Source organism: Bubalus kerabau, chromosome 3 (assembly GCF_029407905.1).
Source record: "Bubalus kerabau isolate K-KA32 ecotype Philippines breed swamp buffalo chromosome 3, PCC_UOA_SB_1v2, whole genome shotgun sequence".
NCBI classification, from domain to species: domain Eukaryota; kingdom Metazoa; phylum Chordata; class Mammalia; order Artiodactyla; family Bovidae; genus Bubalus; species Bubalus kerabau.
In genome coordinates, this window is record NC_073626.1 from 17,244,451 (window position 1) to 17,316,539 (window position 72,089).

The 72,089-nt window shown below is 38.7% G+C and overlaps 1 protein-coding gene and 1 non-coding gene across 2 annotated transcripts; one reads left to right on the forward strand and one right to left on the reverse strand.

Moving 5' to 3' along the window:
- Positions 1-23,210: 23,210 nt before the first annotated feature.
- On the forward strand, positions 23,211-34,864 carry LOC129647437 (placental prolactin-related protein 3). Its single transcript, XM_055574528.1, has 5 exons — positions 23,211-23,265; positions 29,639-29,820; positions 32,011-32,118; positions 33,865-34,044; positions 34,673-34,864. Exons 1-5 carry the CDS (start codon positions 23,211-23,213, stop codon positions 34,862-34,864), a joined length of 717 nt encoding a protein of 238 aa, XP_055430503.1.
- Positions 27,543-27,653, reverse strand: LOC129648010 (U6 spliceosomal RNA). Its single transcript, XR_008712617.1, has one exon. It is a non-coding gene; the product is annotated as a U6 spliceosomal RNA (small nuclear RNA).
- Positions 34,865-72,089: the final 37,225 nt, after the last annotated feature.

Below are 72,089 nucleotides of genomic sequence, written 5' to 3' on the forward strand. Positions count from 1 at the left end.
GAATATGCCCTGAGGTTAAAATGTCTTTTGCTGAGAAAAGTGACCTTGTCCCTACCACACCAATGTGTCATCTTCTTCACTAAATTTCTTATAGCAATGTAAGTTTTAACTTTCAATTTCTTAATACCCAGTGTCCCCAGGAAGAGTTGCAAAGAGTTGGACATGACTAAGCGACTAAACTGAACTGAACTGAACTGAATACCCACTGTCCCCAGGAAGTAGAAGCTTTATGGAAAATTGAGTATCCTCTCTTAATATAGTGTCCCCATGTGGCTACTGTTCTTAAAGACCCAAATGGCACTCTTTTCTACCACCCAGAACTTTATTCAGTGCACATTTTTACATTAATTTATGGTTCTCTTCTTTTTCTCCAATGTCAGCATTAACCACCTAATTTTTTGTTTTACTTTTGTTCCCCTATTATGTCATTAGCCACAGGATTTCTTAGTGAACAGGATTTCTTAGCGAACATAGTAGATTCCGTGTAAATTTGAGTCATTCTCTATGAAAAAGAATACAACTTTGAGATATAAATCAGAATCATTAAAGAAACATTTTAATTGGTTAAAAAAAAGTCAAAATGTTGTTATCCTAGGACTATATAATACTTTAACCACATTTATCTTGATGAGAAGTTTGAGTTAGGTATTTGATAGGCCTCACATGCTTTATTTTCTTGGGCTCCAGAATCAGAGTTAGGTATTTGATAGGCCTCACATGCTTTATTTTCTTGGGCTCCAGAATCAGTGCAGATGATGACTGCAGCCATGAAATTAAAAGCTGCTTGCTCCTTGAAAGAAAAGCTATTAAAAAACTAGACAGCATACTAAAAAGCAGAGTCATCACTTTGCCAAAAGAATGACTGTATATTCAAAGGTATGGCTTTTCCAGTAGTCATGTATGGATTGAGTGTTGTATCATAAAGAAGTCTGAGCATGAAGAACTGATGTTTTCAAACAGTGGTGCTGGAAGTACTGTTGAGAGTCCCTAGGATTAAAGGAGATGAAGTCAGTCAATTCTAAAAGAAATCAAACTTGAATATTCAAAGGAAGTCTAATGCCAAAGCTCCAGTATTTTGCCCACCCGATTCGAAAAGCTGACTCTTTGTAAAAGACCCTAATGCTGGGTAAGATTGAGGGCAGGAGGAGAAGGGGGTGACAGAGGATGAGATGGTTGGACGGTATCACTGATCTGATGGATATGAGTTTGAGCAAACTTCAGGAGATAGTGAAGGTCAGGGAAGCCTGGTGTGCTGCAGTCTATGGGGTCACAAATGTCAGATATGACTTAGTGCCTGAACAAGAAGAAGAACAAGGCCTAATGTGTGGATATGAAGTTTAATATTTATGAAATATAAGCAGTCTTACATTACACATACAGAATAACTTCAGTAATCTGAGTTGTAATAAAGGCTAATCACAGCACAATTAAAAGGCCCAATGTAATCACAATTCTTTGATTTGTTGTCACTACCAGTTTCTAATTGTTGCTGTTCAGTTGCTAAGTGTGTCTGAAACTTTTGGAACTTCTTGGGCTGTAGCCCACCGGGCTCCTCTGTCCATGGGATTTTCCAGGAAAAAATATTGGATTAGGTTGCCATTTCCTTCTTCAGGGGATCTTACCTATAGAACCCAGTGCTTTCTCCCAAGGTCATGCGAGGAGGCTTGTCTCCAGGACAGACAGGAGTGGAGGGTTTGCTCCTAGGCTCATGAGTCCATGTGTCTGCCCGGAAGTCCACTCATAGGAAGGACACAGCTACAGGGAGCAAGTGAGACGTGAGTCACAGGCTAGGGATCTTTTGCTGTTTTTGCCTGGCCCTCCCAAAGATAGGAGAGAGTCGATAGAATTCATCATCTTTCCTCAAACCTTCCGTGCTCTTTGGATTTTAAATGTCTTTCTTTTTATAAGCTCTTTTACAACCTGGAGTCCCGTCCCCTTTTACTCCTGGGGAGCTCCTCCAGATCCTATTTCACTTCCTTTTTGAAAATTCTTGTAGCTTTTCCAGACAAATCAGATCTTCTCTCCTTTGGGTTGCTATGTTAAGTTTTACTTACATTCACCAAAAAGATGAATACAACTGGACTAATTATTTATTCACATATTTATCTCTTTCTCATGAAAAATTTGGGACCAGCAAGATTAAATTCAAACACTAACCCTTTATAATATTTAATAAATGTAAGTTGAACAAATGCTCAAAATACATTATTTATTTATAAATTGGTTATTTATGAATTTCTATGGTCATTTCTCATGCCAAAATGCCTTAGGCTATGTTTCAGGATAGTATTACATTTTTATTAATGTAAAGGAGTAAAGTAGTAAACTCAAAATCAGTTAAATATTTTGCAAATGTGAATAATTTCAAAAACTCATCTATAAATACAAATTCTTAACATAAAATGATCCTTGAAAATATTGAGTGTTTATATTTAAAATTCAAGGTAACTTTTTTCTTTTGGTCCCAAGTGTGGCAAAAGGCAGAGGGTTTATCAGGAAAGTCTGGGGAATCTTAGTTTTTGTTATCCAGGGTCAAATGCCTGTTGAATAAGTATTGCAAGCTAGATTCTCTTTCTTTCTCCTCCGATGTCAGGAAAATTTCACAAGTCATCAAGTTATTCAGGGCTATATCCTCCTAGATTCTTTTGTCAGTTAATAAAGTTGAAATAGGAATATGAAGGACCATAGAAAAACATATGGTCAAAGTTTTCCTCTACTTTTTTTCCCCAAGATGTAGGTTATCTTTTAACTGACATATAACACCATACACATTTTAGATATGCAACACAATGGTTTGATATTTGTATATATTGCAAAATTATCACCACAGTTATTCTAGTGTTAATTTACTAGTGTGATCCATCATCACACACTGCTTCAAATTTTCAAATTTTTCCTGTGGTGAGTACTTCAAGATCTACTCTCTTAGCAACTTTCAGGTATACAATACACTATTATTAACTATAGTCACCACGCTCTGTGTTATATCCTCGTGACTTATTTGTAACAGGAAATCTGTATCCACTTCTCCCATTCTAGCTCCCCCACCCAAACCCTGACTCTGGAAACCACCTAACTGTTGTGTATTTATATTTTGTTCTTTGTGATTATTGGTTTTTGATTCATCACTTAAGTGAGCTCATATAGCATTTGTCTTTATCTGACTTATTTCACATAGCATAATGCCCTCAAGTTTCATTCATGCTATCACAGAGAGCAAGATTTCTTCATGGTAAGTCCATAACTAATACATTAAGAGTACTTGCATAATCCTGAGGATAATGTTGGTTAACTCCACACCCTACTCACCTCTCATGGTGAACAAACTGTTGATAGTGGTATAATTCGTGTAATTTACCCTTTAATTGTTCCCTGTCTGTTTGCTTGACACCATTTTGCTACCTGCCCCCTTGGACTTGATTCCTTATGTCCAGTGCAATAGCAAGCATCATTTGCATCTGGCCTGAGAGGTGGGACATGGAACAGTTGCTATACTTTGGCAAAATCCATTACGACTATATAAAAATAAAACTGGAGTGAAGCAAATACAATTTTTACTAGAGAAACTGTATAATACATTGGTTTTTAAAACAAAAAAGCAATGCAGTGACTAAATTTTGTGGATTTTAATGCTTCGTAATTGCTTACTATTTCTTTCCTTGGCCATTTCAGTTTATGTGAAAAAATTATTTTAAGAAATGAATATATACATTGTTTATAAAAATACAATGCAAATATATCCAAAATGCTATCCAACATGAAAAAAAAAAAAAGATGAGACACCAATAAAACTTAATTAAATCATTCAACATTTAAAATGAATTTCTAACTCTAGCTTATTGAATGGTTCCCTTTTATGTAATTGAAGCCCTATTATGAAGTCTATACATAAAGAAAATTCAAAAGTAAAATCAATCTATTTAATGTATTCCTCTCAATCAAAAATTCCATTTCCTTTATCCTTCCTAAATTTAAATCACCTCAGAACACTACATCTCTATTTATATTTTGCTCATATCAGAAAACACATAATAAAATAGGGTTACAAATGCATCAATTGTACAGTAGTTGCATCTTTAAATATAACTCATTCATTTCACATGCTTCATTTCATTTCAGTAATAATGTATAATAATATTGTCCAATTTAGAATGAATGTCCAATATGTGGTAGATGAGATAATGGATATTTACAAACTGTATTTTTAACATCACTCTTGACCAACTATATAGATATATATGTCTACAATGTCCTTCAGAAATTATTTCTTACAGTGAGACATAGGAATTTTACTTTGTATAAAAGACAGAATTAGACCATAATTATCTTCTTTGGTAAAAATGCAATATATTACCATATTACTACAAGGAATTGTACACATCTATAAGGTAACCACATCTCTTATACCACATATATTAAAATGCAAAAAAATTAATAAATAACATAAGTAATGAAACACATCACAGAATACACAAACATATTCCTAGGTTGCTTTACCCTGACTAAAGAAGAGTGGAAAACTGAGCATTTCCTCATTCCTTGGCATATTCCCTTGTGGCTCAGCTTGTAAAGAATCCACCAGCAATAAGGGGGACCTGGGTTCGATCCCTGAGCGTGGAAGATTCACTGGAGAAGGGAACAGCTACCCACTCTAGTATTCTGGCCTGGAGAATATAGTCCATGGGGCCAAAAGGAGTCAGAGATGACTGAGCGGTTTTCACTTTCATTTTTTACCACTGGGACAAAGGGCAGAGGGTTTATCAATAAAACCTGGGGAGTCTTATTCTCTTCTTTCTAAGGTCAAATGCCTGTTGCATGAATATTAAAACAGACTCTCTTCCTTTTCTCTCTTCTTGTCAGTAAAATATCTCAAGTCATCATGTTATTCAGGGTTATGTGGGCATAGATTCTTAGGTCAATTAATATAGGTGAAATAAGACCATAAGGAACATAGAAATACATATGATCAAAGTCTCTCTCTCCATTTTTTTCATGGTGTATTTTTTAGATTGAGATATTAATATAATTGACATATAGCATCACACAAGTTTTAGATGTACAACACAATGATTTGGTATTTGTATATACTGCAAATAGGAGCTTCCCTGGTGGCTCAGATGGAAAATAATCACCACAGTAAATCTAGTTACCATCCATCATCACACATTGTTATGATTTCTTTCTTGTGGTGAGAACTTTTAAGATCTACTCTCTGCAACTTTCAAGTGTGTGATACACTATCATTAACTAGAGTCACCACGCTCTGTGTTATATCCCCATGACTTACATATAACTGTAAATTGTACCTTTTAACCCACTTCACCCATGTTGGCTGCCCACCCAAACCCCGCATCTGGAAACTACCAATCTGTTTTCTGATTTATGTTCCGTTCCTCGTGGTTGTTGTTTGATTCTACATTTAAGTGTGATCACGCAGCATTTGTCTTTCTCGAATTTATTTCGTATAGCATAATGCCCTCAAGATTCATTCATGTTATCCCAAACAGCAAGATTTCTTTATGCTTAGTCCATAACCAATACATTAAAAGTATCTGCATAATCCTGATGTATAATTTGGGGTATCTCCACATCCTACAAGCCCTTATAGTGAAAAATAGTTGACAGTGGTATGTGTATCTTATTTGCTCAGTCATGTTTGACTCCTTGTGACTCCATGGCCTGTAGCCCATCAGTCTCCTCCATCCATGGAATTCTCCAGGCAAGAATATGGAAGTGGGTTGCCATGCCCTCCTGCAGGAGATCTTCCCAACCCAGGGATCGAACTCAGGTCTCAATCATTGCAAGTGGATTCTTTAACATCTGAGCCACCTGGGAAGACCTTCAGTTCAGTTCAGTTCAGTCGCTCAGTCGTGTCCGACTCTTTGTGACTCCATGAATAGCAGCACGCCAGGCCTCCCTGTCCATCACCAACTCCCAGAGTTTACTCAGACTCACGTCCATCGAGTCAGTGATGCCATCCAGCCATCTCATCCTCTGTCGTTCCCTTCTCATCCTGCCCCTAATCCCTCCCAGCATCAGAGTCTTTTCCAATGAGTCAACTCTTTGCATGAGGTGGCCAGAGTACTGGAGTTTCAGCTTTAGCATCATTCCTTCCAAAGAAATGCCAGGGCTGACCTCCTTCAGAATGGACTGGTTGGATCTCCTTGCAGTCCAAGGGAAACTCAGGAGTCTTCTCCAACACCACAGTTCAAAAGTGTCAATTCCTCAGTGCTCAGCCTTCTTCACAGTCCAACTCTCACATCCATACATGACCACAGGAAAAACCATAGCCTTGACTAGACGGACCTTTGTTGGCAAAGTACTGTCTCTGCTTTTGAATATGCTATCTAGTTTGGACATAACTTTCCTTCCAAGGAGTAAGCATCTTTTAATTTCATGGCTGCAGTCACCATCTGCAGTGATTTGGGAGCTCAACAAAATAAAGTCAGCCACTGTTTCCAATTTCCCCATCTATTTGCCATGAAGTGATGGGACTGATGCCATGATCTTAGTTTTCTGAATGTTGAGCTTTAAGTCAACTTTTTCACTCTCCACTTTCACTTTCATTAAGAGGCTTTTTAGTTCCTCTTCACTTTCTGCCATAAGGGTGGTGTCATCTGCATATCTGAGGTTATTGTTATTTCTCCCGGCAATCTTGGTTCCAGCTTGTTCTTCTTCCAGTCCAGCGTTTCTCATGATGTACTCTGCATATATGTTAAATAAGCAGGGTGACAATATACAGCCTTGACGTACTCCTTTTCCTATTTGGAGCCAGTCTGTTGTTCCATGTCCAGTTCTAACTAAGGGAAAACCTTAGAAGACGATTACAAAAAAAAATACTTACTTTAAATTTTAACATAAAATTCAAGATGAAAATTAAAAGTAGTTAATGATAGATGTCACAAGAACGTTCTAGATCATATAACTTTCTGAAACATGTAGAAATATCACTAAGCAGGCATCTATAATTTCAAAATACTCTTTTAAAATATATGTTCTATTATCACAAATATCTTAGAACCATCAATTATATAAAACTGGATCCAAAATACTGTTCCAAGGGCAGAAAACAGGAAACACTATAAATGAACATTTCCAGTCACACCAGCCCTTCCCCAAGGTAGCAGTCAAATGGAGGAAAGCTGGACGCTCTTGATAAACACACGTGGGTTCTAATCCAGGTGTGGCCAGAGGTATAACTTGTATGACTCAGGACAGGAGATTCAACCTCTCCAGTTTTCTGTTTTCTTAAAAATCTTAATGTATTTAACAACGGTTTACTGAATGCCTCCCCAGCACCAGATTCTACATTACAGAAAGAAAATACTTTGATAAATGGGACAGGTGAAGTCACTGATTTCATTAAGATTATATTCTAGTGGAAAAGACAGGTATTTGAACAAGTAATCCAAGCATGAAGAGATGGGGAAACAGGAAGGATTCACACTGTGGGAGCAGAGAGCAAGGGAACTCGGCCCCTAGTCTAAAGGGTTAGGAGTCACTGTCCAAGGAACTGACACAGAAGCTAAAAATCTAAAAGATACATGGGAGGAAGCTGAACAAACTGTAGGAAAAAACGTTCTCGGCAGAGCAAAACAAGGCAAGGAAGATAGTGCAGGACCATGGTATGTTCAGGGAACCAGTCAGGTCTGGTGTAGCTGGACTGGAGAGAGGAGAGGACGGAGCAGGAGTGGAGCTGAAGCCCAGGCAAGGGCCAGATCTAGGAGAGACCCAGGAACAGCGGGAAGAAAAGGAGGCTCTCTCTAGGGAAAAGGGTAGCCATCCAAGTGTTTAGCGAGCAGAGATACAATTATACATCTATGTTTAAAACAAAATCCCGCTGAAGAATGGAGCCAGTATTAGAGGGAGCAGAAGGGGTTTCAGGGATATTAATTCAGGGACTGGGATTACCCTGGAGATTGTTGGAGCAGTTTGTAGTAGAAGGTCTGGAAAGAAAAGAAATCTTTAAAAGATTTAAGTAAAAGAATGCTTAAAACTTACAACAAAGTCTAATATGTAGGAGGGATAAGCAAAGTAAGAGAGAAAGAAGTTTTCTAGCTGTAAAATAACTAGAGAATCACCCCTGCCATGTATGACAGTTTGAATAAAAATATAAATGTGACAATGTAGACTACATTTAGCATCTCTGAGAAGGCAATAGCACCCCACTCCAGTACTCTTGCCTGGAAAACCCCATGGATGGAGGAGCCTGGTAGGCTGCAGTCCATGGGGGTGCTAAGAGTCGGGCACGACTGAGAGACTTCACTTGCACTTTTCACTTTCATGCATTGGAGAAGGAAATGGCAACCCACTCCAGTGTTCTTGCCTGGAGAATTCCAGGGACGGGGGAGCCTGGTGGGCTGCCGTCTACGGGATCGCACAGAGTCGGACACGACTGAAGCGACTTAGCAGCAGCAGCATACTGCCTAGTTGGAGAAGGCAATGGCACCCCACTCCAGTACTCTTGCCTGGAAAATCCCATGGACAGAGGAGCCTGGTGGGCTGCAGTCCATGGGGTCGCTAGGAGTCAGACACGACTGAGCGACTTCACTTTCACTTTTCACTTTCATGCATTGGAGAAGGAAATGGCAACCCACTCCAGTGTTCTTGCCTGGAAAATCCCAGGGATGGGGGAGCCTGGTGGGCTGTCATCTCTGGGGTCGCACAGAGTCAGACACGACTGAAGCAACTTAGCAGCAGCAGCATACTGCCTAGTGCATAGAAGAAACTCAAAAGACTGAAAATGATTATCTTTAGAGTGAAGTAACAATTCACACTTCTTACAAGTGATGTGAGGTTGAATTTATTTCTGGGTCAAATCCTATATTTTGCACTCTACCATTGGGTGCAAAGACTGCAGTTCACCAATGCAAAGTGAAAGGAATGTGGCAGGAGGCTGTGTATGTGGAAAGAGTCTACACTGTGACCTCCAGATTATGAATGCTGCACCTTTACATGCTGGCAGCCAATAAAAAAATGTTATTTGAAAATATATGTCAATCCGTTTGGTGAGATTTTTCTCTTAAATTTATGAAGACGTTCAAGACCATGATCTTGATCACAGTTTGTGTTCTTTTCCAGGGAGTCCGTTTTTACTCCTAGGGGTTATACCTTTCTGATGAAACCCTTTGGGATGGAATAAAATCTTGAGACTCTGCAGTTTGTACCTGCAGTGGCCAAGACAAAGTTCTTGGCAGGGGTGCTATAGAACTGCAGTTTATCCACACACAAGGTACACATACATGGAGATGGCCACACAGAGACCTCTCTGGTGGGCAGGGCACAGGAGAACCATCCCACAACAGAAGTAGCCTGTTTGACTTCCCTAGCTATAGACACCGACCATCACTATCACCAAGGAGGAAGGTGGTGTTTCTGTATTATAGGTTAATACACATACATTTAGACTTCATATCTACGAGCATGCAGTTCTAACAAAAGAACGGGAGTTGAATGGGCTTTTTTCTAAATTTTTAAGACCTTCATATCTTTATAAAGAATTATTCTCTCTGAAGATTCTGAAGGACAGGGGAGTCTGCGTGCTATAGTCTGTAGATTCGCAAACAGTTGGACATAATTTAGGACTGAACAACAACTCTAAATATTCTATTGTGCCATTACAATGGAACTCTATGTTACTCAGGAATTAAATAAGTGGGGAAATTTGTGTGGAGAAAAACTTACTCTTGAACATTCTTTAAATCACCCACAAAGAATGGTATATGTGGTTTTATATGTACTTTGTGATCTTGCAATAAGCCTAACATGGTCAGGCTTTGTCAAGCATTTAGACAAATTTCTACCTCTTTAGTGGAGAAACCAGATGCAACACTAGGCCTCTCTTTAGTGGTTAGTTTTAAAAAATAAATGTTTGTCTGTCTTCTGCTTTTTTAAAACAATATATACAATGTTTAAATGTTGCTTTCTACTTATATTTACTACAAAACGTTGGCTACATTACCCATGTCATACAAAACATCCTTCAGCCTTTCTTATATCCAATAGTTTGTACCCCCTACCCACTACTCACCGCTAGTTCGTTTTGCACATCTGTGAGTCTACTTTTTTGATTTATGTTCAAGCACATGTTAGTTGAGTAAGTTAAAGCTATTCAACTCTACTGCATACAAAAGAAACATACTTTTCTAAATCTCTTTTCAAAATCAACACTCAAAATACCGTTCTAATTTTAAAAATCAACTTTGAAGAATAATTTGAATCAATTTATTGTCTAATTTAACTAGTAAATTACCTAACTCTTTTGCGAGGTCATTTGAAACAGTAAAACATCATTGGCCTAATTAATTAGTCATCCTTTTAATGAACTGGAATATTAAATGTGCAGAAAAGAGGGGGGAGTAATGTAAGATTTCCCTCCTCTTTTCTCACTCATATGTGTACATTAATCCAAATGAATCCCAAAGTCACGTCCTTCTAGCCTTTTATTCATTCTCATTTAATTTTAGAACTGAAAAACTAGTCCAAGATTATCTGCCATGCCAGATTCCTTCTCTTTGCCCTTCTGGATATATTTTCTTCCTTCTCCACCATGTTTATGGCCTCTGTGGGATGGCCTAGGGACCACATCAATAGGCCCCCTTAGTTTCTGTCTTACTGTTGGGATCGACAAATGGGAAGCCCTGGCAGGAGATGGATGGAAGGAAACAGAATGAGATCCGTGAACTTATTCCCCTGGCTCCCTCCTCTTAAATTTTCCCAGATACAATCACAGTTTCTTCAAGGTGTCCTCCTCTGCAAGACTCTAAGTTCCAGAGATGCCCCCTTCTCCCATTTCTTTGGATCTAGGCTAAAAACAACGCATTTAATAGCACCCAACTCCCATAACTTGATAACACTCCTGAAATATTTTCATTTCTGTATACTGTTTGTTTGAATTCTAAATGCTACAATTTTTTAAATTTTATTTTATTTTTAAACTTTACATAATTGTATTAGTTTTGCCAAATATCAAAATGATTTTACACATGAAAACACTGAAACTGAGGAAAGATGGCTGCCAAGTTCCAGGTAAGACAACCACTAGGCAGCCTGTGAATGACGTTGGGAAGAAACCAGAACATTCCATTGCCAGGAACAGAAGCTTCTCTGAAGTAAATTAAACAGACAAAAAGATGGAGATGTTCTTTGGACCACAGAGCAGGGAGATTCAGTGGGACTGACTTGGAGAATGGGAGGAGGCAGAGTCCAACCTTTATAATCAGGAATGTGTCTCTTTTCTCCATCCCTCTCCTTAGCTCCCAGTTGACAGGAAGGCTGTCCCCACAGGACAGGAAATGCAACTACTAGAAGCTGTGTCTTTACTCATCCCAAAAGTTCTAGCAAAGTCCCAGAAGAAAGTATTTTAAGTTAGCATTACTCAAAGCCCACCATGAACAAATTAGATGAAACCTGAGTGCTCTGATCAAGACAGCTGGCAATTCCTGGAGTAAGGAAACAGGGTCAGCCCCACCCACAAAACATAGACTCAGGTGGGGAATAGATGATTTCTAAGAGAAAGAGATAGGCAGAAAACAGAGGAAAAAAATATTCCTTAGAGATAGGAATAAAGGTGTGTAGAACCAAGAGACAACTGGTATACCAAAGCAAGACCGGAATCAGTTATCTGAACCTAATTCAATTTATGTTTCACTATGACACATACAGAAACCAAATAACCTGACAAACCTAAATCTTATTCCATAGAACTTAAAGAAAATAATCAAACTGTACATACCAATGATCAACATTAGTCTTATAGTTACAAGTCAGAGAAAATTATCAGATACATTATCTCATTTATTCAGTTATTCCAGATTCGGAATTCCATATACTTTTCCCTTGACCTTTTTCAAGGTCAGACAAATGTTTGTGAACTTTGAGAATCCAAAGATTATTTATAAATGCTTCAATGGTGTTCACATGTGGTTAAGAAACTACAGTGTACACATTTCATAAGAACTCATGCTTGTCAGTTTTATTGTGCTAAGAATCAGTGTGGAAATTCAGCCAGAGACCCATTAGGATATATTTCTGGGTCAAAGGCCAAAGTTCTTGGAATGGTCATGTCTTCTTTTCTGCACACTGCATTTTGCCCAGGCCCCAGGTGTAACTCTAATACTAAAAATGTAGCTCCCCCACTCCCCGTGAAAACCACTGACCAAGGCTTTTGACATAATATTGCAGAAAAGCATGGATATGTCAACTTACGCAGAAATGCGTGGTTAGTATAAAAATCAAGATGCCAAGGCTGGCAGACTCTCATGATGGTTTTGAGGTAAACTGCGGGTTTGCTCTGGTGAAATTTTAGAGGTCAGAAAATACATGAAGTTGACCCCATGATGAAGTATTTAATAAGCTGGGGAAGAAAACAAACTTGGTGTGGATTCCACTCAATTTAGAGTGAAAACTAGAACTTGATTCAGAAGACTAGGAAGAATGACAAAACACAATAAGATGAAAGAATGAATTTGTTTTGCCCTTTCTTGATAAAGGTAAAAAGGTAAATTTGTATTTAATACAAATAACCTTTTCAATTTAAATATATATATAAATATATATAAGCATATTTAAGTTTATATACATAAATTATATCTATATATAAAACAGTATATAAAAGTGCATATATACAGTTTCAGACATTTTCTAAATTTCTCATTTATGACAACAGATGGATTGAAGACTTCCAAAATTTGCAGCTGAAACTCACATCATGTGATATTTTCAAATGTACTTTTCTAAATGGTGATGGCAACCATGGGATCAACCCCAGTTGGCAGACATGAGGTCAGTAATCCCCATGTCAGAGTTTCTTTGGTGCTGCTAGTTAGAAAAACTGAAGTTGATATGTCTGTCAAAGCTCAAAACTATATTCAGTGCATTTCACATCAGAGGCAGGGGGAAACGCCCACTCCCTGGAGGAACTGTCTCAGAAAACTGGTGACAGAAGTGATATGAGGACAGGAAGGGAGAAGTCAGTAAGCAAAAGGTGATCTAAAATCTTGAGCCTCTAGCTGTGTATTCACTCAACTATGCTTACAGAGCCCTTTGCTTTTCTACTGACTACAAAACAGTAGGAAAGAAAACAGCCGAAGTCAGCCTGCTTTCTTACACCAATCACTGAGCAATACAAGAAGTAAGCACTTTAGGGGATGCAATTTCATTCTGCAAAGTGTTGGGAGGTTCCCCTTAGTCTATAAACTGTGTCTAAGGGGATTAACCAAAAGTAAATTCAAAAGAACCTGATCAAAATCTCCTAAGCACTTTCAGAATTTAAGTAGAAATGAAATGCAGGTCTGGTAACCAAGATTCAGTCACAGATGAGTCAGATCCAGAACCAGTTTAGACAAATATCTGTGCATCGTACTGCTCAATCTGGAGTCTCCCCATTTTCCAAAAAAAAATGACTCTGTGATATCATTTAAGATCCACAACTCAGTCTACATATGAACTTTGACATGTTAGCACTATGTTGGAAAGACGATGCAAACAAATAGATTTGTCAGAGGTTGAGAAGAAAAATAAGAGCTACTGTTGTGGAAGGAAAAATATTGCCTTGCCAAACTGCTGACATAATGTCTAATGGGTTAAGGCAAAGTTAAGGAACAGATCAGACCTCAAGTTTCAATCTCTGAGCCTCATGTTTTGAGCTTTACATTCTGAACATATACTTCCACAATATTATAGTTCATCATCATCATTTCAGGAAAGAATATGGGGAAAGAAAGAGTTGTCAGGAGAGTTAATTTTCGTCACAATATGGTTAATATTTATTTTCTAGCAAATCAGATAATGTATGCAAGATACATATGTCAAGTAAGCACCTATATAATACATTAAAACATTTGCATGTGTAGATGCACAGAGAAGACTTTTCTATTGTTATCATAAAGCATGTTGAACATGCAAAGAAAAAAATAAAGAGCCTTATTCCTAAAATGTTGTGTAATCTGAAGATACAATTATACTCTACGTAGGAGAATGACAGACACCCATAAAATGGGTAATCCACAAATACTATAACAACAACAGTAAAACTTCCTATGAATACAACTAATTTTCTGGGACTAAAGGTATCTAAAGGTGAATCCACACTATCTTTGTTTCTCACTTTATATTCTTCCCTAAAATGCTATTCATTTAATAAAGTGCAACTAATTTGCATTCCAAAAGTGTGAGGTGGATCAAAGTTTGTCACCCTTGTAATGTAAGTGTAAAAGATTATCACAAGTACAGGCAATTTATAAGCAGATTGCCTTACACCCAGACCTTGGGGACCTGTCACTAGCAGTAAAGAGATAGTTGAGATTTCAGGTCAGTTACAAATAGAATTAGGCAGAGAATATTTATACACCTGTTCTCATTTTCTCCATTTTCTTTTGAAATTGAGAACACACTTGAGTTACTTTGAAGTGATATTATTGACTTGCATAACATTTTTTTTTTTTTTTTTGCTCTGCAATGTGAATGTGTGTTTTTCAAATATCAAGCCTTTGATCTGAGTTGCTCCATCAGAACACTCTATAGAGAATGGAAACCATTTCTATATAAGGCTTTGCTATGCTGAGAGGAAGACTACTCTAGCTTGGAAGACGTTGGAAATATCCCATCAGAAAGCTCTTTTCAGTCCTCCTCAGCCTAAACACTTTACTGAGAGGGGTCAAACAGCTAGAACAGAACCCAAATTACGCAATGCTTCCACAAGGAAGCTAAGCTAAGTGGAAACTCAGAGGTCACCAACTGGACTCCTTAGTGCAACAAGGGTCAAACAGTAAAAATGCCCTTAAAAAGCAACAGGTACATTCTCCTAAATCCTACTGATTTTTACAAGTTGTCCAATAAGTTTAAAAACTAGACTCTTAGGTATCATTATAGAAAGTAAATTGAACTATTCAAGAAGGAGGGAGTGGTAACAATAGTGGTGTGGTCAGTCTAAACTTTGAACTCTCAAAGCAACCAGCCTGCAAACTACAAAGCACCAGATGGTTTTATAAACCTGAAGGTCTATAAATCTTTCCTTAAGTTTTCAAAAAAAAAAAGTTGTTTTCTTTGTGGGATTGAGGAAAATGTTTGCCATTGAGTATCTGAGCCCCCCAAACCCAAATAGCTTTTTAAGTTTTCTTGCTCTACATGCAGGAGACAAGCAGAACAGAGGCCAAGAGATCAAGCTCAGAGCACAGTGTCATCTGGCAGCTGTCTTGCTGGGGAGAGAAGGCTGAACTTCTGTTTCTCAACCTTGACTGTCTCACTGTAGTCATCACAACTTAATGAAGTTCTAAGATTTTAAACATTCACGGACTGAGTTTACAGATTCCTCCTTCAATTGGAAAAGTAATATATATTTCTGATTTTCAATTACAACTCCAAATCTCCAGTTTTTAAATCATATTCAGCAGTGCCCAGAAAGAGGGAATGATGGGGGAAAGACTTCCCTGATTTTGGTATTTAGTCACTAATTTGTGTCTGATTCTTTTGCAACCCCTTGGACCATAACCAACCAGGCTCCTGTGTCCACGGGATTTCCCTGGCATCAATACTGGAGCGGGTTGCCATTTCCTTGTCCAGGGGATCTTCACCACTCGGGAACTCGACCCCGGGTCCCCTGCATCGGCAGGTGGGTTCTTTATTGCTGAACCAGCGGTGTGACTGTAATTTGTAATGGAGTCAACTTTATCCCTACAGCTTTTAATGTGTGTGTTTGAGCTACCCATTTCCCACATCCTACCCGGTAGAACATGCAGGAAGAGTACAGAAAATTGAAGGGAAAGAGGGGCAGACCAAAGAGCGATTGGTAGCCACAATGCAAATTGGCTCATTTCACTTGTCAAGGTCTGTGTACACACCTGTGTGTGTAGGTGTGTCAACTTTGTCAGGATGGGATTCAATCAGGCAAGAGTCTGCAAAAAAATATGAGGCTTTGATTTTGCTACAAAAATTAGTGAATCAGAAAAGGGCAACTGTTCTTGGCAGACCCATCGATCTTACATAGTTTGGCCACTGAAATATGTAAGCATCCCATTATTTCATGTTCTTACATCCATTTCCTGCTCTATTCAACCCTTCATTAAACATCACCTTAACTTCCTTCCTTCCTTCCCAGATTTCTTTCTTCCTTAAGTGCATGAAACCCTTGTCTCCTTGTATATCACAATGAGACTAAGATCAGCATGGATATAAAAATTGCTTTATAAATTATGAAGTTTTGAAACAATTTCAATCTTGATATTTATTCATATGCCAAAATATACAAAATATAGAGTGGAAAGGAAGACATGAGAAATGCTAAATGCTGAAGATGGCTTACCCTTAGAAAATTATGCTTAAGATCATTTAATAATCACATCAAAGTATATTAGGAATTATTAGACTAGAGAGGTTTCAAATTCCATGGAAAATGGAAAAGAAAACATGGAATGACTTCAAGCTTCAAGGTATATATAACAGGAAATTTCAACAATCTGGGTTGTTGAGTCCTGAGGTGGATCATTAAAGAAGACTGTGGCCTGACTTCCCAGGAATTGTATAAGGAGCAGAATGGTCACCATCTGATGTGGTTCCCACTCTGTAACCAAGCAAAAGGACTCAGAGAAATCAGGTCACCCCAATCCTATTTTCCAGTTACAAAATTTGATCAAAGCATTAATTTTTCAAAACTCTTATGCAAAGTCCCTATAACTTTAATACAAACATCCACATTTTAAAATGTAAAACTACCTACAGAATGGAAACGTAGTTGAAAATTCCAGCTATTATGGTAACAAATAATAAAAATATCTTTTCAAATAAAACATGCAGTATACAACACATGTTCATTTTAACAGCAGCCATTTCATATGAGACTTCTGTTTATAAGATACCCCCAGAGGTTCAAAAATCAGAGTGGTGATAGCAAAACAAGAGCAAGTTTCTCAGTTTTTGCATGTAGCTCTACAAAGGCTTTATGATCTGAAGTGTCCAGAAAAAAAAATATATTTCAGCCCCATGAAAAATGTCAAACCTTTCAGTGACTGGTCATCATAACACACTCAGACCTTCCACACTAAAGTTAATGACATCTTTGTTAGAAGATCCTTCAGCTACCCTTTATGTATATCTGTATGAATATATTGATGTCTTTGTATTTATATTTGTTGAATATTTTTATTTAAAGAAAATGAAGGAGTAAAATTAAAATTCTCTTCTGATTTGAAGGTTTGTGTGGGATTTTCACGTTTTTCATTCACATTTTACCCTGAAAAGAAGAGAATTAGGGCAACAAGATAAGTCTAAATTTTTTCTTTTCAGTCACTGGAAAATGGAAACCTGACTTTGGTTTCATGCTGGTCATTTATTATATGGGGTGTTGTGTGTGTGTGTGTGTGTGTGTGTGTGTGATGGGCATATGTATGCAAACATAAGACAGCTAATGCTGCTCAAGCAGCCTGAAAAATTTCACACCCCCCCGATCTAGTCCTGACAAGAGGATCCAGCTTGGAAAACAGAACCTCCCCCTTAGTGCTTCCCTCAGCTTCTTGGATCTCCTTCAAAACACAAATGATACAGGGGAGGCTTTATTTCACACAGGCAGGTTCAAGTGATTAGGTTCTTTGTCACCTCTGGGGACTAAGCACCCAGTTATAACATTTGTATGGAAGCTGACTTGTTAAATTTGCCCTCAAAGATAAGGAACCCACCAAAGCACTAGAAAGAGGAGAAGCAGGGTCTTCACTTAATAAAAGTGAGGCCAGAGGCTGAGGGGCTATTCATCCACTGAGAACTACTTAATTATTAATCCTTTTGCTTAAGTGATATTTAAGTATCAAAAAAATCTCCATTTTGCCTTTCTCAGTAGATACTGCAAAGTTTTTCTTTTTCCTATGTAGACACCAACATATATAAACCAAATGTCATGACTAGCAAGCAGAGTATTTTTTGAGACAGAATTGGCAAATAAAACTGTAAGATGTTTAAAGTATATAACATGATAATTTGATATATGTATGTATTTTTTAAATTTACTTTTAATTGGAGTATAATTTCTTTGCAATGTGTTGGTTTCTGCTGTACAATGATGTGAATCAGCCGTAAGTATACATGTATCCCCTCCCTCTTGAATCCCCCACCTGCACCCCATCTCACTTCTCCAGGTTGTCAGAGAGCACTGGGTAAGCTTCATGTGTTACACAGCCATTTCCCACCTGCCATCTATTAACATTTTACATATGGTAATGTACTACGTGTCAACGCTACTCTCTCGATTCAACTTGCCCTCTCCTTCCCACATTGTATCCACAAATCTGTTCTCTGTGTCTCTCTTCCTACCCTGAAAATAGGTTAACTGGTGCCATTTTTCTAGATTCCATGTACACACATTAATATACAATATTTGTTTTTCTCTTTCTGACTTACTTCACTCTACATAACAGGCTGTAGGGTCATCCACCTCAGCTCAAGTGACCCAAATTCGCTTCTTTTTAAGGTTAGCTAAAATTCCCTTGTATAGATGTACCACACCTTCTTTATCCATTTCTCTCTCAATGCATTTCTAGATTGTTTCCATGTCCTGGCTATTGTAATCACTGTTGCAATGAATTTTGGGTACACATGTCTTTTTGAACCATGGTTTTCTCAGGGTATACGCCCAATAGTAGAATTTTTAGGATATATGGCAATTTTGTTAGGACTTCCCTGATGGCTCAGCAGCTAAAGAATATGCCTGCAATGCAGGCGACATAGGAGATGGTTCAATCCCTCGGTCAGGAAGCTCCTCTGGAGGAGGAAATGGCAACCCACTCCAGTATATTGCCATTTCCACCTACCCTTCTGAAATAGTGCCGACCCTCATTTACATATGTATTAGAAAAGACCTTCCCTGTGTATTAATAAGTCACATTACTGTCATCTGACATGTTTACCTTTTATTTTTTGAAGAGAACACAGGTAAGTTCCAGTCTCTTCAGTTCAGTTCAGTTCAGTCACTCAGTTGTGTCCGACTCTTTACGACCCTATGAATTGCAGCACACTAGGCCTCCCTGTCCATCACCATCTCCCAGAGTACACTCAAGCTCACGACCATTGAGTCGGTGATGCCATCCAGCCATCTCATCCTCTGTCATCCCTGTTTCCTCCTCCCCCAATCCCTCCCAGCATCAGAGTCTTTTCCAATGAGTCAACTCTTCACATGAAGTGGCCAAAGTACTGGAGTTTCAGCTTTAGCATCATCCCTTCCAAGGAACACCCAGGGCTGATCTCCTTTAGAATGGACTGGTTGGATCTCCTTGCAGTCCAAGGGACTCTCAAGAGTCTTCTCCAACACCATAGTTCAAAAGCATCAATTCTTTGGCATTCAGCTTTCTTCACAGTCCAACTCTCACATCCATACATGACCACTCTCTTAGACAGCATCAATCATACAACACAATTTTATCACTTATAGTCATCATGCTATTCATTAGATCCTCAGACCTTATAATTTTCATATGTTAAAATGTATAACCTTTTACAAACCCATCCCTATTTCCCCCACTCTCCAAGCCCTGGCAATCACTTATCTATGCTGTTTCTGAATTCCACTTTTTTTTTTTTTCTTTTTAGATTCCTTACAATTGAGATCACACAGTAACTTGTTTCACTTAGCATTAGGCCCTCCAATTTCATCCATGCTGCCACAAATGGAGGACTTTTTTTTAATGGGTAAATACAATACACACACACACACACACACTTACACACACATATATATATCACATTGCATTGTTGTAATCACTTCACCTGCTGACAGATACTTAGACTGTTCCCATAATAAATTGTTTCTAGGCTATTGTGAATATTGATGCAATGAACATGGGAGTGCAGATTTCTCTTTGAGATAATTATTTCATTTCCTTTGACTATATATGCAGAAATGAATATATATCCAGAAGTGGGATTAATGGGTGCATGACAGTTCTTTGTGGAATTTTGTGAGAAACTTCCAGAAGGTATTCCATGGGAGTTGCACCAGTATACATTCCCACCAATAACCCATTAAGACCTCCATTTTCTACACATCCTTAACCACACTTATTTCTTACTTTTTGGTAAAAGCCATTTAAACAGGAATGAGGTGGTGTATGTTGTACTTTTGATTTGCACTTCCCTGATAGTGATATTTTAGCATCTTGTCATATACTTCTTGGGCATTCTGTATGTCTTATTTGGGGGGGGGAATTGTTTATTCTGTAAAAAATAGCATGCATTTTGTATACTGTATTTGAATATATAAAACTCAGTTACCTATCCATACATCAAAACAAATTACAGAAATACAAATAATCCATTTACAATTGCACATGTATACCTGTGGTGGATTCATTTTGATATTTGGCAAAACTAATACAATTATGTAAAGTTTAAAAATAAAATAAAATAAAATACTTAGAAATATATTTAAGCAGGGTGTTGAAAGATCTATGTATGAAAACATTCAAGACACTCATGAAAGAACTGTTTAAAAGACACAAAAGGAAACATATTTCATATTTATGGACTGGAAGAATTAACATTTTTAATACATCCATACTACCCAAAGCTATCTACATATTCACTGCAGTCTCTTTCAAAATTCCAAGGCATTTTTCACAAAACAGAAAAAAACAAAAAACAAAAAACAAAAAAACTTCTACAACTTGTATAAAACTGTTGTTGTTGTTCAGTTGCCAGGTCCTGTCTGTCTCTTTGTGACTCCACAGCCTGCAACACGCCAGACTTCCCTGTCCCTTACCATCTCCTAGAATTTGCCCAAGTTCATGCCCGTTGAATTGGTGATGGCATCCAACCATCTCATCCTCTGTCAGCCTCTTTTTCTTCTGTCTTCAATCTTTCCCAGCATCAGGGTCTTTTCCAATGAGTCAGCTATTCACATTAGGTGGCCAAAGTATTGGAGCTTCAGCTTCAGCATCAGTCCTTCTGAAGAGTATTTGGGGTTGATTTCCTTTAAGATTGACTGGTTTTATCTCCTTGGCGCCCAGGGACTCTCAAGAGTCTTCTACAGCACCACAGTTCAAAAACATCAGTTCTTTAGCACTCTGCCTTCTTTATCGTCTGTCCAGCTCTTACATGTGTACATGACTACTGGAAAGAGCATAGCCTTGACTATACAGACCTCTGTCGGTAAAGTGATGTCTTTGCTTTTAACACACTGTCTAGGTTTGTCATAGCTTTCCTGCCAAGAAGCAATTGTCTTCTAATTTCAACAGAGAAGAACATAGAAGCTAGAAAGAAACGCACACCCATATATTGTCGGTTAGCTTATGAAAAAGGAGCCAAGAATATCCAGTGGGGGAAGGACAAGCTTTTCAAAAATGGCACTGGGAAAACTGGATAGTCCTATGAAAAAATGAATCTGTGTCCCTGTCTTTTACCATACACAAAAATCAACTAAAAAGGGATTAAAAAGTTGAACAAAAGACCTTAAGCGATTAAACCCCTAGAAGAAAACATCAAGGTAATCTTCTTGCCATCAGTCTTTGCAATGAGTTTTTGGGTTTCACACCAAAAGCAAAGGCAACAATGGCAAAACCTACAAGTGAGACCACATCAAACTCCAAACAAAGGAACATCAACAAAATCAAATGGCAATTTACAGATTGACAGAAGATATTTTCAAATCATATATTTGATAAGGGCTTAATATCCAAAAATACATGAGACATACATCTCAAGGCAAAAAACCACAAATAATCCAAATTTTTAATGGAGCATAAGAAAAGGAACAGTTTCACTAAACCTGAAGATTAGACTGTAGATGAGAGACACAGCAAGGTTTTCCTTCCAGAACAACAAAAGCCTGTGCCTTCCTGGCATTACTTTCTTCATTTCCACTCACTTGTTTGACAATTACAGTTCACTGAGTACATTCTTCAGTCAATAACAATCATCCCACAGTGAGCTATAATGTATACTAAGAACAGCCCCAATGAGGGGAGGGAAACTAACATTTGCATACTTACTAACGAGGAATATCAAAAAGGAAGATAATTTCCCAAGTTTACCACTCCATTGTTTTCTATGTTTCATTTCAAAATTGAGCCACCTAGTAAGGAAAATTAGCTAAGAGACCTCAATAATATATAGATACAGGGTGAAGTAAGTCAGAAAGAAAAACACCAATACAGTATACTAACACATATATATGGAATTTAGAAAGATGGTAACGATAGCCCTGTATGCGAGACAGCAAAAGAGACACAGATGTATAGAACAGTGTTTTGGACTCTGTGGGAGAGGGAGACCGTGGGATGACTTGGAAGAATGGCATTGTAACATGTATAATATCATATAAGAAACGAATCGCCAGTCCAGGTTCCATGCAGGGTACAGTATGCTTGGGGCTGGTGCACTGGGATGACCCAGAGGGATGGTATGGGGAGGGAGGTGGGAGGTGGGTTCAGGATTGGGAACACGTGTACACCCATGGTGGATTCATGTTGATGTATGGCAAAACCAACACAATATTGTAAAGTAATTAGCCTCCAATTAAAATAAATAAATTTAAAAAAGGGAAAAAAATAAAATCAGTTTTAAATGGGAGCATTAATGGTTTATAATTTGGGGGCAATTTATTACTACTGTTGTAACTGTAGTCCTTTTGGTTATTGATTGCATCAGGATAATAATTAATTATAAATATTAATAGCAACATAGGGACACATACTACTAAATTTATAGTGAATAGAGAAAGACATAGAATATATCAGGCAAGAAGTCAAAGTATGGGAAGCCAGCAGTGGTAGTAAAGGAAAGGGCAATATTGCCTTGAGAGGAAGGAAGGTTCTCAAAGTTTCTTGAAATAGCAAGAATGAGTCAGCTGTGAGGAATTAGCTTAATTTGGAAACCAGAAACTCTACCAGAAGAAATTTAAGTTCATAAAAATATTACAATGCTAAAACCCAAAATTTAGACAAAGAATAGGGTAGAGTCGGGTATATAGACATTCAAAGTTCTCCATTGCTTAGTACATCAGGCACTCAAGGACCACCCTCATTGAAGTCTTTATCTATTGCTCAACCTGCAGGTACCAGCATGGAGAAAGAGATAGCTCTACTCCACAGGCAGTGGAAGCCTACTTTTATGGCCTCATGGCTTTCCTTAAGAAGCATTCCATGCAGCACATTTCTTTGATCCCATCCCATCCCATCTGGCTGACTCCCCACGGTCAACAGGAGTCCTCACCCTGGGATCATTCTGCAATCCCCATGGCTCCAGCTCCCAGCCTCTGTGGACACCAGTGGACTTACAACCCTGTCCGAGGTATGAAGGGCTGCAACATGGCTCGTCTATGTGGTTCTCATTCCGTTCAGACTGTCACAGATTAGTGAGTTCACTCCCCAACAGCTTCAAATGACTCCCCCGTCCCAGTGGACTTCCATGGATGCGGGGATCTCTCTCCTGTGCTTCAGCTCCCTCTCCCCCAGGTGCAGGCTGGTTCCACTTGCTCTGCTCCTTCTTTCCCCTTCCTCCTTGTCCCTTCTTTCCTTTGTCCTACTGAGTTCTGTATGGATCCAGATATTCCTTCTCAGTAGTCAGGGAGTCCTGCCAGTATTCACCTGGTCTTCTGTGAGAACTGCTGCGTCTTTGGACGTTCCTGATGCATCAGTGGAAAGAGGTGTACCCACTTCCAGCTACCCCTCCGTCATCTTGTCCACCCCCATTTGTACATGTATTAGAAACTAGTTTCCCTTTCTATTAAGTAACATTGCCATCTCCACACACGTTTAACTTTTGCTTTTTGAGGAGAACACAGGTAAGTTCCACTCTCTTCAGTTCAGTCAGTCATTCAGTGGTGTCCCACTCTTTGTGACCCCAGGGACTGTGGCAACACAGGCTTCCCTGTCCATAACCAACTCCCAGAGCTTGTTCAGTCTCATGATTAGATCTCATGATTAGATCATGAAGCTCAAACTTAGATCCTCAGACCTTATTAATTTTTTATACATGAAAATATGTAACCTTTAAAAATCTCTCCCTATTTGTCCTACACTCCAGTCTTTGGCAAACATTTTTCTACTCCGAGTTCTATCTTTTTTTTTTTTTAACTGCTTATAATTGAGATCATATGGTATTTGTCTTTCTCTAACTTAGTTCACTTAGCGTAATGCTGTCCAGTTTCATCCATGTTGCCACAAATGGAAGGATTTCTTTTTTTTTCTAATGGCTAAATAATATTTACCTATATATGTCACATCAGATAGTTTTAATCCATTCACCTGTTGAAAGATTGTTGTTTCTATAACAAGGCTACTGCGAATAATGCTGCAATGAACATGGGAATACAGATCTCTCTTTGAGACAATGATTTCATTTCCTTTGATTATATATCCAGAAGTGGGATAACAGATCACATAACTGTTCTCTTTTAAATTTCTTGAGGAAACTTCACAGTATGTTTCTGTGGGAGTTGTACCGGTATACGTCCGTACCAACATTGCATAAGCATTCCTTTTTCTCCACATCCTCAATAACATCTGTCATTTCTTACATTTTTGGTACTAGACTTTCAAAGGGGTATGAGGTGATATCTCTTGTGCTTTTGATCCTCATTTCGTTTGATTATTACTTATGCTGAGCAGCTTGTCATATACCTCTAAATCATCTGTATGTCTTATTTATGGGAAAATGTCTATTCTTTAAAGATGGAGCATACATTATGTTTACTATATTCCAATATAAAAAACTCAGTTGCCTACCTATATATCAACAACAAGCTATCAGAAAGTGGAATAAAGAAAACAATCCCATTTACTATTGCATCAAAAAAAAGATAAGACACTTAGAAATAACCTTAAGCAAGGTGTTGAAAAATTTTATAGAAAATCTTTAAGACATTGATAAGAGAAATTTAAAAAGAGTTAAAGATCTGCAAAGTTAGGTTATCTATTTATGTGTTTCTTGAGGTAGGATTTCTATTACTATAAACTTCCATCTTAGAATTGCTTTTGTTGCATCCTATAGGTTTTTGATCATCATGTTTTCATTGTTCTTTGTTTCTAGGAATGTTCTGATTTCCCTTATTTCTTCAGTAACCTTTTCATTATTTAGAAATTTTTTGTTTAATCTCCATGTGTTTGTGTTCTTTACAGTTGTCGTTTTTTTCCTATGATCGATATTGAGTCTCATAGTGTTGAGGTCAGATAAAATGCTTGAAATAATTTCAATTTCCTTAAATTTACTGAGGTTTGATTTGTGACCCAAGATTTGAAAAATGTTCCATGTGCACTTGAGAAGAAATTGTATTCTTCTGCATTTGGATGGAATGTGCTGAAGATATCAATTAGGTCTGTTTGCTCTAACATTGACTTTTAGGCTTATGTTTCCTTATTACTTTTCTATTTTGTTGATCTGTCCATTGGTATAGGTGTGGTGTTAACATGCCTACTATTATTGTGTTACTGTCAATTTCCCCTTTAATGTCAGTTAGTGTTTACCTTATGTATTGAGGTGCTCTTATGTAGGGTACATAAATAGTTAAAATTGTTATGTCTTTTTCTTGGACGGATCCCTTGATCATTTGGTAGTGTCCTTCTTAATCTTTTATAATAGTTTTGATTTTAAGGTCTATTTTTTCTGATATGAGAATTCCCAATCTGGCTTTCTTTTTTTCTCCATTAGCATGGAATATCTTTTTCCATCCACTCACTTTCAGTCTGTATGTGTTTCTAGGATTGAAGTGGATTTCTTGTAGACAGAATATATATGGGTCTTGGTTTTGTATCCACTCAGCCAGTCTGTGTGTTTTGGTAAGAATGGAAGAAGATAATAGCAAATAAAGCAATTGATAAAGGATTGCTTTCCAAAATACAAGCAGCTCAAACAACTCAGTCATCAAAAGCAAGGGCAAGAACTGCAAAAATAAACTAGTGAGACCACATCAAACTCAAAACCTTCTGCATAGTAAAAGAAGCCATCAGTAAAATGAAATGACAACCTATGGAATAAAAAAAAAATTGCAAATCACATATTTGGTAAGGGCTTCGTATCCAAGTATATATAAGAGACTCATGCAACTCAGTAGGAAAAGAAATCAAAACACTCCAAATTATTAAATGAGCAAAGGAAGAGTAAATGTTTTGAAAAATCTGAAGAGTAGACTGTAGATGACAGACACTGTAAGGTTTTCCTTCCAGAACAAAAGCCTGTTTCTTCCTGGCATTGCATTCTTTATCTCCAACCACCTGTTTGGTGATTGCAGTTCACAGTATACATCCTTCACTCACTAGCAATCACCTGACACTGAGCTGTATGTGCTAAGAATACCCTACTAATTATAAAAACTAATAATTATATACTTAATCTTGAGGCATCTAAAATCCAAGGTGATTTTCAGAATTTTCCACTCCATTGTTTTCTACATTCTATTTCAAAATTGAAACACCTAGTATGGAAAAATGAGTAGGGGACCTCAGTAATACATGCATAGAAAGTCATTTAAAACTGGGAGCATTACTGTATTATAATTTGGGGGAATGTATTATTACTAATACTACTGTAATTTTCTTCCCTTTAATTCTCTGCTATACTAGGTTGATATTGATTTAAAATAGTAATACCAACATAGAGGCACATGGCACTCAAGTTACAGTAGATTAAGACAAAGCTTATGTGGCAGGAAGTGAAATCATGGAAAATTAGCAATGGTAGCAAAACAAGTGGCAGTACTGCCTAGAAAGAAAGCAGAGTTCTCTAATTTTTTGGAGACAACAGGAACAAGCCAGATGGGAGCCAACCAGCTTAAGCTGTGTACCAGAAACTGCACCAGAAGGAAAATGAAGTTCATAAAAATATGCTGATGCTAAACGCCAAAATCCAGACAGTAAGAGAATAGGGTAGGTTTTATGTAGATGCTGAAAACTACTCAGAGAGATAGACATGGAAGCAAATACACTAATGAGTATCAGAAAGATCAAAGCACAAAAGGGTCTGAAAATAAGTCGTAAAGGGACTTGGTAGTCTGATTAAAAGAATAAGAGAATCAAATTAGAAAACCAAAATATAAAGACTTGTGCACGTGATAGGCCCAGAGAATGCTCAGCAGAGAAGATTTCAGCCTCAATTGACCAGTGAACAGAAGCCTCCAGCATCAGGAACAAAAACCCTGGGCAGGACTCACGACTGTGTGCTTCTGGAAACAGCCTCAGTTTCAAAGTTTGGGCACTATACCACGTAAAAGCGAAGGCAGACAAGGATTATAGCTTGCTATGGCACTGAATCAAGACAATAGTGTTTGTTAGTTTATTTTTCTCATTCAATTATAAAGTTAATGAATCACTAACCAATGATAATTGACACCATCAGTTTCCAGTCAGATAGTCTTTAGTCATACAATGGATATATGAACCTGTTATATGATCGCCAATAACAGTTTTAATAATTAAGTTTATTGATGTTTAATTGAAGGGTAATTGCTTTACAATACTGTACTGCTTTCCAGCAAACATCAACATGAATCAGCCATAGGTATACCTATGTCTCCTCGCTCTTGAACCTCCTTCCTGCCGTCTTTCCCATCCCATCCCTCAAAGTTGTTACAGAAAAATATGGAAGGCTTCACAAATTTGTGTGTCATCCTTGGGTAGGGGCCATGCTAATCTTCTCAGTATTATCCCAATTTTTTAATATATGTGCTACCAAAGCAAACACATGAATAACATTTTAATAGAAAAAAACACATATAGTCATCTACCAATAAATGATCAATTACATTAGGAATGTGGGTATTCTGTTATATTTACCAGCTCTTATAAAATCGAATTTTTTAAGGTTCAAAGTTCCATGAATGAAATAAACATATTTTTATGCATAACACATGTATACATGCACATAAATATATGCACACAAATACATCTATGTTATACAAGCTATTATTCTCCTAGCCTGTCACAATAAGGTCTTTAGTTGATGAAAGATATAGTCCCAAATTTCTCCAACTTATATGTCTTCCTTTGAGAACCTCTTCTTTTATTTTCATCACCTAATTTTAACTAACCATTTTATTCTCAGATACCATGCCCCTTTAAACTAACTAAGAGCAGAGAAAACCTAATAAATGCAGATATGTTATCCTTAATTAAATTAGCACTCTTCTGGTAAATTGGAAAAAGAATCATGTTCAGATCTCATTCAGGAGGATAAAATCTCTATTTTATCAGTTCTCTTGTCCAACCTCAATTCTTGCTCATTTCAGTCTTAAATTCTGTTTGCATACAAAGGATGCACAGGAAAAGTAATATTAAAATCACACTTGCAAGAGTCTATGATTTTATGCTTCTGTTAGCCAAAGGTAGGGCCAGGAATAATTTGTGAAATATTACATACATCATGGAAGCATGAAGTCTAGTTCTATTATCAAAGAGGAGATGCTTGGAGATGGTTCAAAAACTAAGCCCCTTGGGTTGTCAGGATGTACCCCCGATCAGACAGATAAATTTTGTCCCTAAAAAGTCAAAGTCAGGAAAGGGCAGGCCTTGTTCGCAGAGTCGATGATGTTGTCTTGGGTGCTGACCAGGTAATATTCTTGTATTACCATTTGGAGATTTATTTACTACTTTCTCGAAGAAACAAATGTAACGAGAGGATTAAAGATGCATAAAAGTAGAAGAGCTGTCAAAGTGCCTGGAAGAAAAGCTAGCCAGGAGAACCAGGCCCCCACACTGATAATTGTCAAAGACTGTAACAGTGCATGTTTTATAGACAGAGCAGAACAAGTGGAAAAAACCAGTGTTCTAAGGTCACTGCTGTTTTGCAGTCAAAGACAAAATATTTTTCTCTTTAAGCAGAGTCATCATAGCTCCTGATGAGGTCCTGGTTACACACATGCAGACCGAGGGCCACAGGCATATGTGATGTGACATCAGGAAGTGAACAGAGGAGTGTATTGGTGCCCAGTCACCTGCATCTGCTAATAATGGGACCTGGGGGAAATTACTTGCCCTCTCCAAGTCATCACATCTTCATTAACAGAACTTGATGATCATAGTGAAGATTAAGGCTATCTCACAGGGTTCCTGTGAAACACAAATTTTAAGATGTTTTAAAGCTTTCGGGAAATTATCAAAGACATGCATGGGGTTACTAAGGTGAGTGAGCAGATCCAAGGTACAGTATCCTTTTTCTCTTGGTATTCTCTTTGTACTCAAAAGTAGCGATCAGTCAGTCATGTGTTTACTCTTACCCCAGCGTGATGGTAAACCACACAGATCAACTGGACTTTTCTTGTCATTTCAGTGTCTAATATGTAAGCATTAGTCAATGTAGAGTGAAAAATTACAAACTCCTAGAGGGTCTTGTTGCCAGAGTCTGCAGAGTCCCAACACTAAACTGTCTTAAAAAAATGGCCTAAACACTCTGGCTCAGAATTAAGTTCCAAATGTTTGCAGAGCACAGAAGTACTTCTGGGAGCAATACAAAATTACAGGGAGTAACCTACTTCTCCAACTCTCTATCTGTGCAAATATTATCATCCATTTAAATTGACACAGAATGCAATCCTTCTTCCCCATCCCGGCTACTATAGCACCAACTCCTGCTCAGAGCAACAGGGAAAGAGAAGCCTTCCCTCCACCGGATGGATTTGATAACCTCAGGTGACTAGATCATCTCAGAATGGTTCATGTTTTTATTTAAACAGGGTCCTGTCTGCTCCTGCTGCTGGTCATGTCAAATCTGCTGCTGTGCCAAGGCAACTCATGCCCGTCCTGCTGTCCTGACGTGTTTGACATCCCCCTGGAATCTCTTACACACCTGTTTCTCAATGCCTCCAGGCTGTCACATGATATCGTTAACCATACCACCATAATGTTCCATGAGTTTGTAAGTACTCTGGTGGTGGTGGTTTAGTTGCTAAGTCATGTCCGACTCTTGCGACTCCATGGTCTGTAGCCCTCCAGGCTCCCAGATGGAACCTTCCCATAAGTGTTGGGCTATACTGTCCTTACAACAAGAAGGCTGCATCAGCCAAACTTCAAATAACAGAGTCTCTAAGTCAAAGAAGCCATCAGCTCATAAGATGTGGAAATCGAAAAAAGGATCAGTTTTGTGAAATCCCTAAGATTCCTTAGAAATGCAATAACTTTTTCAATTTCCTTTCATTCATTTTCTTTTGTAAATTTTTAAAATAAATGATTTTTGTATTTGTCAGCCAAGAATGCCATAAAATAATACCATAGACTCAGTGGAATAAACAACAGAATTTTATTTGCTTACAGTTCTGGGGGCTAGAAGTCCCAGATCAGGGGGCCAGCAAGGTGAGGTTCTGGTAAGAACTCTTTCCTCCCATGCTGGATTCTCCGTTCGTCCTCACACAGGGTGGGGGGTGGGGAAGAGAGAGAGAGGAAAAGACACAGAGGTAATTCTCTGGTGTTTTGCTTCATGAAGACACTAAATCTATTGGATCAGTGTTCCACCCTAAGAGCTCAGTTAACCTTAATGGGCTTCCCTGGTCGCTCAGATGGTAAAGAATCTGCCCTCAATGTAAGAGACCTGGGTTCTATCCCTGAGTCTGGAAGATTCCCTGGAGAAGGGAACGGCAAGCCACTCTAGTAATCTTGCCTGAGAAATCCCATGGACAGAAGAGTCTGGTGGGCTACAGTCCATGGGATCCCAAAAAGTTGGAACCCTTTTCAAAACACAGTACTTTGGCAGTTAGGTCTCTAACACATGAACTTGAAGAACATTCATTCAGCCCACAATATTACCTGACACAAAGCACTTTTAGGTGGGACTGGGTAAAAGGAAGCATGTTGATTTTCTAGTCCTTCAGTGTCTCTCTGGGCTTTCTTCTCCAGGCTCAGAGTAAATAGCCAATAAATGAGAACTGCTCTACAGTGAACTGGGTGGATGGAACATGTTAAACAAAGCTGAATCCCGGTCACAAAATCAAATAATGGTAGTTTTATTAAGGCTACAAATTATTATTTTAAGATTTGCAGTGAATAGCTTTAGAGCTGCAATAGAAAGGGAATTTACAATTGGAAACAATTATTCTCTTTCTGAAGAAAGTATTTGAAAGTTGTATGTTAATTCTTTTAGGTCAATCAAGGAGCACACAGTTGAGCAGAGAGCTAATAAAAGGCGGTGTTAAAGGTTTCTATTAAATTCATGTAGTTCTTTTTACTCACTAGTTTTTTTCATCCTCCATTTTTGACTGTCCATTTTTTTTATAACTCTTCCAAGTAATCTCTTGAAATGTTCATAACTTTTCTAAAGATTAGTTTTTCTCTATCAATGTGTTAGCTAGATTTTTCTACTCTTATTATTCTCAGTCCATTGCTTAGTATTTCCTATAACTTTATGCCATGTTTTTCCACAGTACCATTTTGTCACCATAAACAACATTGTATTCTGCACCTGGGATGAACACTAAGCTTTTTGGTGGGTGGATTGAGAGATAAGTCCGAGTCATAACTTATAACTCCTTGCAAGGGAATATATTGGCTCTAACCCACAGTAAACAAGAGATTAAATGGTTAAATATAGGTGCATGCATGCATTCTAAGTCATATCAGTTGTGTCCAACTCTTTGCAACCCTACTGACTGTAATCCAACAGGCTCCTCTGTTCATAGGATTTGCCAGGCAAGGAAACTGGAGTAGGCTGCTGTACCCTCTTGCAAGGGATGCTCCTCACCTAGGGATCAAACTTGAGTCTTCTTATATCTCCTGCATTGGCAGGAATGTTCTTTACCACTACCATCACCTGGGAAGCACCAAGTATTGGTACAAAAGTGCTATATTTGGTTCAAATACTAAAAAAAAAAAAAAAAAAGATAATAAAATTGGAGAAGGCAATAGAAGGGAAAAGGTTGAACTTAGAAAAGTTAGATGTAAAATCATTTTTATAGAGACAATGTATAGAAAAAGTATGAAAAGAATGACTTTCAAATTTTGTGATCCCCCCCATAAAAAAAAAAAAATACAAGGCTGTTAAACATGTTAATGTTCTGGTAATGGGTTCATCTACCGAATGCCCAACAGCCCTAACTAATTGCCTGATCACTTTCAGGATGAAAAATATGCCCAGAACCAACCGTACACTATCAATGCCACGAAAAGCTGCCATACCAATTCCCTCCATACTCCCCAACAAAGAGAAGAAGCCCTAAGGATGAACGTGAGTCTTTCACCTGGGTTTTTCACCAGATCAAATGAGACAGTATATAGTTTACCAGGCTTCATAATATTAGAGGGAATGGTAACTGTACATGCAGAAAAAGGTGGAGGAACTGTAAGCAACTGAAGAGAAATTATATTATGCAGTTGATGAAGCATGAGAGAAATCAAGGGATGACTAAAGATCTATAGTAGCAACATAAATAACAGATCCATAAATTGTCCATGAAGACAACTTTAGTTCAACCAATGCATTAGACACAGGATTGCAGCTATTATACCGTACAAAAACAGGAAATGAATGGGAACTTCCATGTGTAAAATATAAGATTGCAAAATTCATGAATATGTAAGAAACACACCCCAGTTTTGAGTACTCCCTGTTACTAGCGACTGCTGCCTGGGAGTCCTATACTGTACCACCCGAGCCACCGCGTCTGCCTTTCAAGGCTCTCCTGATTCTGCTTTTACTTCTCTGACACCTCCTTCATTCGTCATTCTCAATGACTCTTCTGTCACGTTTTATTTTTAATTTGTAAGTCTCCCCCACAATGGCCTATAAAACATTGCTTTGCTGTTCATGGCCACAATTGCCTCTGTTCTGAGGACAACACAGTTTACATATCAAGCCTCAATCATTTATGGCAGCTCCAAATTTTCACCGTTATAATCTCTCCTTTCTGATTTCCTGCATTATCTTTTGTCCTAACATTATTTAAAATATTTTCACATGCATCCCCCCTTAAAATACTATCTTCTCTCTTTACAATTTTCTTAATGATACCAGCATTCTTTTCCTCTGTTAAGCTCATTAGTAATGAGGATGATCAAGTAAAGGAAAAAGGTCAAAAAGAAGAGGAGGGATTGTTCAATAAGCTTAAATTCAAAGATTATTGAGAGTTACTACATGGCCATACATTTTACTCAGCACTTTATGTGCATTACTATATTTAATCCTATTCAGTTGTCTGTTCTTTACCAGTAAAACAGTTCATGGCTGTAAAGAAATCAAGCATATTAACTAGAGATTTTCAGCCCCTGGGATTTTCATGCACAATTCTGCTAGTAGTAGTGAACTAGGGGGGGAAACCCTCCATTGTGAATCCCACTGATGCTGTTACTAAAGACAACGCTGTGCCATTTTCTGCCCGGACACTTGTCAACAAAACAGACTCTTCTGATATCAGCAGGGGGCTGGTGTGGGATCAGCTGAGGAGAGAAGTCTGTTTAGGAATGTCATGTCTTCTTCCTTGTCTCTTTGTTTTAATATCATGAAACAAATTATCGATCAAAAATCAATACAAAGGACTCATCTGATTCATTAATACGAATGAATCACTGGGTGACAATGATGTGGGCACAGGTGAAATCCCTCTTTCCTGGGTCAGGCCCTGCAGCACATACTGACTTGTGTAAATGCTAAGATTCTCTCACGGAAATATACAAACACAAAAGAACTCACTGAGTGGTGGTAGAATTTCAGAGGAAAAAAGAAAATTCTTCATAAATTAGAATGCATTAGAAGAATTAGTTCCTAAAATAACCTAGATTTTTAATAATTTAGCATAGTGTGAACTAATAGCTTACATTTTATACTTTTGCAACTTTTACTACCTTCAAAAATCTCTGCATGCACATAGGAATAACCAAGAGTTTTTTAGGTCAGCTGCTCTGAGCATAGATCACATGTTACCAATACCACTGAATTATGTTTATTTTAATCAGATCGTTTCTTCTGGTTGCTTAGAATGAAGACCTTAGTAAGTGGATACTCATGTTACTGTACTCCTGGCATAGACCTCTGTATCTTCTAGTCAAGTACCTGAAGAGTATGAAAGAAGTCTCAGATACTATCCTATCAAGTGCCAAAGAGAACATGAGAAAAATAGAAGAACTTCAAGCATTCATAGAGAGGCAATTCAGCCAGGTGAGCATCCTGCAGAGGGCTTTCTTGCTTTGTTCATGAATGAAAGAGGTCACCTCTGTAATGCGCATGGTGTTTTGAAATATATCCTTTTGTAAGAAAAAGGTTCATGACTTGTATATTCTAGACTGCTACTACATAAAGCAGGAGCCTAGTCATTCATGGTGATAGATTCTACTGTAAAGGAATCAGAATTTCACTGCAGTTTTTGACATGTGCAGCCTACCCTGCATGCACACAATTCCACCAAAAGCTTGCCTCTTCCTTGGCACAGGTGGCTGAAATATTTTCAAGAGTAAGAGAACTAGAGAACAGAATTTCCAAGATCAGCATTTTCTTCAAAGTAACCCAGGACATATGCTATTGAAATTCCACTTGTCTTCTTTTTCTGTTCTCCTCAAATCAAAAGATGAGAGTAGGAAGGAAGAAAAGAGAAAGTTAAAACTAATCTTGAGTTATGTTTCTACATTTTAGATTCCTAATAGTTTTCTCATAGGCTGGCTTCAAAATCCATATCTAGAGTGTTTTATATTCATATGTCTTCTCCAAATCTTAATTTGATAATTATAAGGAAAAAGATATGCAAATACTAATAAAACACATAAGAACTCATTATTTTTTGGGTATTCAGGTTATTTATCCAGTAACACGGACAATATTCAAGGCTCGCATTTACTGGTCAGGACTCGCATCCCTGGTGTCCAACGATGAAGATGTGCGTCATTCTGCATTTTACAAGCTGTTCATGTGCCTGTATAGGGATTCACGTAAACTTGACATGTACACCAAGATCTTGGCGTGCCGAATCACCAACACGTGCTAAATCCATATCCATCCCATCCAGCTCTGAGGTGGTCATGATGATATATCCCACAGCAAGCTTCTTGGAAATTTATAGCTTTTTATGCATGCTCTGTGAAATGGGTCTCCTCTTAAAAAAATAAACACAGACTCTGTAGAGATGTCAAAATCTAAGAGGGCAATTCCTTAACATTTCTTATCTTCAATTAATAGAAAATCAAAAGAAAATCGACCCCGACAATTGAGAGAATGAAGCTCCTATTAAAATTAGTCACAAATAGCAGAAGCTGGCATTACAAAGAAGACCATTAAGAGATTATGTAAGAATCACAGCCAATTATTCTGGGTCAAGTTATTAGAATCAAAGTCTTATGGACTCTGTTGGAGAGGAAGAGGGTGGGAAGATTTGGGAGAATGGCATTGAAACATGTGTAATATCATGTATGAAACGAGTTGCCAGTCCAGGTTCAATGCACGATACTGGATGCTTGGGGCTGGTGCACTGGGATGACCCAGAGGGATGGTGTGGGGAGGGAGGAGGGAAGAGGGAGGAGGGTTCAGGATGGGGAGCACATGTATACCTGTGGCGGATTCGTTTCGATGTTTGGCAAAACTAATACAGTGTTTCAGGGTTAAAAATAAAATTAAAACAAACAAACAAAAAAAAAAAAACAAAAAAACCCCCAAAGCATTAGACAATTGTTCGTGGTTCTGGTCATGCTACCAAGAAGACTGAATTCTCAGGATTCTTTATGAAAGGAGCCACAAACTGTCAGCCAACTATCACAGTGTTACACCAGACAAGATAAGTGCTTTGCACTTTTGTGTAAATAGCATGATGTTTACTGAACTGTGTTAAGATTGTTAGGATGCTGTCTTAGTCCTTCTGGGTTGCTATAACAAAAAGCAGAGGCTTAAAAACAATGGAAATGGATTTCCACAGCGTGGTCATGCAGGGTCCTTTCTGGTCACACACTTCTTACTGTATCCTCACACGGGGGCAAGGCTCGGGAGTTCTGTGCATTTTTTATATGTAAAAGCACTCATCTCATTGAAGAGGGTCCATCCTTATAACTCCATCACCTCAAAAAGTCCCACCCAGGGCTACCAAAATAATGGGGATCAGGATTTCATCATATGAAATTTCTGGGGGATGCAAGGCTGAGACCGTAGCAGATACAAAGGTGAACTGGCTCATCCTCCTCCAGTGGCTGTCGTCACCCACACTCCACTGCATCCTCATTTCCTGCATCACCTTGCAGCCATTCCATACATTCTATCACTCTGGGTTTCACAAGTCCAGGTCAGTCAAGTATCAGCTTCATCTCATACTCAGCCTATTCAATGTCTCCCTCTCCCCTGCTGAGGCCCAGGGAACCTACCAGGAAGTGCAGATGTGTCCATTTCTGCAAGGTTCCTTCTCTCTCCCTCTCTGGATCTTCATTCCTTGGGCCATGATGGAACAAGGTAGATGGTAACGAGATGGGAAACTCTGACATCACTGACTTACATGATGCTGTTGTAGCCTCCTCTTGGTCCAGACGGACTGATCTGAAATTCCCCCTGACTGACAAGCATTTCCCTTGTGGGGTATCCTTGTGATTTTCCAGGACATTCACAATTTGGGGATCCTCAATGTCATAGTTTCCTTTTTAATCAGGAGAAATGTTCTGGAACAACAGCTCCCCACCTGCAGTAGTCACCAAAGATTCCCTCTTTCCCTCACTCTGCAAGCACCATCTGGAGAAAATTAAGCAGCCCACAGTCAGCTGCCTACTAGCTGACCCACAGGAACCCCATGTATGATAAACACTCCAAACAACTGAATGGCAGAAATACTGGTGTGCATCTGTCCACCACTGTGGATTCTGGACAATTGTCCAACTGGTCACATAGACACTCAGTAGATCAGAACGCTGGATTCAAAAACACATTTATCTGAGAAGTGAGATACCATTCTCTCTTCCTTTTAGTGTAACTATCATTCTCAGTAATTATTTGGATTACAAACATGCCTTAGTAGGTCCCTGAATTATAAAATCCTCCAAATAGACTGAGTTTCTACTGAGACTGGAGCAATGTGACTGGATTAGGGATGCTCAGCTTGTTCAACAGCCTCCAAACAACCTGGGATGAGGGCCAATCTCTTGACTGGCTCTCCTAAGAAGTCAGTGATGTTGTTGGGCTGGTTTTGCAGCATCTTTAGGTGTTTAGCAGTAATTCCTGGAAAACCGAAAATGGGAAATCAGAAGGTAGAAGGGAAAGGGAGATGAATAACAGAGAAGGAAGAGAAAGACAGAAGGAAGGAAAAGAAGCAAAGGGAAAGTGTGTCTAGGACTTGGGTAGTGAAGGATGAAAAGATGTTAGAATACTTTATTTTCAAGCACCCAAATATATATGCTTTTTAAAATATCCTAAGAGCAAATATCTCATATTCCCTTTTATTTCATTTTCTCTTTTCTCCTCTTTTTTCTGAAATTGTCCTTTATATTAGGAGTATTCTTTTGTTGTTACTATAAGCCATAGTTCTAGAGATGAACAAAGACTGGCAACTCTTTAGGACAGAATCCAGCCCAATTATCTTCTTTTAGGCAAAGATACCTTTCCAGCAAAGGTGTTGAGCGAAACAGGAACAGTGTCCAGCAAAACCAGGAACACTGTCCTCAAAACCAACATCTTCCATCATACATAGGGTTATTCTTGTCTGAGCCCTGCCCCTGCCTCTACCCGGGATGACCCAAACCTTTCAGAACATGACAGAATACTCTGACCCAAAGCAATCTATCAATCTCTCCTTTGGCTCCTTCATGCATGTAAAGTGTCAGTTTTCTTGTATTTTCACTTTCTTCTTCCAAAAGATAAAAGACCATGAAAAAACCCTGTAAGCACTTTCTAAGTCATTTACTGCCAAAAACATCTAATTGTATTGTGTTACTTGCTTAATTTTCTTTCCTTCAATGTCTAGATATTTCCAGCAGAGAGGATGGTGTTTATTAGAGTGAAAATTTGGCAATAAGGGGGACAATGCAATTGGGGAAACATACACTTCCCAATTGGAGAAGGCAATGGCACCCCACTCCAGTACTCTTGCTTAGAAAATCCCATGGATGGAGGAGCCTGTCCATGGGGTTGCTAAGAGTCGGGCACGACTGAGCGACTTCACTTTCACTTTTCACTTTCATGCATTGGAGAAGGAAATGGCAACCCACTCCAGTGTTCTTACCCGGAGAATCCCAGGGACGGGGGAACCTGGTGGGCTGCTGTCTATGGGGTCGCACAGAGTCGGACACGACTGAAGCGACCTAGCAGCAACAGCAGCCTTAATACAAAGTGTCCCCGTATGGCTACTGTTCTAAAAGACCCAAGTGGCCATTCTTTCCTACCACCCAGAACTTTATTCAGTGCACATTTTTACATTTATTTGTGGTTCTCTTCTTTTTCTCCAATGTCAGCTTTAACCACCTAATTTTTGTTTTACTTTTGTTCCCTTATTGTGTCACACAACTGAAGTGATTTAGCATAGCATACACTCCCCAATAGACCACACACATCTTTATGTATTTGTCTCTTATAAAATTTATTTCAAGTATGAATTTCGGACTTTACATCAAGAACAGAAGTGGTGCCATTGAGAGCACTACTGTGACATATAAAGTGAATATTGTAGATTTCAGACAATATTGAACAGAACCATAGATATTCTATAGAGTCAGTCAGGGATAGCCAAAGGGGGTATATTTGGACAGGATTTAACAATCACTCCCTTGCCATCCAGAAAGCGTTGATTTTCCCCTCTTTTACAGATTTCCATGTAAGATTACATGTGAAGAAATGACCCTGGTATATCAAGAATAGTAGCAGTGGTTACCGAATGGAAACAAACAAATGAAAAACCTTTGAAGTTCACTGACCTTATAGATTAGTAAGTCACATGTCATGGATACAGTGAGGACTTAAACTGAGGTTTAAAAAAGTCTCTATTTTCCAGAAGCAGACCCTCCATTTGTGGAGAAGGAGAGGGTGATAAACACACAAACTGCTATATGGCATGGTAGCATGAAGAAGAATAAGATGTGAAGCCACCACGGGGCTACAGTAGATTGAAGTACAGCTAGGAACCATCTGAATGTGTCACAGGAGTGACATAAATGGGATTGCTTTATGATGGAGTTTTGAAAGGTTGATGGGATATTGATGTGGAAAAATAGGAAAACAGTATATCTGTCAATTCATTTAGGATCATCTTATGAAGTAAGGATCTCTGACATCCTAGATCAAGGCAACTGATATATTAATACATATAGCCTTAAAAGGTATCAGTGAATAATCAAGTCTGACAAAAACACAAGAAATGTTCATTTTTTACCATACATGTTGTATCTCTCATGATTATGCTCCCATGATATACTGTAAATATTATTGTAGGGTTAGAATGGAGAAATACTTGTATGCATTTTTATGCATTGGGGAGAATCATATATGCCAATTTGGAGAGTTTGTCTTTATTCTACAAAGCAACAGGAAACCAAGAACATTAAGTCCAAGAGAGCAAAATGTTCAGAATTAGAAAAGAGAAACTTTAATGTGGATAGAGGAGTTGTGGCTGCTGGGGCTGGTAGAGAAAGAGAAAGAGACCAGAAAGAGCTGGGAATATTACGACACTAAAAATCAAAGAGGGCTCTGCCATGTGAAAAGACACAAAGGATGTGAGAGATACAGGAGATGAAATAGACCTTGACCACATGCAAGGAATAAGGCAGACAGAAGAGCCAAAAAAGGCATCCAGCAATATGGGGCTAGTTGGGTAAATAAATGACTGAAAAGTCAGAGTGAAGGGAGGAAATAAATTAAGGTTTTATCCAAAAGCATCTGAGCTCTATTTTCCTGTATTTCATCAACTTAGTACCAGAAATCAAAAAATTAAGGTTCTTCAGCAAATGATAGAAATAAATATTCTATGGAGCCTCTGCTAGACCCTATGGAATACCAGAACCAAAGCATGACTACCCAGTGATAAGAAGCAGTAAGTCTCTAGTCACTTTCAACACTTAAAAAAGACATACATTGTAAAGCATAGAGGATGAATAGAAATCAAATGGAAACAACCCATACCTTTACAGAGCCAGCCTAAACAAAACCTAAAACCCAAACAAACTAGAGGTAATGGTCTCCTTAATCATGTGTCCACTTTCTCCAAGAGTTTATCATTCCTTTTGCCTGGATCCTCCCTTGTTTACTAACCCTTCATTGCCTTACTCTCAGCAGATGGTCAGCTAATCACTAATCAAATAAATAATTAAACAGTGTTCACTCCTGAGATATATTTGTACTGATGGACTCTTCAAACTGAAAAGCTTTCTAATCCCCTGAACGTAAAACTCTAAAACTGGAAGGACTCCTTCCCAGCCTCTTTCCAAAATGCCCAGTGGGCAGCAATTTCGAGTCTAGCTACTTAGACATGTTTTGCCATAATTATAACCTGTTTGAATAGTGAAGACAGGAGATGGATGAAGCACTGAAAGATGTCGAGAAAGAAATGCATGGACAAGTGGAAAAGTTACAATAAGCCTTAAACACCGATCTATGCCTGCACATCATAGCATGTGTGATGGGAGCCAGGTGGGCCTAATCAGATGGATTTTTCAAGAAAGTTCTATATGAGTTGGCACTGAGAAGTTTGATTCATCTCAACTGTTTCAACATGATTCTTTGATTCTAAGACTCAGAGCCACTTATCTCATTTAACTGCACTAAGTCAAAAAGGGAATATACTTATTGCCTATTTGAACACTGCTAAGAGATTATAAAAGTTCTCATCACAAGAAGAAAATTGTAACTATTTCTAGTGATGGATGTTCACCAGACTTATTGTGGTGATCATTTTGCAATATATATCAAATTCTTATGTTGTACACCTGAAACCAAAATAACATTATATGTCAATATTATCTTTTTATAATGATATCTGAAACTGAAATAGCATATTTGTCAATGTGACCTATGTATAATGATCATATATTCATTATGGTATATACATAACACATATGCATATCTTCAGTTAAGTTCAGTCACTCAGTCATATACAACTCTTTGAGACCCCATGGACATCATGCTCCCCTGTCCTCCACCATCTCCTGGAGCTTGCTCAAACTCATGTCCATCGAGTTGATGATGCCATCCAACCATCTCATCCTCTGTTATCTTCTTCTCCTCCTGCCATCTGTCTTTCCCAGCATCAGGGTCTTTTCCAATGAGTCAGTTCTTTGCATCAGGTAGAAAAATTTTTGGAGCTTCAGCTTCAGTATCAGTCCTTTCAATGAATATTCAGGGCTGATTTCCTTTAGTATTGACCAGTTTGATCTCCTTGCAGTCCAGGGGACTCTCAATAGTATTTTCCAACACTGCAGTTCAAAAGCATCAATTCCTCGGTGCTCAGTTTCCTTATGGTCCAGCTTTCACATCCATACATGACTACTAGAAAAACCATAGATTTAACTAGATAAAATTTTATTTATATATATAAACATATATGTACACACAGCTATGTAAGGAAAAGTTTTGAAAAGGAATATAATTCTATTTTGGATGAAGAAAACAAATCAACTAGTATATATTTTTTTCAAATATGCATTTTAGCTATCATGTTGAGTCTAAAACTTTATCTTCAAGGTAGGTTATGTTTATGCTGATGAAACAGAAATGTGACTTAACCTTGTAACATTAGCTGCAGAACAGCTTATTTACAATAGCTAATCAAAACCACAAAATTTTGAAACCTATAGGCCTGCCCAGTATTCAGCTATTTGTCATTTAACCAAGTGATCATTGACTTAATTCCTCCTTGACTCAAAACTCTTATAGGTGCTTAGTTTACATCAATAAATAAAGCAAGCAGACACTTATCCTCATGGAACTGATATTCCAGCTGGGGGAAGACAGATAATCTGCAATAAACATGAATCCAAGTACATTATATGATATGTTAACAGGTGATCTGTACCCTGGGAAAAGAAATAGTAAAGCAGAGGATGGGGTTTTGGGAATGAATGTGAAGCAAGGGATGTGATATAAAGAAATACAACTTAGACCACACTGAGGGGAGCAAACATGCTCTCTTGCATTCAAGATTCAAGTTTTCCCCTGTCCAGGCAGGTCTCTAGGTCTTCTACCCAACTTCAAAAATGTTTCTGTCTCTGAGGCTCTATGCAAACTCATGCAAACATGGATGTTCTGAACATTCTGCCTCTCTTCAGTTGAACTGGTTTCATAAAAAATTTTTTGGTAAACTTCCCCAAATTAAGCAACATTTTATGCAGCAAATTTTGATAATTTTCTGTTTCCTGAAGAACTAATCTCCAAATTATTTTGCATTTTTCAACACACTGTCAGTGACCTAATTATATTATGTAAAAATATTATATATGCATTGCTATTCTAATATATTATGACATTTAAAAATATACACAAAATATAAACTAAATGACAGTGAGATAAAAATAAATAGAAATGGAAATGGTTACATTTTCTTCCCCAGGGGATGAGGACACTCATTTCTATGGCCACTGGACTAATGGATTCTGAATGTTCACACATAATTATATCAGTTGTTTAACTATAATAATAATGTAATTTCTTTTATGTATAGCTTCAGTCAAAGTTCTCAGAAAACCACAAGGGCCCAAGAATAAAATTATATGTGAATAACTCTCTTCAGATGCATATATAAATTTTGAGCTCAATTAAGTAATCATCTTAAGTTCTTTTATTATTCCATCAATTCATCTACTGGTAAATAATCTAAACTCTACAATAGATTTCTTTTTTTCAGGGTTTAAATCTCAAATCATAATAAAAGGAGAGTAATGGCCTTGAAAAAAATGGCCTAGTGAAAAATTTGGCTTAAAGCTCAACATTCAGAAAACTAAAATCACGGCATCTGGTCCCATCACTTCATGGCAAATAGATGGGGAAACAGTGGAAACAGTGGCTGACTTTATTTTTCTGGGCTCCAAAATCACTGCAGATGTTGATTGAGCCAAAAATTAAAAGACACTAACTGCTTGAAAGGAAAGTTATGACCAACGTAGACTGCATATTAAAAAGCAGAAACATTACTTTGTCTAGAAGGTCTGTCTAGTCAAAGCTATGGTTTTTCCAGTGGTCATGTATGGATGTGAGAGTTGGACTATAAAGAAAACTGAGCACCGAAGAATTGATGCTTTTGAACTCTGCTGTTGGAGCAGACTCTTGAGAGTCCCTTGGACTGCAAGGAGATCTAACCAGTCCATTCTGAAGGAGATCAGCCCTGGGATTTCTTTGGAAGGAATGATGCTAAAGCTGAACTCCAATACTTTGGCCACCTGATGCGAAGACCTGACTCATTTGAAAAGACTGTGATGCTGGGGGAAATTGAGGGCAGGAGGAGAAGGGGACAACAGAGGATGAGATGGTTGGATGACATCACTGACTCAACGGACATGGGTTTTGGTGGACTCCAAGATTTGATGATGGACAGGGAGGCCTAGTGTGGTGCAATTCATGAGGTTGCAAAGAGTCGGACATGACTGAGTGACTGAACCGAAAGGAACAGAAATGGCCTAGAAAAATAAACAAAATGTTGTATCGATATTATTACATCTATAAATGCATTGTAAAGAAAATTAATGGAAAAATACATAAGACTTACCATTTGCTGAACCAGAAACTGTACTCACTCAGAGCTGAATATACATATAATCTAGAAAAAATGCTTTTTCCACTTCTGATAACTTCTAAAGAAAGGGACTCATAACTTTCATCTCCAGCCTTCTGTGGACTCCTTTCCAATTTTCTGCTCACCTTCCCTTCATGAAATCTCTTCTCTAGGTTATAAAACACATTTTGGGCTTCTGGTTCAGACAAGATGACCTTGATATTTTTGTGCCCACTCCTCTGTTTGTTCTGGTAAGGAGAGACCACTAAAGGAGACCTTGTATATTTGGCAAGAAGAAGGTGAACTAGATTAGGGCCTGAATAATGGAAGAGCAACACAGCAGCACCTAAGAGAAGACAAGCCAGGCCCAGCATTCCTGACCTCCAACCTATCGTCAGAAGGCAGCCTGAATAGGGCTCTTCTTCCAAGGAATAAATGTGAAGGAACACCAGGTGGTGCTTTAGTTGACAGGCTGTGCCTGACTCTTTAGGACCCTATGGACTATAGCCCACCAGGTTCCTCTGTCCATGAAATTCTCCAGGCAAGAATATGGATTCACATATCCTCCTCCAAGAGATCTTCCCAATCTAGGGATTGAATCCAGGTCTTCACAAGGCAAGTGGATTCATTACTGTCTGAGCTACCAGGAAAGCCCGAGAAATTTAATAATGGCATGGATATTTGGAAATTAAAAGGATAAAAACTTTTGTTAATATTTGATAAAGTAGACTTTAGAGCAAAGATTATCTAAGGGCAAAGGAATACAAGGACATTACATAAGGAAAAAAGAGTCAATTCAGCAGGAATACATAATAATCCTAAATATGTATATATCAAACAACATAATCACAAAATACAGGAGCAAAAATAGATACATCATATGAATAATGAGATTGAAACTGTGACATAAAACTTTTGAAAAAGAAATCATCAATCCAAGATAGATTGACCAGAGAATTCCAACAAATATTTAAAAAATTAAGATCAATTTGACATAATCTCTTCAAGAAAATGAAAGAGTAGGAAACCATTCCCAACTAATTAGATGGGGCCAGTATTGCTCTCGGAGAAGGCAATGGCACCCCACTCCAGCACTCTTGCCTGGAAAGTCCCATGGACGGAGGAGCCTGGTGGGCCGCAGTCCATGGGGTCGCTAAGAGTCGGACACGACTGAGCGACTTCACTTTCACTTTTCACTTTCATGCATTGGAGAAGGAAATGGCAACCCACTCCAGTGTTCTTGCCTGGAGAATCCCAGGGATGGGGGAGCCTGAGGGGCTGCTGTCTATGGGGTTGCACAGAGTCGGACACTACTGAAGTGACTTAGCATAGCATAGTATTGCTCTATACCAAAATCAGACAAAGGCAGTACAAAAGGAAATTTCAGACTAATGTCTCTCACAAATTTGGAATTAAAAGTTTTCACTCTCACACATACGAATCAACCAAATGAATTCAACAATGTATAAAACCATCTCTTGATAGTTTCTGGTCCCTTCCTAAGTCTGGTCCCATTACCTATCTCTTCAAAGGGTTTAAGTGAAACAAGGATACAGTCAGTTAGGGTCCCAGTAATAATATTATCATACCAGAAATAGAGTGACAAATACTCGAGTAGGTCAAATCAGAAACTGACTTCTCCCATTAAAGTTAATCATACCAGTCATCCTAAATGCCTAGCAAAAATAACTGCAACTAGATTCATAAGATAAAGAAAACATAGCTACTACATAGAAATGGTGGGTGTGTTTGATATTCTTTATATGCCCCTTGGGAACCCTGTTGATCATTTTCTATTATATTATGAACCTTTGGAGGCTGAGAAGACCATACTTTATACCTCCAGTTCTTCTGGCCTCTGACTTCTACTTGAGTTTGGCCAGTGGTAGAAAAAAGAGATTGGTGAGTAAGTGGAGAAAGAGATTAGTGGATTGATTATTTCTTCTGGCTCCTTTCTTGCTGGGAAGTGGCCAAGTTTCTCCACTGAGCCCAGAGTTCTGGTCAGAGGCCCTCTCTTTTAGCTGCAGCTATGTACAAGACCCTTTAGAGACTGCAATATCCATTCTCTTCCTATAAGTGTTCATGCATCCATGATCTTACCTATATCAAACAGCTTTCCTTTTCCTTTTAAGCTATCCTTAGCTCTGATACAGGTTCCAAACCCTTAAAGTTCATTGTGTGTTAGTCTCTCAGGCATGTCTGCCTTTTTGTGATCCCCATGGACTTTAGCCTATGAGGATTCTCTGTCCAAAGGATTCTTCAGACAAGAATACTGGAGTGGGTAACCATTCCCTTCTGCATGGGTCTTCCCTGACCCAGGGGTGCAACCCAGGTCTCCTACATTACAGCAGATTCTCTACCATCTGAACCACCAGGGAAGCCACTTTTCTTTATTTACCTTATCTGTGTAAATCATCTTGATTTCTGACAATGATAGGGGTGGCTATGGAGCTGCTAGATAAAGATGATCCCTCAAAGATCTAATGCTAAACTGCTTACAACAGGAGGGAGACATCTTTTTTCTTGACTCGAAAATCATAAATACAAGAACATGTCACAGGTCATGTAAAAATAAGTGCTGAGAAATCAATGATTTAAGAATGAATTTGGTAAAAGGGCACAAACTTTAAGCTGTAAGATGACGCATAAGGTCTGAGTATCTGGTGTGCAACATGGTGACTATGGTTTGTAATGTGTTATTGACATTTGTGGGGCTTCACAGGTGGTGTTCTTGGTAAAGACCCCTCCTGCCAGTGCAGGATGCATAAGAGACATGGGTTGAATCCCTGGGTCAGGAAGATCCCCTGGAGGAGGGCATGGCAACCCACTCTAGTGTTCTTTCCTGGAGAATCCCCATGGACAGAGGAGCCTGGCAGGCTATATAGTCCATGGGGTCACAAAGAGTTGGACATGAATCAACCTATCTGACTTCAGGCTCTACTACAAAGCCACAGTTATCAAGACAGTATGGTACTGGCACAAAGACAGAAATATAGATCAGTGGAAAAAAATAGAAAGCCCAGAGATAAATCCACGCACATATGGACACCTTATCTTTGACAAAGGAGGCAAGAATATACAATGGATTAAAGACAATCTCTTTAACAAGTGGTGCTGGGAAATCTGGTCAACCACTTGTAAAAGAATGAAACTAGAACACTTTCTAACACCATACACAAAAATAAACTCAAAATGGATTAAAGATCTCAACGTAAAGACCAGAAACTATAAAACTCCTAGAGGAGAACATAGGCAAAACACTCTCTGACATACATCACAGCAGGATCCTCTGTGACCCACCTCCCAGAATATTGGAAATAAAAGCAAAAATAAACAAATGGGACCTAATTAACCTTAAAAGCTTCTGCACATCAAAGGAAACTATTAGCAAGGTGAAAAGACAGCCTTCAGAATGGGAGAAAATAATAGCAAATGAAGCAACTGACAAACAACTAATCTCAAAAATATACAAGCAACTCCTACAGCTCAACTCCAGAAAAATAAATGACCCAATCAAAAAATGGGCCAAAGAACTAAATAGACATTTCTCCAAAGAAGACATACAGATGGCTAACAAACACATGAAAAGATGCTCAACATCACTCATTATCAGAGAAATGCAAATCAAAACCACTATGCAGTACCATTTCACACCAGTCAGAATGGCTGCGATCCAAAAGTCTACAAGTAATAAATGCTGGAGAGGATGTGGAGAAAAGGGACCCCTCTTACACTGTTGGTGGGAATGCAAACTAGTACAGCCACTATGGAGAACAGTGTGGAGATTCCTTAAAAAACTGGAAATAGAACTGCCTTATGATCCAGCAATCCCACTGCTGGGCATACACACTGAGGAAACCAGAAGGGAAAGAGACACGTGTACCTCAATGTTCATCACAGCACTGTTTATAATAGCCAGGACATGGAAGCAACCTAGATGTCCATCAGCAGATGAATGGATAAGAAAGCAGTGGTACATATACACAATGGAGTATTACTCAGCCATTAAAAGGAACACATTTGAATCAGTTCTAATGAGGTGGATGAAACTGGAGCCTATTATACAGAGTGAAGTAAGCCAGAAAGAAAAACATCAATACAGTATACTAACGCATATATATGGAATTTAGAAAGATGGTAACAATAACCCTGTGTACGAGACAGCAAAAGAGACACTGATGTATAGAACAGTCTTATGGACTCTGTGGGAGAGGGAAAGGGTGGGAAGATTTGGGAGAATGGCATTGAAACATGTAAAATATCATGCATGAAACGAGTTGCCAGTTCAGGTTTGATGCACGATACTGGATGCTTGGGGCTAGTGCACTGGGACGACCCAGAGGGATGGTATGGGGAGGGAGGAGGGAGGAGGGTTCAGGATGGGGAACATGTGTATACCTGTGGCGGATTCATTTTGATATTTGGCAAAACTAATGCAATTTTGTAAAGTTTAAAAATAACATAAAATTAAAAATAAATAAATAAATAAATAAAAGATGTTGGCAATTTGAAAAAAAAAAAAAAGAGTTGGACATGACTGAAGTCAGTTAGCACACATGTAAGAGAGTTAAACTTAAAAGTTCTCACCAAAAAGATCTTGAAAGGTAAATATCTGAGGTGATATTAATAGGTATGTTAATTAAATTAATGAGGGAATCCATTCATCATGTATACCTATTTAAATTGTCAAGTATACTTTAAATATCTTGCCATTTTATATGGAAATTATATTTTAAAAAACTGAAAAAAGAAAAAAAACAAGAATTTCAATGCATTTTATATAATATTGTAGATATTTCAGCCATTACTCTGGTATGTAAAAGGATTTTTTTTATTCCAGATAATAACCAGTGGGATTCACTGGATATTCAGAAAAGGAAGAAATCTTGGAAATTCTCTAGACAATCCTCCCATATTAAGGATATATAGGTAAATCCAAGAATGATTAAGTCACTTATCTAAACTTATAAAACTTGATGCAAAAGTAGCAATAGAAACTAGGCTTCCTATGTTTAGATGAATGTTTACGGAATTACCCGGCAAATGGAAATATGTGCTATGCTCTCCAAAACTTGATTCTTATCTCTTTCACAGACGTGATGATATTCCACCTTGTATTCATTGTCCAGTTAGCATAAGTTTTGCCAAGTAAGTTAAATTCCTTGAATGTTCAATCCTGGCATGTCTGTTCTTCTCACTCTATATTCTCACATATGCCTAAAGCTCTTTATCAATGCCATTTCTTCTTCCTGGAAGACACTCTCTCTTTTACCTCATGACTTCCCTGCCATCTTTCAGATCTCAGTAAAACCACTTCCACAAAGCAGCCTTTCGTGACTCTGACACAGCTCAGTTCTCCTTGATATGTGGACATAAGGCATTCTGTGCTTTTCCCTTTCGACATGTGTCCTAATTGTGGTGCAACATTTAACTTTGAAATTTACCTCATTTCTGTTTTTCTATTAAAATTTAAGTCCTAATTTACAAAGTCCATGTGCATGCTCTTCACTGCTGCACATTATTCGCATTCAATAGGCCTTCGTTGTGTGTTCAATGAAACACTTTCATTCATGCCGAGTAAAATTCCAATGAATTATTGATGCTGCTCCCACAGCATAGAGTGAACTAAAACCATTGACATCTTCTCTCCCCACCCAAACCCTCATACTCTGATTATTTGGACATAATTACAGAACTAGAACTGTGGGATCTTCCCTTGTGGCTCAGGTGAAAAACATTTGCCTGTTTGCCTCCCAGGCAATGTGGGAGGCCTGGGTTTGATCCCTGGGTTGGGAAGATTCCCTGGAGAAGGGAAAGGATACCCACTCCAGTTTTCTGGCCTGGAGACTCCATGGACTGTATAGTCCATGGGGTCACAGTAGGACACAACTGAGAGACTTTCTTTCACAGAACTGTGGATGCATTTGCTTTTAATTGCTACCCTATTAGATGGAAAGCACTGGATGTTCGGTCTTTTATTCCACATACACTAGCCCTTGCAGTTCATGTCGTAAGATACTGTGATAATCGAGTCACTGACTAAAAGGCTGAATAGGACAGAACTAGAGACAGTGCTCTGAACCTGCCACTTGAGTCTACTTTTTACCATAGGATTCTCAGCTTCACTAGAGGAGTTCAGTTTCTTAGCTGTACTTTCTGATCATGACAGATTAAAATACTTTAAGGAGAGCCTACAAATAAAATATTCTTACATTGTACACAAACACCTACTCTCTCTTGGAAGGTACAAAAAAATTCACCTCCTGATGAATTGTTATCTACTTTTTCCTAGATGATCGTACGATCTTCCTCCCTAAGTTCACTTGAGTTCAGTTCAGTCGCTCAGTCGTGTCTGACTCTTGGCGACCCAATGAATTGCAGCACGCCAGGCCTCCCTGTCGGAGAAGGCAGTGGCACCCCACTCGAGTACTCTTTCCTGGAAAATCCCATGGATAGAGGAGCCTGGTAGGCTGCAGTCCATGGGGTGGCTAAAAGTCGGACACCACTGAGTGACTTCACTTTCACATTTCACTTTCATGCATTGGAGAAGGAAATGGAAACCCACTCCATTGTTCTTGCCTACAGAACCCGAGGGATGGGGGATCCTGGTGGGCTGCCGCCTATGGGCTCGCACAGACTCGGACATGACTGAAGCGACTTAGCAGCAGCAGCAGCAGGCCTCCCTGTCCATCACCAACTCCTGAAGTTCACTAAAACTCATGTCCATCGAGTCGGTGATGCCATCCAGCCATCTCATCCTCTGTTATCCCTTTCTCCTCCTGGCCCCAATCCCTCACAGCATCAGAGTCTTTTCCAATGAGTCAACTCTTCGCATGAGGTGGTCAAAGTACTGGAGTTTCAGCTTTAGCATCATTCCTTCCCAAGAAATCCCAGGGCTGATCTCCTTTAGAATGGACTTGCTGGATCTCCATGCAGTCCAAGGGACTCTCAAGAGTCTTCTCCAACACCACAGTTCAAAAGCATCAATTCTTCGGTGCTCAACTTTCTTCACAGTCCAACTCTCACATACATACATAACCATAAGAAAAACAATAGTCTTGACTAGACGGACCTTTGTGGGCAAAGTAATGTCTCTGCTTTTGAATATGCTATCTAGGTTGGTCATAACTTTCCTTCCAAGGAGTAAGCGTCTTTTAATTTCATGGCTGCAGTCACCATCTGCAGTGATTTTGGAGCCCAGAAAAATAAAGTCTGACACTGTTTTCACTGTTTCCCCATCTATTTCCCATGAAGTGATGGGACCGGATGCCATGATCTTCGTTTTCGGAATGTTGAGTTTTAAGCCAACTTTTTCACTCTCCTCTTTCACTTTCATCAAGAAGCTTTTTAGTTCCTCCTCACTTTCTGCCATAAGGGTGGTGTTGTCTGCAAATCTGAGGTTATTGAGATTTCTCCTGGCAATCTTGATTCCAGCTTGTGCTTCTTCTAGCCCAGCGTTTCTCATGATGTACCCTGCAGATAAGTTAAATAAGCAGGGTGACAATATACAGCCTTTACGTACTCCTTTTCCTATTTGGAACCAGTCTGTTGTTCCATGTCCAGTTCTAACTGTTGCTTCATGACCTGCATATAGGTTTCTCAAGAGGCAGGTCAGGTGGTCTGGTATTCCCATCTCTTGAAGAATTTTCCACAGTTTATGGTGATCCACACAGTCAAAGGCTTTGGCATAGTCAATAAAGCAGAAATAGATGTTTTTCTGGAACTCTCTTGCTTTTTCGATGATCCAGTGGATGTTGGCAATTTGATCTCTGGTTCCTCTGCCTTTTCTAAAACCAGCTTGAACATCTGGAAGTTCACGGTTCACGTATTGCTGAAGCCTGGCTTGGAGAATTTTGAGCATTACTTTAGTAGCATGTGAGATGAGTGCAATTGTGCGGTAGTTTGAGCATTCTTTGGCATTGCCTTTCTTTGGGATTAGAATGAAAACTGCCCTTTTCCAGTCCTGTGGCCACTGCTGAGTTTTCCAAATCTGCTGGCATATTGAGTCTGACCAAATTCTGACTTATATTATAATTAATTATCTGAACAACACCAATTCCCACTCCTTTAATTCAGTCCAATGGGGCTACAAGGGTATGCCAACTGCCCTGAAGTTACTATTTATTGAGTATCAAACATGGCAGAAACTGGCCAGCCATTTGTTCTTTCTGAGGTAAATATTATAATTAAAAGCAAATACCCAGCCTCTGGTATTTTGGATAAACTGACAACTGGACAAAATCTTAACTGCTATTCCAGATAAAAGTTCCTTTTGTGGTAATGTCTATCTTTTAGGGAGAACTTGCATTCTAGATAGCATTTAGGTAAATAGAAATAGGACTGATATGTTAGCTGGAAAAAAACCCACTGTTGCAGGAAACAAAAGGAGGCATCATGCATCACCTGTATAGTCAAGACCCATTTATTAGGAGCTGGCAGTTCAGACAGTAAAGAGTCCTCCTGCATACAAGAGACCTGGGTTCCATCCCTGGTCAGGAGGATCCCTGGAAGAAGTCATGTCAAACCACTCCAGTATTCTTGCTTAGAGAAACCCCATGGACAGAGGAGCCTGGCAGGCTGCAGTCCAAGGGGTCATCAGTTCATGGCGTCGTAAAATGTTGGACACAACTCAGCAACTAAACAGCAAATTTCTCACTTTGACATCCTGACTTTTAGAAACAGTTTCTCTCACTAGTGTGCTCAACTACAACTCTTGCTTTTCCATGGAAGATTAAAGATAAAAGTAATATTCCATAACAGTCAAGTAATTATTTCTATCAAGGTATTTTCTGAAAGCTACGCTAGAGAAATACACCATGGGATAGAGCAGATAATGAGAAGTATAAGAGATCCAAACACGGAAGCTGCACAACCAATTGATAATTTTCTTTTCGGGAAAAAGAAAAAACCTCAGTTTGGAATCATATTTTATACAGAGATTTGCATAATTTTTGGAAAGGTAAAGGATTTTCTACTCTAATTTTCCTTTTTCAGTTGAGAAAACCAAGCCCTACCTAGAGAAGTGAAGATAGGTTTTCCAAGTCAAAGAGTAGCTATGTTAGGATTCTGACGAGAGCCCAGTGACTGGGGTCCAGTTGCTTCATCTTTATGCTGACAGGCTGGAGACTGCGGTACCAGTAATGGTGCTGTCTTCAGGCTGAACTGCTTTTATTTTGAGAAACTTCTATCTTTGCTTTTAAGGCCTTCAACTGATCACATAAAATCCACAATCTATAGGTTTAAATGTTAATTACCTCTAAGAAAATATGTTCCCACATGAGTGTGTCAAAGAACTACAATTAGAAAGAAATGTACAATTCTATGGAGTATATTACCATGTGCCACAGGGATTGAATATCTATGTTACCTCTTTCACATTCATGACCTTGGAAGGGAAAACAAGATTGACAATTTTTTCCCCCATTTAATCATGTCCAGTGTTTTAGTGCATGCAGGCTGCTGTTACAAAATGCCAGAGGCTGGGTGTTTTATAAACCACATTATTTATCACAGTTCTGGAGGCTAGAAGTGCAAGATCAGGGTACCAGCATGGTTGAGTGAGTGAGGGCCTCTTCCAGGACATATCCCTAAATAGAAGGGATGAGAAAGTATTTCTTCCTCTTTCCTAAGAGTCCTAAACTCATTCATGTGGGCTCATCCCTCATGACCTAATCATTTTCCAATGGTCCCACCTCCTAAAATCATCAATTTGGGCATTAGGTTTTCAACATATGAATTTTGGGAAAACACAAGGATTTAGACCAAGGCATCCAAGGAGGAGAATGACTTGTCTAAGGTAACCCAATGCCTCATCCATACTGAATACTCTGTAGTGCTGATAGGAAGCCAAGGACTAAGGAAGCTAAATCAGGACCAGCAGACCCAGGTGGAGGGTCTGAGATGGCAAACTCCTTGATGTATTTCACAGCAATATATGTGTATTTCCAGCGTCTTCCTTGGTTATCAGTCATTGAGCAATCCCCTCCTCCTATTGATGTTCCTATTTGAAATATGAGTTTATTACTGAGTTCTTAGACAAAGTAAAATTTGACCAACATGATAATATCAGGACTATGCATATGAAGAAAGGGGCCTTTGACAGATACAAATTTCAGAGTGGAAAGTCCTCAGGACTTTATTCACTTCAGATAGCAGTTACAGTTTGGGGATCTCCCAAGACCATTCTTGGGTTCCATAATCAGCTCGTACTCCAAGAGCTCACTGAAAGCTGTTACACATGTGATTATGGTTTATTCCATAATTTTGATTTATTTTTAATTCATTTTTTATTTTTAGTGAAGTATAATTGATTTACAATGCTATAAATGTCAGTTTTTGTTGAACAGTGTATAAGTTATAAATATATGTATCAGATCAGATCAGATCAGATCAGTCTCTCAGTCGTGTCCGACTCTTTGTGACCCCATGAATCACAGCATGCCAGGCCCCCCTGTCCATCACCAACTCCTGGAGTTCACTCAGACTCACGTCCATCGAGTCAGTGATGCCATCCAGCCATCTCATCCTCTGTCGTCCCCTTCTCCTCTTGCCCCCAATCCCTCCCAGCATCAGAGTCTTTTCCAATGAGTCAACGCTTCGCATGAGGTGGCCAAAGTACTGGAGTTTCAGCTTTAGCATCATTCCTTCCAAAGAAATCCCAGGGCTGATCTCCTTTAGAATGGACTTGCTGGATCTCCTTGCAGTCCAAGGGACTCTCAAGAGTCTTCTCCAACACCCCAGTTCAAAAGCATCAATTCTTCGGTGCTCAGCTTTCTTCACAGTCCAACTCTCATATCCATACATGACCACGGGAAAAACCATAGCCTTGACTAGACGAACCTTTGTTGGCAAAGTAATGTCTCTGTTTTGAATATGCTATCTAGGTTGGTCATAACTTTCCTTCCAAGGAGTAAGCGTCTTTTAATTTCATGGCTGCAGTCACCATCTGCAGTGATTTTGGAGCCCAGAAAAATAAAATCTGACACTGTTTCCACTGTTTCCCCATCTATTTCCCATGAAGTGATGGGACTGGATGCCATGATCTTCGTTTTCTGAATGTTGAGCTTTAAGCCAACTTTTTCACTCTCCACTTTCACTTTCATCAAGAGCCTTTTAATTCCTCTTCACTTTCTGCCATAAGGGTGGTGTCATCTGTATATCTGAGGTTATTGATATTTCTCCACTCTTAATTAGATTCTTTTCTCATGGAGCAACAGACAGGTTCAAAAAAGGAAAAGGAGTATGTCAAGGTTGTATATTGTCACCCTGCTTATTTAACTTATATGCAGAGTACATCATGAGAAACACTGGGCTGGATGAAGCACAAGCTGGAATCAAGATTGCTTAGAGAAATATCATTAACCTCAGATACGCAGATGACACCACCCTTATGGCAGAAAGTGAAGAAGAACTAAAGAGCCTCTTGATGAAAGTGAAAGAGCAGAGCGAAAATCTTGGCTTAAAGCTCAACATTCAGAAAACTAAGATCATTGTATCCGGTCCCATCACTTCATAGTACGTAGATGGAGAAACTGGACAGTGGCTGACTTTATTGTTTTGGGCTCCAAATTCACTGCAGAAGGTGATTGCAGCCATGAAATTAAAAGATGCTTACTCCTTGGAAGGAAAGTTATGACCAACCTAGACAGCATATTAAAAAGCAGAGACATTACTTTGTCCACAAAGGTCCATCTAGTCAAGGCTATGTATTTTTGCAGTAGTCATGTGTGGATGTGAGAGTTGGACTATAAAGAAAGCTGAGCGCCAAAGTATTGATGCTTTTGAACTGTGGCATTGGTGAAGACTCTTGAGATTCCCTTGGACTGCAAGAGATCCAACCAGTGCATCCTAAAGGAGATCAGTCCTGGGTGTTCATTAGAAAGACTGATGTTGAAGCTGAAACTCCAATATTTTGGCCACCTGACAGGAAGAGCTGACTCACTTAAAAAGACCCTGATGTTGGGAAAGATTGAAGGCAGGAGAACAAGGGGGTGACAGAGGATGAGATGGTTAGTTTGCATCACTGACTTAATGGAGATGAGTTTGGGTAGAGTCTGAGAGTTGGTGATGAAGAGGGAGGCCTGGCATGCTGCACTTCATGGGGTCCCAAAGAGTTGGACATGACTGAGTGACTGAACTGAACTGAATGCAAGTAGCTCATTACAGAGAGTTGAGTAGAGTTTCCTGTTCTATACCGCAGGTCCTTATTAGTTATTTATCTTATATATATTAGTGTGTACATGTCAATCCCAATGTCACCATGCATCCCTCTGTTCTTCCCCCTGGAACCATAAAATTATATTCTACATTGTGATTCTTTTCCTGTTTGTAAATAAGTTCATTTATACCATTTTTTAATATTCCAGATATTAGTGATATCATATGCATTTGTCTTTCTTGTCTGACTTACTTCACTTGGTATGACAATATTCACGTCCATCCATATTCCTTCTGATAGCATTATTTTGTTCCTTCTTATGGCCTAGTAGCATTACATTGTATATCTACACTACATCTTTTTTGTCCATTTCTCTGTTGATGGACATTTAGGTTGCTTCCATGTTCTGGCTATTGTAAACAGTGCTGAAATGAACGCTGCTGTGCTTATTCGCTCAGTCGTGTCCAACTTTTTAAAAGATACAGATAAAAAAACTGCCAGGAAAAGGCATATAGGGCAGAGTCAAAGAAAGTGTGAAACATGGAACTTTGCTTTTCTTTTCCCAGGGTGTCATGGGCAGCTTTATTTTCGTAGCTCCGATGAGCTTGCATTGAGCACTGGCAGACATGGGAGCTCACTCTAGGCTCCATGTCCAGAGATTTTTCTGGGACTCCATCACCAAGGCATGACTGATGGTCCATACAGCTGATCTCAGTCTCAAACTTCTTTAAAGGTGCAGCTGATACTACATGACCAAAACCCCCATCCTGAATCATATCATTCTTGTGGCCCAAACTTTTTACCCTAAATCAAGCTGTTTATATCCCTATCAGGCTCAAGACCCTCACAGAAACAATAGAATTTTTCTCAGTGTCAACCTTAGACACCTTTAGTCACCCTTCCCCAGAGGAAACAACCTAAGGGTTTAGAGAGGAGCTCCCAGGAAACAAGGGCAAAGTCCAGACTTCCTTTGGATGAGGCTGAGCCCTTCACTACACAGCCCTGTGGCTGGATTTGCTTGACAAGGCTCCCTCTTTGTAACTTCACACTAAGAAAATGTGAAGGGACAAACACTGGTCAAGCATTTATCTTCTTCTGGTCTTTCTCTGAAATGTTTTTCTTGCATTATCTTCATTAATCCTTATGCAACTCCATGAGGTGGACCCTAGTTTGAATGGCATTATGGAGAGAAGTAAATTAAGGCTGGCTTAAAGATTCAGAGCTAGTGAGTGGTGGAGTGGGAGTATGTACAAGGGCTATAGGACTCCACGGTTCACACTTAAAGCCACTATGTGGCGAAGATCCCAACATTTCTTTTTAGCATTTTTTATTTACTTGGTTGTGTTCCTTAATTTTTGCACATCCAGATCTTCCAACTCTCTTATGGCATGTGGGATCTAGATCCGCGAGTAGGGATTTAGCCCCAGGCCCCCTGCATTAGGAGCAGGGATCCTTAAGCACTGGACAACTGGGAAAGTTCCAACACCATTTCCATTTGGAGTAAATGTTCACATGTAAGTGGACATTGACTTCAAAGAAGTGAACATGCAATTCAAAAAGGATTGTTGAATCAATATTGTCCAGTCCTGTCATTCTGCTCCACAGCATATATGAATTAAGAAAGATACAACACTAACTCTTCTTGCTATCCATTTAACAGAAATAAATAAAAGACAGAAAGACATGAAGACTTACCATAAGCGCATGATGCCATGATCAAAGAAGGCTTAGGCGACAGGAGCATTTCAAATGATCTTTTTGTCTGGCATCCCAGAAATCTGTACACCCTGGGACATCATACAATAGTGATGATGAAAGTGAAAGGCATGCCTTTCTTTATCAAAGAGGGCCTGGGCAATTCTGAAATGGGAGGTGGGAAAGAAGACCAGTACCTTAGCCTTCAGATACAAATGCTTTCTCAGAGAGAAAAATTTAGAAAAGAATTCATATGGATGTTGAGAGTCTGAAAATTGTTTTCCTTAAAACTTTCCCCAAGAGCATATGACATGGAAAACTTCGTGTACTGCAGAATGCCCTGCTTTGGTAACACAGTCTGAATGATCCAATATTCTAATGATTTTCTTAATTTTGGGTGAAGCTTTCATGAACTTCCCATGTGACCAATGGTGTTGATAACTGATAAATCAATTGGAATGGGGTTCCTCAAAATGGAGTGGACAGATGAGAAATGTAATTTGAAGTCTAAGTGAAGGGAGTTTGATACACAGTGGGAGAAAGGATTTTAACTTCTCTGAGGAATGGTTGGTGAGATGTGGTCCTCAAGGTTCTATGTGAAGGAGCCCACTCCTTCTATGTGAAGGAGCACCAACTGAGGACAGGGAAAAGGATGGAGTCTAAGCTCTGGTGACAAGACAGAAGTGTTTCAGCCCACAGCCCTTCATTATAGACAGAGCGAGCTCTCTGTAGGCAATGGTATCCAAAATAGGATACCAGCAACAGCCATACAAATGACCAAGCGATGGAGGAGCAACACAGACCTGTTCTAAGCAACCCAAGGTGTTCCTGTTGGGAAAATATTGATAGCCTCCCCAGCCCTTACTTCTTAGTTCTACTTTTGTCTGAGAGAAAATTTCCTCCAAGAAGGATAGGAGTTCACTCTCCTTCCAGGAAGCCAGTTGGGGACTCTAAGCCATGGAATTACCATTTGCATCTACAGTCAACTTTTATAACAATACTGTGTCTCCCACCCCTCAAGTGGTGGCCTTGGAAACAGCAGTTACAATCGTGATTTTAAAGAAATATTAAATACAGATGTTCTTCTCTTATACTGCCTGTAAAGTTTAGAGACAGATAATTGTGAAATTGTTTTTTAAAGATGGGACAGCTGCCTGCATTTTAATTACCTTGATTACTGTAGAATATGCCCTGAGGTTAAAATGTCTTTTGCTGAGAAAAGGGACTTTTTCCCTACCACACCCAATGTGTCATCTTCTTCACTAAATTTTGTATAGCAATGAAAGTTCTAATTTTTAATTTCTTAATACCCGGTGTACCCAGGAAGAGTTGCAAAGAGTTAAACATGACTAAGTGACTGAACTGAACTGAACTGAATACCCACTGTCCCCAGGAGGTAGAAGCCTTATGGAAAAATGAGTACCCTATCTTAATACAATGCAGAAGGCAATGGCACCCCACTCCAGTACTCTTGCCTGGAAAATCCCATGGATAGAGGAGCCTGGTAAGCTGTAGTCCATGGGGTTGCTAAGAGTTGGACACAACTGAGCGACTTCCCTTTCACTTTTCATTTTCAAGCATTGGAGAAGGAAATGGCAACCCACTCCAGTGTTCTTGCCTGGAGAATCCCAGGGACGGTGGAGCCTGGTGGGCTTCCATCTATGGGGTCGCACAGAGTCGGACACGACTGAAGGCACTTAGCAGCAGCAGCAGTCTTAATACAAAGTGTCCCCGTATGGCTACTGTTCTAAAAGACCCAAGTGGCCATTCTTTCCTACCACCCAGAACTTTATTCAGTGCACATTTTTACATTTATTTGTGGTTCTCTTCTTTTTCTCCAATGTCAGCTTTAACCACCTAATTTTTGTTTTACTTTTGTTCCCTTATTGTGTCATTAGCCACAGGATTTCTTAGCGAATGTAGTAGGTTCAGTGTAAATTTGAGTCTTGCTCTATGATAAAGAATACAACTTTGAGATATAAATCGGGATCATTAAAGAAACATGGTAATTGGTTAAAAAATGTTGAAATGTGGTTATCCTAATGCTATATAATTCTTTAACCACATTTATCTTGATGAAAAGTTTGAGTTAGGTATTTGATAGGCCTCACATGTTTTATTTTCTTGGGACAATCATCAGTGCAGTTGATGGCTGCAGCCATGAAATTAAAAGATGTGTGCTCCTTGGAAGAAAAGCTATGAAACAATTAGATGGCATATTAAAGAGCAGAGACATCACTTTGCCAAAAGAATGACTGTATATTCAAAGGTATGGTTTTTCCAGTAGTCATGTATGGATATGAGTGTTGTACCATAAAGAAGTCTGAGCATGAAGAACTGATGTTTTCAAACAGTGTGCTGGAAGTACTCTTGAGAGTCCCTTGGAGTAAACGAGATGAAACCAGTCAATTCTAAAGGAAATCAACCCTGAATATTCAAAGGAAGTACTAATGCTGAAGCTCCAATAATTTGGCCACCTGATTCAAAGAGCTGACTCATTGTAAAAGATCCTAATGCTGGGAAACATTAAGGGCAGGAGGAGAAGGGGGCAACAAAGGATGGGATGTTTGGATGGTTTCACCGATCTGATGGACATGAGTTTGAGCAAACTCCAGGAGATAGTGAAGGTCAGTGAAGCCTGGTGTGTTGCAGTCCACAGGGTCACAAATGTCAGATATGACTTTGTGACTGAACAACAAGGAGAACAAGGCCTCATGTGTGGATATGAAGTTTAATATTTATGAAATACAAGCAGTCTTACATTACACATATAGAGTAACTTCAGTAATCTGAGTTGTAATAAAGGTTAATCAGAGCACAATTAAAAGGCCCAATGTAATCACAATTCTTTGATTTGTTGTTACTACCAGTTTGTAATTGATGTTGCTATTTAGTTGCTAAGTTGTGTCTGAAATCTTTGGGACCTCCTGGGCTGTAGCCCACCAGGCTCCTCTGTCCATGGGATTTTCCCCCCCAAAAAAAAAAAATTATTGGATTAGGTTGCCATTTCCTTCTGCAGGGGATCTTACCTATAGAACCCAGTGCTCTCTCCAAAGGTCATGTGAGGAGGCTTGTCTCCAGGACAGACAGGAGTGGAGGGTTCGCTCCTAGGCTCATGTGTCCATGTGTCTGCGTGGAAGTCCACTCATAGGAAGGACACAGCTACAGGGAGCAAGTGAGATGTTTGAGTCACAGGCTAGGGATCTTTTGCTGTTTTTGCCTGGCCCTCCCAAAGATAGGAGAGAGTCGATAGAATTCATCATCCTTCCCCAAACCTGTGGTGCTCTTTGGATTTTAAATGTCTTTCTTTTTATAAGCTCTTCTTCAACCTGGAGTCCCATCCCCATCTACTGCTGGGGAGCTCCTCCAGATCCTATTTCACTTTCTTTTTGAAAATTCTTGTGACTTTCCCAAACAAATCAGCTCTTCTCTCCTTTGGGTTGCTATGTTAAGTTTTACTTACATTCGCCAAAGAAATGAATACAACTGGACTAATTATTTATTCACATATTTATCTCTTTCTCATGAAAAATTTGGGACCAGCAAGATTAAATTTAAACACTAACCTCTCCAATATTCAATTAATGTATGTTGAACAAATGCTCAAAATACAACATTTTTAAATGAATTGGTTATTGATAAATTGGCATGGTCATTTCTCATGCCAAAATGCCTTAGGCTATGTTTCAGGATAGTATTACATTTTTATTAACATAAATAAGTAAAGTAGTAAACTCAAAATCAGTTAAATATTTTTCAAAAGTGAATAACTTCAAAAACTCATGTATAAATACAAATTTTTAACATAAAGAGATCCTTGAAAAATATTGAGTGTTTATATTTAACATTCAAGGTAACTTTTTACTCTTGATCCCAAGTGTTAAAAGGCACAGCGTTTAATCCGGGAAGTCTGGGGCATCTTATTTTCTGTTTTCCAGGGAAAATGCCTGTTGAATAAGTATTACAACCTAGACTCTCTTTCTTTCTCCTCCTATGTCAGGATAACTTCACAAGTCATCAAGTTATTCAGGGCTATATCCTCCTAGATTCTTATATAAGTTAATAAAGGTGAAATAGGAATATGAAGGACAGTACAAAAACATATGGTAAAAGTCTACCTCTACTTTTCCCCCAAGATGTAGGCTATCTTTTAACTGACATATAACACCATACACATTATAGGTATGCAACACAATGGTTTGATATTTGTATATATTGCAAAATTACAACTACAGTTATTCTGGTGTTAATGTACTAGTGTGATCCATCACCACACACTGCTTCACATTTTTCCTGTGGTGAGTACTTCGAGATCTACTCTCTTAGCAACTTTCAGGTATACAATACACTATTATTAACTATAGTCACCACACTCTGTATTATATCCCCGTGACTTCTTTATAACTGGAACTCTGTATCCACTTCACCCATTCTGGCTCCCCCACCCAAACCCTGCCTCTGGAAACCACCACAGTGTTTTCTGTATTTATGTTTTGTTCTTTGTGGTTATTGGTTTTTGATTCCTCATTTAAGTGAGTTCATATAGCATTTGTCTTTATCTGACTTATTTTGCATAGCATAATGCCCTCAAGGTTCATTCATGCTATCACAGAGAGCAAGATTTCTTCATGGTAAATTCATAACTAATACATTAAGAATACTTGCATAATCCTAAGGATAATCCTGTGGTTAGCTCCACACCCTATTCACCCCTCATGGTGAACAAATTGTTAATAGTGGTATAATTTGTGTAATTTATCCTTTAATTGTTCCCTGTCTGTTTGCTTGACACCATTTTGCTACCTGCTCTGCTGGACTTGATTCCCAATGTCCAGGGCAATAGCAAGCATCATTTGCACCTGGCCTGCGAGGTGGGACATGGAACAGTTGCTATACTTTGTAAAAAACCATTACAATTATATAAAAACCATTATGATTATATAAAAAAAACCCACCCAAAGCCCACATCTGGAAACTACCAATCTGTTTTTTTTATTTATGTTTTGTTATTCATGGTTGTTGTTTGATTCCACATTTTAAGTGTGATTTTACAGCATATGATCACAAATATGAAGCAAATACAATTTTTACTAGAGAAACTATACCAATTTTTAAATCAAAAAAGCAATGCAATGACTAAATTTTGTGGATTCTAATGCTTCACAATTGCTTACTATTTCTTTCCTTGGCTATTTCAGTTTATTTGAAAAAAATTATTTTAAGAAATGAACACTTCTCTGTTTATAAGAATACAATGCAAATCTACCCATGACGCTACACAAAATGGAAAAAAAAAAAAATGAGACACCATTAAAACTTAATTAAATCATTCAACATTTAAAATGAATTTCTAACTCCAGCTTAATGAATGGTTCCCTTTTATGTAGTTGAAGCCCTATTATGAAGTCTATACATAAAGAAAATTCAAAAGTAAAATCAATCTATTTAATGTATTCCTCTCAATCAAAAATTCCATTTCCTTTATCCTTCCTAAATTTAAATCACCTCAGAACACTACATCTCTATTTATATTTTGCTCATATCAGAAAACACATAATGAAATAGGGTTACAAATGCATCACTTGCAGAGAAGTTGCATCTTTAAATATAACTCATTCATTTCACATGTTTCATTTCATTTCACTAATAATGTATAATAATATTGTCCAATTTAGAATGAATGTCAAATATGTGGTAGATGAGATAATGGATATTTATGAATTGCATTTTTAACATCACTCACGACCAACTATATACATATATATATGTCTTCAATATCTTTCAGAAATTATTTCTTACAGTGAGACATAGGAATTTTACTTTGTATAAAAGACAGAATTAGACCATAATTACCTTCTTTGGTAAAAATGCAATATATTACCATATTACTACAAGGAATTGTACACATCTATAAGGTAACCACATCTCTTATATTATACCACATATATTAAAATGCAAAAATTGCATTGTTAGGATGCAATTCTAACAAAAGAATCAGAGTTGAATGGGCTTTTTTTCTAAATTTGTAAGACCTCCATGTCTTTATACAGAATTATTCTCTCTGATATTCTGAGAGACAGGGAAGTCTGCGTGCTACAGTCTGTAGGGTCACAAATAGCTGGACACAATTTAGGACTGAACAACAACAACTCTAAATATTGTATTGTGCCATTACAATGGAGCTCTATGTTACTCAGGAATTAAATAAGTGGGGAAAATTTGTATGGAGAAAAACTTGCTCTTGAACATTCTTTAAATCACCCACAAAGAATGGTATATGTGGTTTTATACATACTTTGTGGTCTTGCAATAAGCCTAACATGATCAGGCTTTGTCAAGCATTTAGACAAATTCCTACCTCTTTAGTGGAGAAACCAGATGAAACACTAGGCCTCCCTTTAGTGGTTAGTTTTTTAAAATAAATGATTGTCTGTCTTCTGCTTTTTAAAAACAATGTATACAATGTTTAAAGGTTGCTTTCTACTTACATTTACTACAAAACGTTGGCTACATTACCCATGTTGTATAAAACATCCTTCAGCCTATCTTATATCCAATAGTTTGGACACTGGCCATCACTAAATAACCCCCCACCCACTACTAACCACTAGTTCGTTCTCCACATCTGTGAGTCTACTTTTCTGATGTTTTTTTAAGCACATGTTAGTTGAGTAACTTAAAGCTATTCAATTTTACTGTATAGAAAAGAAAAGTACTTTTCTAAATCTGTTTTAAAAATCAACACTCAGAGTACTATTCTAATTTTTAAAATCAACTTTCAAGAATAATTTGAATCAATTTATTGTCTAATTTATGTAGTAAATTACCTAACTCTTTTGCCATGTCATTTGAAACAGTAAAACATCATTGGCCTAATTAGGCATGCTTTTAATGAACTGGGATATTAAATGTGCAGAAAAGAGGGAGGAGTAATGTAAGATTTCCCTTCTCTTTTCTCACTCATACGTGTACATTATCCAAATGAATCCCAATGTCATATCATTCTAGATTTTTATTCATTCTCATTTAAATTTAGAACTGAAAGACAAGTCCAAGATTATCTGCCATGCCAGATTCCTTCTCTTTGCCCTCCTGGATATACTTTCTTCCTTCTCCATCATGTTTATGGCCTCTGTGGAATGGCCTAGGGACCTCATCAACAGGCCCCCTTACATTCTGTCTTCCTGTTGGGAATCAACAAATGGGAAGCCCTGGCAGGAGATGGATGGAAGGAAACAGATTGAGATCTGTGTACCTATTCCCCTGGGTCCCTCCTCTTAAATTTTCCCAGATACAATCAGATTCTTCAAGGTGTCCTCCTCTGCAGGACTCTGCTTAAGTTCCACAGATGTGCCCTTCTCCCATTTCTTTGGATCTAGGCTGATAACAACTCATTTAATAGCACCCAACTCCCATAACTTGATAACACTCCTGGAATATTTTCACTTCTGTATACTGTGTGTTTGATTTATAAATGCTACAATTTAATTTTACACATAAAAACACTCAACCTGAAGAAACACAGCTGTCAAGTTCAAGGTAACACAACCAGTAGCCAGCCAGTGAATGATGGTGGGAAGAAACCAGAACATTCTATTGCCAGGAACAGAAGCTTCTCTGAAGCAAATTAAACAGACAAAAAGATGGAGACGTTCTTTGGACCACAGAGCAGGGAAGTTCAGAGGGACTGACTTGGAGAATGGGAGGAGGCAGAGTCCAACCTTTATTATCAGGAATGTGTCTCTTTTCTCCATCCCTGTCCTTAGCTCCAGGTTGACAAGCAGGCTGTCACCACAGAACAGAAAATGCAACTATTAGAAGCTGTATCTTTACTCATCCCAAAAGTTCTAGCAAAGTGCCAGAGGCAAGTATAGTTAAGTTACCACTACTCATAAGCCCACCAAGAACAAATTAGGTGAATCCTGGTGCTCAGATCAAGACAGCTTTCCATCCTTGGAGTGAGGAAACACAGTCAGCCCCACCCCCAAAACATAGATTCAGGTGGGCAACAGATGATTTCTAAGAGAAAGAGACAGACAGAAAGCAGAGGAAAGAAACATTTCTAGAAATAGGAGTAGAAGGAGTGTAGAACCAACAGACAACTGGTATACCAAAGCAAGAACAGAATCAGTTATCTGAACCTAATTCAATTTATGTTTCACTATGACACATGCAGCAACCAAATGATCTGACCTAACCTAAATCTTATTCCATGGAACCTAAAGAAAATAACCAAACTGTACATATCAATGATTAATATTAGTGTTGTAGTTACAAGTCACAGAGAATTATCACATGTATTATCTCATTTAATTCAATTATTCCAGATTCAGAATTCCATGTACTTTGCCTGTGGCCTTTTTCAAGGTCAGACAAATGTTTGTGAACTTCGAGAATCCAAAGATTATTTATAAATGTTTGAACGGTGTTCACATGTGGTTAAGAAACTACAATGTAAACATTTCAGAAGAATTCATGGTTGTCAGTTTTATTGCGCTAAGAATCAGTGTAGAAATTCAGCCAGAGACCCATTAGGATATATTTCTGGGTCAAAGGCCAAAGTTCTTGGAATAGTCATGTCTTCTTTTCTGCAATCTGCATTTTGCCCATGCCCCAGGGGTAACTCTAATACTAGAAATATAGCTTCCCCACTCCCTGTGAAAACCACTGACCAAGGCTTTTGCCATAATATTGCAGAAAACCATGGATATGTGTGCCTACTTACCCAGAAATGCGTGGTTAATGTAAAAATCTCAAACAAATGATCAAGAGGGCAAGGCTGGCAGACTCTCAGGATGGTTTTGGGGCAAACTGTGGGTTTGCTCTGGTGAAATTTAGAGGTCAGAAAATACATGACAATGACCCCATGATGAAGTATTTAAGCTGGGGTAGAAAACAAACTTGGTGTGGATTCCCCTCAATTTAGAGGGAAAACTAGAACTTGATTCAGAAGGTTAAGAGGAAAGACAATAACTTGAAAGAATGAATTTGTTTTGCCCTTTCATGATAAAGGTAAAAAGTATTTAATACACTAAACCTAGCAGGTAAAAAGTATTTAATACAATAAACCTAGAAATTTATATATATATATATATATATATATATATATATATATCAGATCAGATCAGATCAGTCGCTCAGTCGTGTCCGACTCTTTGCAACCCCATGAATCGCAGCACGCCAGGCCTCCCTGTCCTTCACCAACTCCCGGAGTTCACTCAGACTCATGTCCATCGAGTCAGTGATGCCATCCAGCCATCTCATCCTCTGTCGTCCCCTTCTCCTCCTGCCCCCAATCCCTCCCAGCATCAGAGTCTTTTCCAATGAGTCAACTCTTCGCATGAGGTGGCCAAAGTACTGGAGTTTCAGCTTTAGCATCATTCCTTCAAAAGAAATCCCAGGGCTGATCTCCTTCAGAATGGACTGGTTGGATCTCCTTGCAGTTCAAGGGACTCTCAAGAGTCCTCTCCAACACCACGGTTCAAAAGCATCAATTCTTCGGTGCTCAGCCTTCCTCACAGTCCAACTTTCACATCCATACATGATCACAGGAAAAACCATAGCCTTGACTAGACAGACCTTTGTTGGCAAAGTAATGTCTCTGCTTTTGAATATGCTATCTAGGTTTGTCATAACTTTCCTTCCAAGGAGTAAGCGTCTTTTAATTTCATGGCTGCAGTCACCATCTGTAGTGATTTTGGAGCCCAGAAAAATAAAGTCTGACACTGTTTCCCCATCTATTTCCCACGAAGTAGTGGGACTGGATGCCATGATCTTCGTTTTCTGAATGCTGAACTTTAAGCCAACTTTTTCACTCTCCACTTTCACTTTCATCAAGAGGCTTTTGAGCTCCTCTTCACTTTCTGCCATAAGGGTGGTGTCATCTGCATATCTGAGGTTATTGATATTTCTCCTGGCAATCTTGATTCCAGCTTGTGTTTCTTCCAGTCCAGCGTTTCTCATGATGTACTCTGCATATAAGTTAAATAAACAGGGTGACAATATACAGCCTTGACGAACTCCTTTTCCTATTTAAGTTTATATACATAAATTATATCTATATATAAAACATATATAAAAGTGCATATATACAGTTTCAGACATATTCTAAATTTCTCAGTTATGACAACAGATGGATTGAAGATTCCCAAAATTTGCAACTGAAACTCACATCATGTGATATTTTCAAATGTACTGTTCTAAATGGTGATGGCAACCATGGATCAACCCGTTGGCAGACATGAAGTTGGTATTCCCATGTCAGAGTTTATTTGGTGCTGCTAGTTAGAAAAACTGAAGTTGATATGTCCGTCACAGCTCAAAACTATTTTCAGTGCATTTCACATCAGAGGCAGATGGAAACTCCCACTCTCTGGAGGAACTGTCTCAGAAAACTGGTGACAGATGGGATATGAGGACAGGAAAGGAGAAGTAAGTAAGCAAAAGGTGACTCTAAAATCTTGAGCTTTATGCTTACAGAGCCCTTTGCTTTTCTACTGACTACAAAACAGTAGGAAAGAAAACAGCTCAAATCATCCTGCTTTCTTGCACCAATCAGTCATTGAGAAATACAAGAAGTAAGCATTTTAGGGGATGCAATTTCATTCTGCAAAGTGTTGGGAGGTTCCCCTTAGTCTATAAACTGTGTCTAAGGGGATTAACTAAAAGTAAATTAAAATAACCTGATTAAAATCTCCTAAGTACTTTCGGAATTTAAGTAGAAATGAAATGCAGGTCTGGTAACCAAGATTCAGTCACAGATGAGTCAGATCCAGAACCAGTTTAGACAAATATCTGTGTATCATATCTGCTCAATCTGGATTCTCTCCATTTTCCAAACAAATGACTGTGTAGTATCATTTAAGATCTACAATTCAGTTTTATCTCAGTCTACATATGAACTTTGACATGTTAGCACTGTGTTGGAGGGATGCAAACAAGTAGATTTATCAGAGGTTGAGAAGCAAAATAAGAGCTACTGTTGTGGAAGGAAAACTATTGCCTTGCCAAACTGCTGACATAATGTCTAACGGGTTAAGGCAAAGTTAAGGAACAGATCAGACCTCAACATTCAATCTCTGAGTTTCATGTTTTGAGCTTTACATTCTGAACATAGACTTCCACAATATTATAATGCACCAACATCATTTCAGAAAAGAATATGAGGAAAGAAAGAGTTGTTAGGAGAATTAATTTTCATCACAATATGGTTAATATTTATTTTCTAGCAAATCAGATAATGTATGCAAGATACATATGTCAAGTAAGCACCGATAAAATACATTAAAACATTTGCATGCATAGATGCACAGAGAAGACTTTATCTATTGTTATCATAAAGCATGTTGAATATGCAAAAAATAATAAAGAGCCCTATCCCTAAAATGTTGTGTAATCTGAAGATATAATTATACTCTACCTAGGAGAATGACAGACACCCATAAAATGGGTAATCCACAAATACTGTAATGACAACAGTAAAAAGTCGGATAATACAACTAATTTTCTGGGACTCAGTTCAGTTCAGTAACTCAGTCATGTCTGACTCTTTGCAAGCCCATGAATCGCAGCACGCCAGGCCTCCCTGTCCTTCACCAAATCCTGGAGTTCACTCAAACTCACGTCCATCAAGTTGGTGATGCCATCCAGCAATCTCATCCTCTCTCATCCCCTTCTTCTACTGCCCCCAATCCCTCCCAGCATCAGAGTCTTCTCCAATGAGTCAACTCTTCTCATGAGGTGGCCAAAGTACTGGAGTTTCAGCTTTAGCATCATTCCTTCCAAAGAACACCCAGGGCTGATCTCCTTTAGAATGGACTGATTGGATCTCCTTGCAGTCCAAGGGAAACTCAGGAGTCTTCTCCAACACCACAGTTCAAAAGCATCAATTCTTCAGTGCTCAACTTTCTTCACAGTCTAACTCTCACATCTATACATGACCACTGGAAAAACCATAGCCTTGACTAGATGGATCTTTGTTGGAAAAGTAATGTCTCTGCTTTTGAATATGCTATCTAGGTTGCTCATAACTTTCTTTCCAAGGAGTAAGCATCTTTTAATTTCATGGCTGCAATCACCATCTGCAGTGATTTTGGAGCCCCAAAAAATAAAGTCTGATATGGCTTCCACTGTTTCCCCATCTATTTCCCATGAAGTGATGGGACCAGATACATGATCTTCCTTTTCTGAATGTTGAGCTTTAAGCCAACTTTTTCACTCTCCTCTTTCACTTTCATCAAGAGGCTTTTTAGTTTCTCTTCACTTTCTGCCATAAGGGTGGTGTTGTCTGCATATCTGAGGTTATTGATATTTCTCCCAGCAATCTTGATTCCAGCTTGTGCTTCTTCCAGCCCAGCATTTCTCATGATGTACTCTGCATATAAGTTAAATGAGCAGGGTGACAATATACAGCCTTGAGGTGCTCTTTTTCCTATTTGGAACCAGTCTGTTGTTCCATGTCCAGTTCTAACTGTTGCTTCCTGACCTGCATATAGGTTTCTCAAGAGGTAGGTCAGGTGGTCTGGTATTCCAATCTCTTGAAGAATTTTCCACAGTTTATTGTTATCCACACAGTCAAAGGCTTTGGCATAGTCAATAAAGCAGAAATAGATGTTTTTCTGGAACTCTCTTGCTTTTCTGATGATCCAGCAGATGTTGGCAATTTGATCTCTGGTTCCTCTGCCTTTTCTAAAACCAGCTTGAACATCTGGAAGTTCACGGTTCACGTATTGCTGAAGCCTGGCTTGGAGAATTTTGAGCATTACTTTACTAGCGTGTGAGATGAGTGCAATTGTGCATAGTTTGAGCATTCTTTGACATTGTCTTTCTTTGGGATTGGAATGAAGACTGACCTTTTCTGGTCCTGTGGCCACTGCTGAGTTTTCCAAATTTGCTGGCATATTGAGTGCAGCACTTTCACAGCATCATCTTTCAGGATTTGAAATAGCTCAACTGGAATTCCATCACCTCCACTAGCTTTCTTCATAGTGATGCTTTCTAAGGCCCACTTGACTTCACATTCCAGGATGTCTGACTCTAGGTGAGTGATCCTACCATCTTGATTATCTGGGTCAGGAAGGTCTTTTTTGTACAGTTCTTCTGTATATTCTTGCCACCTCTTCTTAATATCTTCTGCTTCTGTTAGGTCCATACCATTTCTGTTCTTTATCGAGCCCATCTTTGCATGAAATGTTCCCTTGGTATCCCTAATTTTCTTAAGAGATCTCTAGTCTTCACCATTCTGTTGTTTTCCCCTATTTCTTTACATTGATCACTGAGGAAGGCTTTCTTATCTCTTCTTGCTATTCTTTGGAACTCTGCATTCAGATGCTTATATCTTTCCTCTTCTCCTTTGCTTTTCATTTCTCGTCTTTTCAAAGCTATTTTTAAGGCCTCCCCAGACAGCCATTTTGCTTTTGTGCATTCTTTTACATAGGGATGTTCATTATCCCTGTCTCCTGTACAATGTCATGAACCTCCGTCCATAGTTCATCGGGCACTCTATCTATCAGATCTAGTCCCTTAAATCTATTTCTCACTTCCACTGTATAATCATAAGGGATTTGATTTAGGTCATACCTGAATGGTCTAGTGGTTTTCCCTACTTTCTTCAATTTCAGTCTGAATTTGGCAATAAGGAGCTCATGATCTGAGCCACAGTCAGCTCCCGGTCTTATTTTTGCTGACTGTATAGAGCTTCTCCATCTTTGGCTGCAAAGAATATAATCAATCTGATTTTGGTGTTGACCTTGGTGATGTTCATGTGTAGAGTCTTCTCTTGTGTTGTTGGAAGAGGGTGTTTGCTATGACCAGTGCGTCAGTGCGTTCTCTTGACCAAACTCTATTAGCCTTTGCCCTGCTTTATTCCGTATTCCAAGGCCAATTTGCCTGTTACTCCAGGTGTTTCTTGACTTCCTACTTTTGCATTCCAGTCCCCTATAATGAAAAGGACATCTTTTTGGGGTATCAGTTCTAAAAGGTCTTGTAGGTCTTCATAGAACCATTCAACTTCAGCTTCTTCAGCATTACTGGTTGGGGCATAGACTTGGATTACTGTGATATTGAATGGTTTGCCTTGGAAACGAACAGAGATCATTCTGTTGTTTTTGAGATTGCATCCAAGTACTGCATTTCAGACTCTTTTGTTGACCATGATGGCTACTCCGATTCTTCTAAGTGATTCCTGCGTGCAGTAGTAGATATAATGGTAATCTGAGTTCAATTCCCCCATTCCAGTCCATTTTAGTTCGCTGATACCTAGAATGTCAATGTTCACTCTTGCCATCTCCTGTTTGACCACTGCCAATTTGCCTTGATTCATGGACCTAATATTCCAGGTTCCTATGCAATATAGCTCTTTACAGCATCGGACCTTGCTTCTATCACCAGTCACATCCACAACTGGGTATTGTTTTTGCTTTGGCTCCACCCATTCATTCTTACTGGAGTTATTTTTTCACTGATCTCCATTAAAGGTATCTAAAGGGCTAATCCACATTATATCTGTTTCTCAATTTATATTCTTCTGTAAAATGCTATTTCTTTAATAAAGTGTAGCTAATTTGCATTCCAAAAATGTGAGGTGGATAAAAGTTTGTCACTCTTGTATTCTAAGTGTACAAGATTATCACAGGTACAGGTAATTAATAAGCAGATTGCCCTACAACCAGAGTCCTTGGGGACCCCTCACTAGCAGTAAAGGGA

Excerpts from the sequence above, each read along its gene's own strand:
- LOC129647437 (XM_055574528.1), top strand. The coding sequence starts at position 23,211 with ATGGCTCCAGCTCCCAGCCTCTGTGGACACCAGTGGACTTACAACCCT. Across the intron at positions 23,266-29,638 it reads GACTTACAACCCTGTCCGAG|GGTCCTGTCTGCTCCTGCTG; the intron begins GTATGAAGGGCT and ends TTATTTAAACAG. Across the intron at positions 29,821-32,010 it reads CCATAATGTTCCATGAGTTT|GATGAAAAATATGCCCAGAA; the intron begins GTAAGTACTCTG and ends GATCACTTTCAG.